The 71423-nt window shown below is 48.8% G+C and overlaps 2 protein-coding genes across 2 annotated transcripts in view; one reads left to right on the top strand and one right to left on the bottom strand.

The window, feature by feature from the left end:
- The window catches only part of PSMC4 (proteasome 26S subunit, ATPase 4), a 7007-nt gene extending 2690 nt beyond the window's left edge, over positions 1-4317 (bottom strand). The window contains exons 1-6 of the mRNA XM_084861329.1: positions 4203-4317; positions 3272-3370; positions 2961-3147; positions 1583-1729; positions 1396-1505; positions 1224-1317 (exon numbers count right to left, since the gene is read on the bottom strand). Coding sequence (XP_084717455.1) covers positions 1224-1317; positions 1396-1505; positions 1583-1729; positions 2961-3147; positions 3272-3370; positions 4203-4238 — 673 coding nt within the window. The 5' untranslated portion in view covers positions 4239-4317. The remainder of the gene's footprint in view (positions 1-1223; positions 1318-1395; positions 1506-1582; positions 1730-2960; positions 3148-3271; positions 3371-4202) is intronic.
- Positions 4318-21061: 16744 nt separating this feature from the next.
- FCGBP (Fc gamma binding protein) lies at positions 21062-57902 on the top strand (the record flags this gene model as incomplete). Its single annotated transcript, XM_084860905.1, has 20 exons — positions 21062-21116; positions 22414-23661; positions 25369-25718; positions 29312-29882; positions 31863-32467; positions 35743-36310; positions 37539-38131; positions 39130-39718; positions 39847-40046; positions 41213-41351; positions 42838-43175; positions 44169-44742; positions 45090-45706; positions 46091-46634; positions 47462-48033; positions 48290-48863; positions 49918-50117; positions 53370-53753; positions 57334-57611; positions 57733-57902. The coding sequence occupies 20 exons, from the start codon at positions 21062-21064 to the stop codon at positions 57740-57742; spliced, it is 9009 nt and encodes a 3002-aa protein (XP_084717031.1). The 3' UTR covers positions 57743-57902.
- Positions 57903-71423: the final 13521 nt, after the last annotated feature.

The following is a 71423-nucleotide window of genomic DNA, read 5'->3' as shown; positions in this document are numbered from 1 at the left end:
GATGAAGCCAAACTAAGCTTTGAACAAAGAAAATTTATCCTAAGGTGCCATTATACTGGTTTTTTTTTGTTTGTTTGTTGGGGGGGGGGGGATACATAAAAGATAAAATTTATGGTACAAAACCAGCAACAGTCAACGAACTGCGGGCACACAAATATTGAATGAAATGATTCTTGATGTTCACATTATCAGTAGTGCCTGGACTATCAGAATAGTCATCAGTTTAAAAACAGGACATTGACAAAAAAATAAATAAATAAATATATATGCATTTCTATAGATTCTTTTCAATTTTGTAAATGACTGTATGTTAATAAACACTGACTTTATAATCATTCAAACTGTGCATACATTTTTGGGGGACACCTTATATGTATGTGTGTGTGCACATGTGTGTGAAACAAGTTTCTCAAAACAGTATGACATCTTCCTATCTATACTAATAAAACAGTAATATGCTGATTAGACCAGGAGACCTTCCAGACATCCTTCTAAACAAAGCCATGGTGGTAGGGCTGAAGCAGAGGCTATTAGGGGAGATCAGGCTGGCAGTGGGGGGCAGTTGGGGGCGAGCAGGCTGGCAGGAGGGGCAGTTGGAGGTGATCAGGCCAGCAGGGGAGATAGTTGGAGGTGATCAGGTTGGTGGTGGTGGGGGAGGGGGGGAGTTACGGGTGATCAGGCCATCAGGCAGAGTGGTTAGGGGCAATCAGGCAGGCAGGCAGGCAGGTGAGTGGTTAGGAGCCAGAGGTCCTGGACTGTGATATAGATATCCCATTGCAAGATGGGATCGGGCCTTAACCAGCAGTCGGACATCCCTTGAGGGGTCCCAGATTGGAGAGGGTCCAGGCCCGGCTGAGTGATTATGAATTTGTGCACCAGGCCACTAGTATGGGATAAACTCTTACATCTTCTGTTCTGTTTCATTGTTTAAAATGCTGGTTGCAACCCATGAATTGGAATTCCTAATGGGTCACACCCACTATAATAAAACACTGACTTATTTTATTAATTTTCACATTAATGCTGTGGAGTTTTCTGTTAGATGAGGAAATTGAGGCATGTGGTAAAGTCACCTGTCCAAGACTGCACAGCAGTGACTAAGAAGCACAATAACATGTGCTCTAAATCAGTGTGCTGTGCCATTTCCTGGGGAGGATGAGAGAGCAGAGACAGATGGGAAAAGCCCAGAAGGTCAGAGTTTGAGGGAGGGACCAGCAGCTCACCAGTGGTGTGATGAGCCACGGCCTTTGCCAACATGGTCTTCCCACAGCCGGGTGGGCCGTACATAAGGACGCCTCGGGGAGGATCAATACCGATCTGAAATGCAGACGTGGAGAAGGATGAGCCAGGGAATCCTGTAGGGCCTCTTCCTTCCCTGACCCTCCAGTTCCTCACCTGCTTGTAGAGCTCAAAGTGTGTAAGCGGGAGCTCCACAGCCTCCCGCACCTCCTGCTTCTGGATATCCATGCCCCCGATGTCTGCATACATCACATCTGGCTTCTGGTCTGGTGGGAGAGCAGAGCTGGGACCCCCAGCCTGGTGCACAGGGTCCTCTCAGCCTCCCACCCAGGCTCCCCCTCACCTGAGGTGAGCATCATGATACTGCTGTCCGCTTCAGGGGGCAGCACATCCACCAGGGCGTTGCTGTGCTTGTGGAGAGCCACCGAGGCATTGGGCTTGAGCAGCTCCCGGTCAATGGTGCTCAGGATGCGCACATAGTAATTGGATCCTGTGGGACGAAGACGGAAAGGGAGAAGGGAAAAAGAGAAGTGCCATGGCTGCTCCCCCACCTCTAGCCTGCCTCCTTCAGTTTGTTCCCCATGTTCACACAGACCCCGTGACCAGCAACCTCCTAGGAACCCTCCCCTCCCCCGCCCCACCCCGGATTTCCTTTGTATATCTCTCACCTACTGTGTCCATATGTGTTCACATCTCCCCACAAAACTGTGCTTCTCCTCCTGGATCTGTCTCAGGCAAGCCCCAGTCCTAGTCACCAGCAAGAGCCCTAAGCTTCATCCTGAGCTTTTCTCCTCTTCCCTCCCTAGCCCATCAGTCACTATGACCCTCTACCCATCTCTCTTCTCTTTCCCTGGATCCTGCCCTGTTTCAGTCCTCCCAACTAGATCTCTGTACCAGACTCTTTCCTGTCACTCAGACTTCTCTCACCTCTCCAGTCCACTTTGTACATTGATGGTGGTGATGTATACATCTCTTTCCAGACTCAACCTTTCTCCTGATCTTCAGACTTGGCTGTCCAGTAGCCACCCAGGCCCTTCCTGTGACCGCACTCACTGTCTCCTTCTAAATCTACTCCTCTGACCATGTTGCCACTTCAGGGAGAGCCTCACTGTCCCCCTAGATCCAAAGGTCAAAGACACATTATGGGTCTCTCCCTCCCTCACTACCTCACTATCAGCCCATCAGTCCAATTCCAGGCCCAATCACACTTTTCCCTACAACCTTTGTAAGAACATGGCTTGGTCCAGAGGAGCAGTGGCCAGAAGTAAGAAAGCCGAATAAGATACAGAGACAATGACCATTATGAAGGCCTGGACCTGTGTTAATAACAGCAGCTACTGTATACTGAGTCCTTCCAGAACCCAATCTCTTACCATTTCACCCATGGTTTCAAAGTGCAGGTCCTAACCCAGAAGTGGTCGTGAAATCAATTCAGAGAGTCATGACCAGAACATGGTTTTAAATAAAAGACTAGAACAGGATGGAAAGGCAATTAGAGTATGTCACTCATTAAAAGGCTACATATCATTTGGTCAAACTTTTACTATATAAATTACACATATACAGAGGGAAAGAATGTAAAATCTAGTTCCATGTTTGCATCAGACTCAAACAAAATACCCTGAAAAACACCATTACACTCTCTTGCTTTGTTTTCTGTTGTACAACCCTAGCAGTTCCGGGCACATGCCAGTAAATGAGGTGTCCCCACCCCCCCATACCTGTGGTGGAGCCCACGATGGCTGTGTTCTGATCCACAGCCTCCAGAAACTGCCCGATAACCAGTGGGATGCTCTGGATTCGCTTCACCTCCTCCTGGGCATGGAGGAATTCCTTCTTCAGGTTCTTCTGCTCGTCCTTGATGTACTCTTCCTGCACTTCCAGGAACTCCAGCTCTTGCTGCAGCTTCTGTGAGCAGGAAGGGGAGAGGAGGGAGGGGATGGCTCTAGGCCTTGCTGAGCCAGGGAGAGTGGAAGGTGGTGGGGTATTGGACATGGGCCCTGTGCAGGGTCTGGGTTGGGGTTGAATGTACCTTGTAGCGGCTGTACAGGTCCTCCAGGTCCTCAGGCTCAGGCCCCAGGAAGGACAGGCCAGTCTGGGGCCGGGTCACTGACAGGGCTGGGATCTCATCCTGGACCACGGTGGGAAACACAGGTTGGAAGAAGAGTCTCCGCATGAAAAAATCTGATTTGACCATGAAGTCTCTCATTCCCTAGCTGGCTCCTGACATCATTCAGCCCCGCTAAACGGAGCTGGAAACTTCCATCACCTTTGTAGGACCTTTACGTCAACAAGCCTCCCAAACAGATATTCTGCTACCATATGCCACTTGTAACATGTCCCCAGTGTCACCCAACTGGGGCCTAAATGTCTCACCAACTCCTTATCAGACTCAAATGCCCTCCAGCCCCCCTCAACAGGTTCCTAACGTCACATGGCTCTCACACAGGCTAACTCACCATGCCTTCAAATAGTTCTGGAATTACCGTTACCCCCCAAAGACCCCTCGTGTCACAGACCCCCAACTCACATGAATTAGTCATGTCATTCAGCCCCCCGCTAGGCCCCAAATGTCCGTGGGCCAGACCACAGCTCTTGATTAGCCCTCCACCGCCAGTCAAGCCGGAACATCAGTCACACCCAGGCCGGCCTCGGGCACCATCCAGCCCCCAGCAGAGTCCCGCACGTCACTCAACACCTCCAGCCCCGAGCCACCTCCAGCCCCGCCGGCCCCGAATGCCCATAGGCACTGCCGGCTGGATCTCTAAGTCACTCAATCCCTGGCCCCGCTTTCCGAGCCTTTCTCTCCGCCTAACATCGCTGGGCCACCCAGGCCTCGGAACGGCTCCAAACTTGCCACTGAGGGCCCCGAAACCGCCCCGACTCGGGCGGGACCCCTGCGGTCACTCGGCACCTCGCTCAGATCAGTGTCGCCCTGTCCCCGCGAGCCAGTCCCCCCGGACCTGAGCTTTCTCCAACAGGATGCCTATCTCCTCCATGGTGACCGAGCCCGCCGGTGTGAGGCCCGGCCAGATCCAGTCACCGCTTCCGCTGCCGCCACCGGAAGGGGCGGGCAGAGGTGGATTGTGGGAAACGTAGTCTAAGGCGCCACCGGGCGGGTGGACGGAGGGGAAGGAGGGCCTGGCCCCGGGCTCCGCCCCCAGGCGCCGCGCGCTCTCTGGCCTCGGGCGTGGCGGCGGGCGGTGCGCGTGCGCAGCAGCCTGTGGGGCCCACGGGCGGTGGCCCAGTCGCTCTCGGGGTGGAAGAGCTTCACAGGAATCTGCCCGGGGGGTTAGTCTCTTCGCCCAGTTTTGGTGGCGGGGCCGGTGAGACGGCTTCCTTCCGGAGCTCCACGCGGGCTGCGCGGGAGGGATGTCTGCGGAGGGGCGAGGAGGCCCGGCTCGCCCTCCGTGTGCCCCGGGCGCAGACCCCGCTCAGGGAGCGGTGCGGAGTGTGCCCTGGCGGGAGGGCCGAAGGCGAGGCAGCGGCCCAGGAGTTGGGTCCCGCAGGTGTTAAAATAGGAAGTGTGGACGAAAGGATCAACATGCTGACCTGACAAGCTCTGGGGAGGCCTGCGTGGCCGTCTTCCAAACTCAGAGACCTATTTCAGACCACAAAAGGTGGTCTGAAAATTAAATATTTACTGCAAACAGGTTATAGTGGGTAATCATGTCCTAGACCACATGTGTCAAACACAAGGCCCGCGGGCCAAATCCAGCCCGCCAGGCCTTGCAATGTGGCCCGCACCGCGCTGTCATCACTGCACTCCGCTGTCAGTTTATGACATTGTCAGTTTATGACTGTTCAGTAAACCATTCGGCCCGCGATTTAGGCTGGATTTTAGATTTTGGCCCCTTCTCTGATTGAGTTCGACACCCCTATCCTAGACTGATATTTTTCCTGACAAAGATCAAGTTAGATCTTTCCTGAGCCCATTTGCCTTTTTGCCTCTAAGATAACATATCTGTGAAATGTCTGGGTAAATTGTAACTTCTCCTTTTCTGGAGCCACTGGGGCACAACCTGACGTGGTGGGAGCCAGGACAGATATCACAAATTCCTTCATTATCATGATAATTGTTCCTGTACCCACCTAAGCAGGTTTCCATCATTTTACTTTTTATTCAATCCCACCGCTTTGCTTTCTCCCGCCTCCTTAATCACCAACGAATTTCATGAAACCCACCTATGTCTCTCCTTAGATCGCAATGTATACAGATGTAACCCGCCATTTTTTGGAGCCTTATCTCAATTCATTGAAGTTCTGCTTCCCGGCACATGTTGACAGTTTGGCTCAAATAAACTCACTAAAATTCTTTACAGGTTTCAATGGGTTTATTTTTTCATTAACAGAAGGAAGGAGGAAAAGAGAAAGCAAGGGTCCAAAATGGAGTCGTTTTTGCTAGGCCAGTTACCAAGCAAAAACTTAGTAGCTAACCTAATTGCAGTTTTAGCTTCCCCCAGGAGTGGAATTTTAATCCTGATCCACACTTGGGAGGTATCTCCCTAAGACCCCTGCCCACCTCCAAACGGGAAGGTATCCTGGCCTGAAAGAGTCTGCTCTTTTAACTTCTTATTCCCACCCTCTGTCTGCCTATTCAAACCTTCCACCTCACCTGAGTGCCCTTCTAGCTGCTAGATAGGATGCTGCCCAATTCACAGATCGCTAATAAAGCCAATTAGATAAACAAACTTACTGGGTGAATTTTGTTCTTTACCTTGGGAACTGCAGCCCTATGCTAGGTCTTATTGTTAGGGCACAAAATAGAATATTGGGGACTAGCTATGGTTATGGGAAATATCATGCTCTGTTAACCACGATTGCCCAGTGTTGGTTAAAGAAAGGTCATTCTGACCTGGCTGGGAGTTGTACACTCCCGGGACCTGGGAGTCAACCTTGGAATCATTCTCACTCAAGAACGGCCTATTATGGAAAGATTAACAGCCTTGTTGCCCAAACAATGGAGTTCTGCCCCAGCCTGCATAGCCCACTTCCCCATGCCTGTAATTCGTACTTGCCCCGTGTAATCCTTGTCCTACTCCATATAAGCAATTGGTTTATGGAGGGCCTGGGGAGGGATGCAGAGCAGATTTTTGTGGATGACCTGCTGTTCTCCCATGCCTTCCATGCCGGCAGTATTGGAATAAACACTCATATGTGATTCAACCCTGTCTCCACTTAATTGACTCAAGTAGTGACAGGCAGAACCCATTAATTTTCCTGGTACATTCTGAGCATCAACTAATTGAATCTTGATATTGTTTCCTGTTTTTCAAAGAAGGAAACAGACTTAGAGCCCTGAAGCCACTTGCCAGTCACAAAGGCCAGATCATGGGGCCCCAAATCTGTCCCCAAAGCCTGTGCTTTTGGCTCCAGGGATACACTCACCATCACACCAGCTACAGTTATTAATCCAGGTACACCTGCGAGACACTGGGTTTGGTTCTAGACCACCACAATAAAGCAAATATCGAAATAAAGCAAGTAACATGATTTTTTTTTGGTTTCCAGGTGCCTATAAAAGTTTATATTTATATGTAGTTAAGTTTATTATGTCCAAGAAATGTACATACATAATTAAAACAATATTACTAAAAATGCTAATCATCATCTGAGCCTTCCTCGAGACTTAATCTCTTTGCTGGTGGAGGTCTTGCCTCCATGTTCAGGGCAGAAACTGATCAGGGTTTTGGCTGCTGAAGGTTGGGGTAGCTGTGGCAATTTCTTAAAATAAGACAACAATGCAATTTGCCACATCAATTGACTTCACAGATGATGTCTCTGTAACATGCCATATTTTGTAACAGCATTTGAAAGTGACCCACAGTAGAACTTTCAAAATTGGAGTCATTCCTCTCAAATCCTGTCACTTTTATTAACTAAATTTATATAATATTCTAAATCCTCTGTTGTCATTTCAACAATTTTCACTTCATCTTCACCAGCGGTAGACATGCGACTTTTCCTTACACTTAAACATTTAGAAGCTATTGTACAGTTATTAATTGACCTAATATTAGTGTTGTATCCGGGAATGGGGAGGTTCAAGGACAGAGAGAGAGGTTGGGGAACAGCTGGTCGGTGAAGCAATCAGAACATACACAACATTTATCAGAACACACACATTTATCACGTAAGTTCACCATCCATATGGGCGCAGTTTATGGTGCCTCAAAACAATTACAATACTAATGTCAAAAAGCACCGATTACAGATTACCATAAATATAATAATAATGAAAAAGTTTGAAATATTGAATTACCAAGGTGTGACAGAGACACAAGTGAGCAAATGCTGTTGGAGAAATGGTGCTGATTGACTTGCTCCAGGAAAGGTTGCCACAACTGAAAGTAATATCTGTCCCAACCTGCCTGTGTGTTCTGGCCAATGGACTCCCAGCGGGCTCCCCCTCCTGTTCTGGGGCCCTGGTGTCTCCCTCCTCAGCCTGCAATTGCCAAGCAGGCCAGAGCTGCCTCCAGGGAGGGCAAACACACAAGCCAGGGATGGGTAGCCTGCCTAAGGTGCAAGGCCACCATGGACACCCCTGCGTTCCCTGCTTGGGCAGCGTCTCCGGGTGAATCTGCTGAGACCCTGAGCTGGCAGCAGTGTTGGAGGCTCCCCGGTGTCTGCAAAGTTGACTCAGTGCCGTGTGTCATAGGAAACTAGTAGTAAGAAGAGCCACCACCCGCTGCTGCAGTCATCATTGGATGGCAAGGTGGCCCTAACTCTTGAGTGCTAGCCATGGTGACGAGTAATGTGTGGAGAATAAATAGTGTGACCTCAAAAAAAAAGCAATATCTGTGAGACACAGTAAAACAAAGCACAATAAAAATGAGGTGTACCTGTAAACTGTATTGAAGTATAAATAGAGACATGTACAATTTGTAGTTTATATTTCAATGATTCACACACAAAGTGAATACACCAAACAATCAGTACTCAGATCAAGACACCAAACATTAGCAGCCCCCAGAATTCTTGCACATGCTCTCTTTCTGCCACCCACCTCCTCTGAAAGCTATCACTTCCCTGATTTCTAACTGGATGGATTACTTGGGTCTGTTTTGAACTCTCTATAGGCCTGTATAGTGTGTATTGTATATCTGGCTTCCTTTACTTACTATTATGTTTCCAAAATTCATATTTTGTATAGGAATAGTTCTCTCATTTTCACTTATGTCTGGTTTCCATACAAAATATGCCTAAAATGGAATAGTTTTAATTAAATAAAATTTTTATTAAAAAAAAAAGGAATAGTTTCCAGTTTGGAGTTATCCTGGTGCTATAAATATTCTAATACATTTCTTTGATGAACATGTGGGAATATATTCAAGATTGCTGGTCATAAGGCAGGTATGTGTTTAACTTTAGTGAATACTGTCAAACTATACTAACTTACACTATCACCCAATTGTGCATACATTTAATATTGTCTGTCTTACAATTTTTTTCCATTCTGGTGGATGTATTGTGAGTTGTCACACCAGGCACCATTTAATTCTAGCCAGGCAATTTTCAAGCCATGACTTATGAATTCTTAAAACACTCTCAGAAGTAGGTATGCTTTTTCTTATTTCTCAGATAAGGAAATTAAGGCTCAGACAGAGGAAAGCAATTTCTACTAAGTCACAAAGAAAATTGGTGGCTCCTACTCAGTGCCAGCCTTATGCTGAGGGAACTGAAAGATTAATCAGATCTGATTCCTGCCTTTGTTGTTTAAGGTCCTAGTATTTTATTTCCACAAAAAAAGGAAAACAACAATGAAAACAAATGCTTCCTTTTTTTCTCTGCATTGAGAACTCTTCTTTTGTTTTTGCATTGAGAGCTCTTAGTTCTGTCTTCCAGGTCTCTACCCAAAAGGCATCTCAGATTTCTACTTCAGGTTTAGACCTATCACTTCACAGGGAATCCACCATTTTCCTCCTTGCCTCCCATTCCTCATCTTCCCAGTTTCCAGGCTTCAGACTCAAACCTATGCAAGAGGTTTGCCTTTTTGCAACCAAGCCCAGTCAAATCATCACAAAGTTCTCTCTTCCCCTTTGGCAATGACAAATCAATGTATCCCTCTGGACTTACTGTGAAAATAATAATAAATAACCACTTCTGAAACACTGACTACCGTGTTTCCCCGAAAATAAGACCTACTTACAGGTTTCCTTCTGAGTGGTATATAAGGCATCCCCCCTCCCCCGAAAATAAGGCCCCCCCCTAGGCTAAACATGAGAGATTTGGTCGACTGATTCTGAAAGAAATGGAGTCACAAGAAATTCACCAGGAAATTCAGGAATTGGGTTGTTATGATGATGTTCCAGAAGATGATGACATGATTGTCATTGAATAAATGAGTAAATTCTTGATACTGTAGGATTCACAGTTTGTCTGGTTTGTGTTGACAACTACCATACTACCGTACTGTATACAGGTAATAAATTTCCTTTATTTTCATTTAACAATAAATGTGTATCGTATTCTTCTTCATGGAAAAATAAGACATCCCCCCTGAAAATAAGACCTAGCGCACCTTTGGGAGCAAAAATTAATATAAGACACTGTCTTATTTTCGGGGAAACAGGGTTTATACCTAGTTCGTCATCTCATTTCATACAACCACCTTAGGAAGTGGATAGTAAAAGTAATCAACATTTATACAGGGTTCTTACCTTATGACAGGGCATCCTAACTTAATCTCAGATTAAAGTGGGATTTGAAGAGGAAAATCTTGTTTTCCTATTTTTCAGGTCCTGTATGAGAAATGAGGCTCAGAGAGGTAAAGTCACTTGCCCAAGATCATGACAAGCAAGTAAATGACAGAGCTGGGATTCAAATCCAGAGCCTGAGCTCTTAACTTCAAATAATAATTATTGCTTAGATCAGCGTTTTTCAACCGCTGTTCCGTGTGCCGCGAGATGTTGCCTGGTGTGCCATAGGTGCAGACAAGACAAGAATTTTATAATTTTTCACTATTTTGTTTACTTAATATTTCATAATAAAGTAATTATAAAATACTTTCTTTGTGTTTATTTGATTCTTATTCAAGAGAATTACTTTATATATAGTCAATGTAGGCACAGAGTTAAATTTTTTAACATTTTCCAATGGTGGTGTGCCTCGTGATTTTTTTCATGAAACAAGTGTGCCTTTGCCCAAAAAAGGTTGAAAAACACTGACTTAGATTAATGATCTTTGACAGATAAGCTAGTCATTCTCAAGGAAGTGGATAGCAAATCACTTAGGGAGTTTTATCGAGTTAGATCCATCTTTAACTGCACCCTATCATTTTGACCTTCCCTCCCACCCTTCAGTTAAGAACTAGCCATATAGATCACCTAATAGATGGGTATTTAATTACATGGTCATTTAGAGCCAGGTCCAGCCCAGTTGAATATATTTATCTCTCCTGATTTTAGCTCAGAGGTTTCTTGTCAACTACACTGACTTCCAAAAGAAGCCCCATGCAGCTCTTGTCCAATGCAGCTCTTGTTTTGAACAAGGGTGTTCTCAAATCTGGGTCTGAAGAACCCCCAGATGTTATGGGCAACCCGCGAATGACGACCACCAGTCAGCCAAATTGGAATTTAGGAAGCCTTTATTACAAACTCGAGTCCGGGCTCCCGTCTCAACTGACACAGCAGCGAGCAACGAGAGCCCCGACCCACTCTAAGCACGCTCCTTTTATCCCCATCGTAGGGATGCCTGGCAGATTATGATTGGCTAAAAGTTTTAACAAAGAAACATCAGTTATAAGTTATAGAAAAATTCCACTAGTACAGTAACATTTAAAGTTTATACAACACCTGGGGTGGGGGTTTATTTTCAGCTTAAGCAGTCTCTGTTTCACCTGGTTTGGTCTGTTTTTTCAAAACAGGCTGTTTGTCCTTGCGGCTACTGGTAACAGGACGTGCCTGCCTGGGGGTTGAGCCATGCAAAAAGAACTATTTTATGACTAAGTTATGCTACATTCTTTGTTGTGGGTCTGGTTGCTCGTTCCTTCCCTGGCCTGGAGTCCTGCCTTGACAGGGTGTTGCTAGCCATCTGGAGCTCTGCCTCCACCGGGTCTTGCCGGCCACAACATTCCCCACTGGTCTTACCGGAGAATTAAATCGTTGATTCTGGCTGCTCCCATTCCTCCTCCTGGATCGGCTGATACTGGGTATGTAAGACCATGAGCTTTACTGCCTGAATTCTATCCTGTTTGAAGGTTGTCAGGCTGCAGAGGAGGCAGGGTCCAATGAGTTACATGAGTAAGAGTAGGGTGAGGGGCCCTGCTATAGCTGTTATTAAGGTCGTTAACCAGGGGGACCAGGAAAGTAAGTTTTCATACCAATTTCCTTCTTGTCTTCTCCGTTCCTCTCTTTCTGCTCTCCCATTCCCTTGCACATGTAGCTTTACTTAGCCCCGGACTTTCTCACTGGCTAGCAAAAGTGTTCTTACAGTTACCAAAACCTCTAGTACCACAGTTCCCATTAGTACTGTCCTCACTGAAGTCCAATTCCCCTCCTGCAGGCATCAAGTCTCCTCCTGGCCTGTGTGGAGCCCAGGCTAGGGATCTCGCAGGTGAGGCTGCTGGTTGCCAGGATCCAGGTTGTTTTCTGTGCAGGAGCTGGGAGTGGTGTAGTCAGGTTTGGGTGCCGTCTACTTCAACAGCCATGGGCGTGCTCAGGATAATAGTGTAGTGTCCCTTTCAGGTTGGGGTGAGTCCTTGGACAGTGAACTTCTTTACCCACACTGAGTCTCCGGGCTGGAAGGGGTGTACAGGGTCCACGGTGGGCACTGGCAGTGCATCTGGAACACACTTATACATGGCTCTCTGGGTAAACTGCAGAGCCTGTAAGGACTTGAGCAAGGGAATGGTTATGAATTCTAGCTTTCATTTTATTCCTGGCCCTGGGAAGGATGGAAAGGAGGTCTACCATACATGATCTAAAAAAAAGGGAGGGGACCCATCCCAGTAGGGATACACCTGGCCCATAATAGGGTGAAGGGTTGGTCCAATTTTCACCGGTTTCCAGGACAAATTTAATTAAACTTTTTAGAGTTCCGCTCATGCCTGTCCTAAGGCTTGAGCTATACTTTGAGATACCTTACTATAAAGGCTGGGCTGTTATCTGATCCTATGACTACTGGCAGCTCGAATCTAGGTATAATCTCCTGGAATAATTTCTTGACTACTATAGAGGCAGTTTCTGTCCTATCCTTCAACCTAATCTGAGAAGGTGTCTATAAAAACTAGCATGTACTTGTACCTTAATGTTGGTGGCTTAATCTCTGTGAAACCCACCTTCTAATGCTCTCCTAGGGAATTTCCCTGGGGCCCGAATTCCCAGGGGGACCCTCTATTCTTGCTTAGCACTTACCTGTACACAGACAGTACTTCTAGTGACTATGCTTTTACTTTACTTAAGCTTCGTAGTATCTGCCTCACAGAAGTTCAGAAGTCTTGATGATGCCTAAGTGGGTAACCTGGTGTAACTGGGCAACTAACGTCCGACCTAGAGCCTCTGGGACCAACAGTCTGTCATCTGGTAGGGTCCACCAACCATCTGGTCCTTTGATGACTTGCTTCTGTTCAGCCAATTCCTCCTCTTGTTTGGTGTAGGTTGGGGTCCGGCAGGGTTACTAAGACTTGTAAAGGCCCCACTGGTCTTTGGGCATCTTCCTTAGCAGTTTGGTCTGTGGCTCTATTTCCTCTGGCTTCAATTGTCTCCCCTTTCTGATGTCCTTTGCAGTGCACTATTGCAACTGCTTTCAGGAGTCAGATGGACTCAAATAAGCTAAAATCTCTTCCTTATTTTTAATGTTCTTTCTGGCTGAAGTTGGTAATCCTCTTTCCTGGGGGACGGCACTGTGTCCCCATTGAAGGGCCTGGATTAAGGCCAAAAGTTCAGGAACTGTGCCCAAATGGTGTGGTCCAGGGTGACTACTGCTGCCCCTGTATATCAGATCCCATCCCAAACGTAACTGCTTCCATCCGTGAACAGTACCTCATCTGGTGATGATGGCAGGACATCTGTCAGTACTGCATCTGTTACCTCTATGCCATCATGAATGGGTTCCTCTGGATCATCTGGAAGCAGGCTGGCAGGGTTGATGGCCAGTGTCTTATGGAACTGGATGCAGGGCTGGTCCAGGAGAAGAGCTTGGCACTGGGTGATTCTGGTGTTTGACATCATCTCTCTGGAGCACCCGAAGGAGGGTCTCAACGGCATGGAGTGTTGTCAGGGCTAGCTCCTGGCCCAGAGTCTGCTTATCTGCCTCCTTCACCAGCAATGCAGTGGTGGCCGCTGCGCAGAGGCACACTGGCCACACTGCTGCAGATAGGCCATAGGTCTCTTCCAGGGACCTAGAGTCTGAGTGAGAATCCCTTTGCCAATGCCCCTTACCTCACTCACGTAGAGGTGGAAGGGCTTCGTGACATCTGGCAAGGCTAGGGCAGGTGCTGAGACAAGAGCCTTCTTTAGCTCCTCAAAGGCCCGTTGTTCCACTCTGGTCCAGTTCAGTGGCTGCGTTCTCCCAGTTCGTGTTCCTTCCTAGGTCTACAGTCCTTCTTGATGTCCAAGGAAAACAGGCAGTTTGTCTGGTGGCTCCCTGGACTGATATCTTCCTAGAGGCCCCATCGGCTCTGTCAAGACTGAATAAACTGCCCCAGTGCTCACCAGGAAATTAATAGGTTTGCCTCTCACTTGTAAGGTTACCTGTGGGGGCTTAATGAAAAGGAGCCCCGGTCCTGTCAGTTCTCTTCCTCTAAGTTAAAAAAATAACAAAAACCTTTGGAGTCTAAGTTTCCCTTCTTGCCTCTTCAGCTAACCTGCCAGGATGTCCTCCCTTCCAGTGTCCTATTGGCTGCTGGCTTTCTCTTCCTTTTAATCCTTTTTTGTTCCCCTTCTCATCACATGCACAACATAAAAACTTTAAATTAGCCTTCAAATTTTCTTTCTATGTTCTTCAAAAATGCATAACCATGCCTCAAACTTCCTATTACTTTAAAATATTTAGAAAAGGCAGAGGGAGGAGGGAGCAGGCTCAGTACCGTTCCCAGGCTTCCAGCTGCTTGAAATTTAAACTGCCGCATTTTCCCTACAGATAAGGATCTCAGATTCTGATAAGCCTGAAAAGGGGAACAGGAGAATTTCTAGCTTCGCCTTTAAGCCCCCTAACAGAACACAGTGAAAAGTGTCCAAGCAGTCACCAGGGTTTTGGGGGTCTCATTGGGGTATAGGGGCGTCACAGGGGAATTTTCCTTCTCGCCGCAGCGGCCTCCAGCTACTCAAAACAACCCCTAGAGGTGGGCGGAGGCAGGGAGCTCAGGGGTCCCAGGTGGCGAAGGCGGTGCTTCCACCAGGGCGTTTTCATCAGGCGGTCCACCACTTGCCTCTTGCTATTGAAGGTGCCTTGGGGGAACCTGTGACCCCTACACTGCAACCAGACTCCCTGGACTTTCTGAAAAGCTCCTCTGCGTGTGTTTCCATTAATATTACTGATTTAAAAACTATAACTTAAGAGTTGACACACACACACAAGGACCAAGTTTGCCCTCAAAATATTTTCCTTTCTTCTAAAGATTTTACAATGATCATCGTTAATCACATTAAACTTAGATGGCCAATTGAAACAAACAGTTCTGAGACCATTCCTCCACCACTGATGAAGACTGGGTGAAGGCAGATATCTGAAATAAGATTCATTTAGTTTTTGAGCTTGCTGGGCAGACTTGGTGACTTTGCCAGCTCAAGCTTCCTTCTTGTAAATAGTTAATTTTAGAATTCAGTCTCTGCTTTTAACCTTTTTGGACCATAATTGTTACAACTTCATACCTTCAAATTGATAAACATATAAATCCTGTTAGGTGGGCCGATTCCCCTCTGACAGAAAGCAAAGCACCCTTGGGAAAAAGGAATCCCAGTGGCCACTCAGGGCGGTTTGCTAGCTGTCAGAGGCCTCAGCTTTAAACAAATTAAAGGTTTCTTTCTTTCTCTCTCTTTTTTTTTTTTTTTTTTTTTACAGATTTTCACACTTACATGAACAAATATTATAATTATACCCAAGCAGACAAACAAAATATTAAACAAATGCCTGTACTTATACCCTTTCAGTAAACAAGTACTATTACAATGTTTCAGCAAAACAGAAATGGCACTCATATTGGACAAAGGAAACAAGACTAATACTCTAGGAACTGTGAGGGGAAAGTTTTCCTACAGACCGGCGTTGACCTGGGAAAAAGAGTGGTTAAATCAAAAGCATTAACATCAGAGCAGTATTCGTCCGCCCGTTTTCGGAAATCCTGAAAATTCTTAAGAAAACATTGCAACGGGGTGGAGGGTTCAGACGGACCCTGCCCCATCCTGACCATACGAAAAAAAGACACAAACAGCAGACTAACAAAGACAATACAACACACAGAGACCAGACTCACCTGTCCAATCCCACAGACCTGTATCCCGAGTGCAGTCGCGGCGGGATTCTGGACCTGGAGGTTACACTGCGTCCAGCCCTCCCAGGGTCCCCCAGATTGGAACGTTCCCCCGACCAGACCAGACCAGGCCTTACCTCAGTCTGAGGCCCAGATGGCTTCAACTACCGGATCGCCGTTTTGTGCGGAGGTCACTCTGTCTCCCTGGAACCCGGGACGAAGATCAGAGTGTCCTCCCTGGGGTGTCCATCCACTGACAACGAGGTCAGAGTGGGTCTCGCTGGGGGCCTCCAGATGTTATGGGCGACCCGCGATTGACGACCACCAGTCAGCCAAATTGGAATTTAGGAAGCCTTTATTACAAACTTGAGTCCGGGCTCCCGTCTCAACTGACACAGCAGCGAGCAACGAGAGCCCCGACCCACTCTGAGCACGCTACCTTTATTCCCGTCTTAGGGATGCCTGGCAGATTATGATTGGCTAAAAGTTTTAACAAAGAAACATCAGTTATAAGTTATAGAAAAATTCCACTAGTACAGTAACATTTAAAGTTTATACAACACCTGGGGTGGGGGTTTATTTTCAGCTTAAGCAGTCTCTGTTTCACCTGGTTTGGTCTGTTTTTCCAAAACAGGCTGTTTGTCCTTGCGGCTACTGGTAACAGGACGTGCCTGCCTGGGGGTTGAGCCATGCAAAAAGAACTATTTTATGACTAAGTTATGCTACATTCTTTGTTGTGGGTCTGGTTGCTCGTTCCTTCCCTGGCCTGGAGTCCTGCCTCGACAGGGTGTTGCTAGCCATCTGGAGCTCTGCCTCCACCGGGTCTTGCCCGCCACAACACAGTGAGGCTGAGTGCATACAGAAGCGAGCAGACAAGTAAGTAAAGTCAACTGGGCTGACAGAACCTATTCCTTAAGTCTAGAGAGCAGCTCAACTTCAGCCATGACAGCCATACCTGAATGTGGGCCCATTGTTGCCAGATCTGATGTTTAAGAAAAGTAAAAAATCCACTTTCAAGTGAAATCCTCTCATTAATATTGACAATAAATTCAAATACTTAAAAACACCATGCAGGCCAAACAAAATCCATCTGTGGACTTCATACAGCAGATAGAGGACCCCTGCCCTAGGCACACTCTCTCCCCAGTATTATTAATGGCCCAGGAATGAATAGCTTTACTCAGTCGCAGGGTGGAAGTGTTTGAGGAGTCTGAGTCATTCGGAAGGTAGCAAGAATATGAGGTAAAGGATTAAATGCAGGGAGAAGCAAATATAGATGTCTAGCAATAGATTATTGGTTCAATAAACTTTGAACCATCCATCCATTAAAGACATGACATGGTTTTAATAAAAAGTGGTGTAGAGTATTTGATCACATGCAATGTGTTCACAAAATGTGCAATATCTAAAAGAAGAAATAGATGACAAAACAATAAAGTACAAACCGTCTTAGAAACCTTTTTTATTTTGAAATCTCAATTACAGGAAACTTTTAAGAATGGTTCAAATGTTAACATTTGCATTATCATTCTCTTTTTCTCTATATCTGAATTTAGCTGCAGAGAGTAAATTCCCTCCAGCTGTGCCCTGGGGCTGTAAAGCCCAGATAAGCCAGAGGTTCCAGGAGTCTGAAGTGGTATGACCAGTGCAGATCTGCCCCCTGCAGATCCTGCCTGCAGGGAGAGGCCAGAAGGCTCAGATGCACAACCACCCCTTGTTTGGGCTGCCAGTGGTGGGATAGAGGTGCTTTCTCCATGTGCTGCACCAGCACGGCCAAGGGTGAACCTGGGGAGGAGCGGTGAAGGACTGAAGCAAAGACAGACAAGAGAATACAGCTGGGGCTTGGTGGATCTCCCGTGCCTGGATGAGGACACAGAAGACCCAGCCTGCAAGCCGATGCTTTATTTTATGGTCTGATTGAAGCAGGGTAGATTAACATGTATACAAATGTTCTTGTTTTGGCAACACTTGCTGCACCTCCCGCAGCCCATTAGCTACTTAGGAAGGGATACAAAGTCAGGCTTACTTATGCTAGGAGAGCTCTGCCCTCCAGGCTGGGACTTGTTTGTGCCCTGCCACAGGTCAGAACAAGGCTGGGCCCTACAGCCACTGCCTAGATCTCTGACCATAAGAAAGTGTCCCCACAGGTTATCTTTACTCCATCAGTGAGATATTGAGAGTAGATATGATATGGAGTAAGGCACAGGGTCCAGCACACTATACACCTCCCTTGCACACACACACTGAAAAGACCAAAAAAAGTCCCAGGGGTTTCAAATTCAAAATATAAAAGATTCCCCACCCCACCCCATCTGGGGACTCTGTCTGCAGAGAGCAATGGCAGATTTTGAAGAGGGAAGGTTTCTCTCTGGAGTCAAGCTGGGAGGAGTTTGGAGGGGGTTGTGTGTAAAATCACCCCTGATACTTACCTTAATTGTCTGTCTCCCTCCCCTCCTTATTTCTCTGAGTGTGTCTCAGACTATAAGAGAAGTATCACAAATGAAAGTTAATTTTCTAAAGTAAATTACAACTAGAAAATTTTTACTTTAGAGAATTAACTTTCATTTGTAATGCTAACAACAAGAGATCCATGAAAAACACACATGGTGTCAAAACAAGCCAGAGGAAAATCATTTGGGCAAAAAGGATCCCAAGTCAAATTTATAGAAAACATTCCTCGCCGAAACTGGTTTGGCTCAATGGACAGAGCATCGGACTGCGGACTGAAAGGTCCCAGGTTTGATTCCGGTCAAGGGCATGTACCTTGGTTGCAGGCACATCCCCAGTAGGGGGTGTGCAAGAGGCAGCTGATCGATGATTCTCTCTCATCGATGTTTCTAACTCTTTATCCCTCTCTCTTCCTCTCTGTAAAAAATCAATAAAATGTATTTTTTTTAAAAAAGAAAACATTCCTTTACTAACTTTTGGTAGAGAATATTTTTGTATATTTTAAGAAAACAACTCCAAGACCATGTGGATTCCTGCAACAGAGAAGAATTGACAGGACTGCTCCAGCCATGATATCAGAAGAGAAACAGTCCAGAGATGGAAGACGCTGACGACGCTTTACCATACCAGCAGACAGCAGCTGTGCGTTGCTGGAGGTTGCCCAAGACCAAACCAGAGAACGTTGGACCTGCATCACCACCATTTGTCCACCATCCAGAACTGAAATATCATTACTGACATGTACACATAAGGAACTTTGTTTGATATTGAAATTGGGACTCAAAAGAACTGTTGGCCCAGAAAGAAACTCACTACAGACTAATTCATTTGCTTCTCAGCCTAACCATTATGGCTTGGCTCATTTTCAGTTCTTATTTTGGTTCTATTTCTTGTAGCACATGATCTCATACATCTAGGGGAAATAATGAGCATCATAATTTGACGAACAAAAACAGACCAGGAGATAGGGAAGCATCGATCAGACTGTCAAACCTGTGGGGGAAAAGGGGAGAGATCAACCAAAGGACTTGCATACATGCATATAAGCCTGATCGGTGGTCATGGAAAACAGGGGGATGGGGGAATATGTGGGGAGGGGTTTGGGATGGGAATGGGGGGGGGGATAATGACAATCATGTGATACCATAATCAAATAAATTTTTTTTTTAAAAGAGAAGTATCAGACATAGATTTTGACATCTTGGTTTGCAATAGCTGCTTCCTCCTTAGGAATCTCAGAAGTCCCCTCCCTTTTTCCCCTGGCAACTCAGATGACCTCTCTACTCACCCCCAGACACTTCAGGGACCCAGGCACCCCTGTCCCCAAAGCTCTCACCCCTTGTAGGTCCCCCCCCACATCTACCCTTTCCTATTTCTCAACAGCTCTGGCTTTTATCCAGTCTCCTATTTACTCACTTCATTTTCCTGGTTGACTTTGGGTCCCTGGTTGACTCTGACCCTTTATCTCTCCCTCTGGGAACCTGCCCTGGGTGGGGGGTGTCAGAGCCCCACCCACCCTGGCTGCACAGAGGCCCAGGTCTTGGTGATAAAAGAGGAGGAGTCCTGGGAGCAGCAGCTGCTGGGTGTTGTGTGAGAGGACACCCAGGCTTTGCAGCTGTTGTTTCCATGGGACACTCCCCAGCAAACAATGAGTCCTAGGTCAGGAGGATGGGAGCAGGGCATGGGTCAGGCCAGGCCCCAGGAGGAACAGACTCCACCAGAGAAAGCCCACACCACCTTTCAGTGGTTTCTTCTCTCTGTGTGCAACCTAGACTCATCTCCCAGCCCAGGCAGGTTCTGAAGTGATGAAGAACACTCACAATCTGTTCAATCAGTCCCCTTTCAGAACCAGAAAACAATTCTCCAGGAAGTGGAACCTGGTGTCTGTGTGGAACCAGGAAACAGAGGCCTCTGTCTCTCTTTGCACACAGCTCCAGAGGTGCCTGCCTCCCACCGTCAGTCTTTGAGAGTTTGCAGAGCACCCCCTGGGAGAGAAATAATCCCAGTGAGGTTAGTTTTGAAGTTCCCATTTCATAGGAGGCCCTTGAACTGGGGGTGGAGGTATTGCGTCTCACTGCAAAGGCCTGGTAAGGTGTTCAGATACCTCCTCATCACACACACTCCGGTAGTGGTGCCTGGAAACAGCATGTGGGTGGCTGGGGACCAGGCATCAGCTAATAGAAACTGGGTAGCAGCCAGGACCCGGGTGGAGGTCCTTTGCTATTGTACCTGGCAGAGGCCAAAGAAAACATCTGCAGGCAGCTTCTGGTCAGCAAACAAGATCAAATACCCTCTCCATCCAGCTCCCAACCCCCTGGGGACCTGGGTCTGAGCATCCTGCTCCCCAGCTGTTTCCCTCAGGACCACCACCCTTCTAAGATTGAAGGTCCCAGCAGGCTCTCAGGGCACAGCCACCAGCTGTTCTCATATCCTCAGGCCCCAGGCATCCAGGCTTCCTCCACCCTTCACAGGCCTTCAGGATCCTCATTCCACCTCGCCCTGGGATCAGGAGCCTCCTCCCGGAAGTTGGAACCATCTGCCTGGCAGGTGGCGCAGGGTGTGGCCTAAGGAGCCCAGAAATTCCACTATATAGCCCAGCCCAGGAGCTAACCCTGAAGCTCCAGGGACCTGCAGGTGAGAGAGGCTGGGTCTCCTTTGGCAATAGGACATCAGGTCTCCTCCTCTTGCCCCTGACCTTAGGCTTCCCCACCCCATTCCCAGACCCAATGGACAACCAATTCCCTATTCTTGCCCCTGTCCTGCCCTCCCCACCCCATCCCCAGACCCACTGGACATCCAACTAACCCTATACACACTGGCCCTTGGATCCAGCCCACTCAAGCCTTCCTGCTGTCCAGGTGGCCATTGTCCTGAGCCTGGGCCCTTCTGTTCTTTCTGAGATAGCTTCCATTAGGAGCGACAGGCCAACTTCCTATGACTTCCCTCTTTTTCCTCACTGCAGACATGGGTTTCCTGCGGAGCTGGTGGACACTCTGGGCTGGAGCAACCCTCCTGTGGGGTAAGTAAAACCAAGATTCCATCCCTGTTCTTGTTCCAGTTTGATCCTTGTTCTTGTTCTTGACTCTGCCTGCCTAAGTAAGCACCCTCCATTTGTGTCCTCTCCACAAATCCATCTCCCAGTGTCACCCTAGGCTAGTTGCAATGGGAGAGAGGGCCCTTGGGCTTTGCAGAACTGTGATAGAATTGAGGTGAACACCGTAGTCCCCAATTCAAGATGCAAGAACAACCACTCCCTTGATTTTCTGCAACTAAAGTTTAGAGCCTAACAATTATTCTGCTGAGTTAATGGAGAATTTCACTAAAGTCATTCTTGGCAGATTTGGTGCCCAGTTCTCCAGGGTCCAGGACTGGAGTCTTAAGTAAACCAAAGGAATGGGGGGAGGATGGGACACCAAGATGGGACACCTGATTCCTTGGCCCCATGGACACCAGGATACCCTTCAAGGGCCCCCTCGTTCAGCAGGCACTTCTTCTATAACCTCACAGTCTTCCCAAGACCCCATAGATCCCTCCTCCCCCTCTTCTCTCCCTCTTCTCTCCTTCTCCTTCTCCTTCTCCTTCTCCTTCTCATCTTCTTCCTCTTCTTCCTTCTTCTCCTCCTCTTCTTCCTCCCCCTCCTCCCCTACTCCTCCTCCTCCTTCTCCTCCTCCCTCCCTCCCTCCTTCCCTCCCTCCTGGAGAATCTCTTTCTTTTTGGGGGTGTTGAGAAAAGTACCAAATGCTCTCTATTTCTTGGAGATATTTTACTCACACTCCATAACTCCTTTCTTCCCCTTTACCCACTTCACACTCCCCACCCCACCTCCAGTTCTATCACCACAAACTGGCAACTGAATCTAGCCACTTTGGGCCCCATAGTGCTTAAAAACAATTTTGGGTTGGAGATTTAACATGGAAATTCAGAAAGCCAGTTTCTTGCAAAAGAGAAAAAAGTAAAATCTGGCATGAAAAAGGGAAAAAGAGCCGATAAGCTGTCAAAATAACAACAGGCTAAAGCTAGTAGCAACACCCCACTTTTGATGTGTCTGAATGCTCCGCTGCACAATCACCACCCAAACTGTTTCTCATGTTTACATTACTTGCCTCACACTTGAATTTGAGATCTCTGTCCAAATTCAAGCTTTTGGGAGACAAAGTCAGAAAGGCTGGTAGGTAAATGCTGCAAGAAAAAGGAGAAAGGGAAGAGAAAAGAGGGGGGAAAGCCCAAGTTAATATTTAACAGGTTATCCAGGCACAGGGCTAGGGGTTACTTCTCTGACGGATAAGTAGACCCATGAGTGCATTTTCTTACCCCAGGGTTGACCCAGGAGGCCTCAGTGGACCCCAGCGAGGCTGGAGGACAGGAATTCCTCACAGCCTTCCTGCAGAACTACCAGCCCGGGTACGCCAAAGGCAAGCTCCACCTCCTCCTCACCAGTCTGTCGGACAGCCCTGCTTCAGTTGCCATCCTCAGCCAGGCAGATGGCACCTCGCAGGATGTCACAGTGAAGCCTGGGCAGTCGGTCATGGTCAACATCGGCACCAAGGCTGAGATGATCGGCAGCAATCTCTTCCAGCACGCGGTATTGATCCACTCTGACCGCAACATCTCTGTGCAGGCCATAAACACTAAGCCCAACACGGAGGAGCTGACACTGCTGCAGCCCATCGGCGCCCTGGGAACAGAGTACTTTGTGTTCACACCCCCTAGTGCCTCGGCTAAGAATGTCAAGGAGTTTGCCGTGGTGGCTGGTGCAAAGGGTGCCAAGATCAGTGTGCAGCTGAAAGGGGCAGTGACATTCATGGGCAACTTCTACCCAGGGGGCAGTGTCCTAACTGTGAATCTCAAGCCCTACGAAGTGGCCCAGGTACAGAGCACGGCTGATCTCTCAGGATCAAAGGTCACAGCCAGTAACCCTGTGGTTGTGCTCTCCGGCCACAGCTGTGCCCAGAAACACACAAACTGCAACCATGTGTTGGAGCAGCTGTTACCCACGTCTGCCTGGGGCACCCACTATGTGGTGCCCCCTCTGGCCTCCCAGACCCGCTTTGATCTGGTCTATGCTGTGGCCAGCCAGCCCACAAAGCTGACTTACAACCACGGGAATGTCATCGGCTCCAGGGGACTCCAGGAGGGTGATGTGATTGAGTTTGAGATCCGGCCAAACTGGCCACTCTTCCTATCTGCAGATGTGGGCATTCAAGTCCTGTTGTTTGGCGCGGGTGGCACAAGGGAGAGAGTGACCTATGACCCCTACTTAGTCCTGATCCCAGATGTGGAGGCCTACTGCCCTGCCTATGTGGTCAATAACTTCCCAGGCTTTAAAGGTGTGGCTCTCGTGATGGCACAGACGAAGGATGCTGACAAGCTGACCATCGATGGACACAGGCTGGGGCCCGGGCTCACCTGGGTAACGGTTCCAGGCAGCAAGTTCTCATATGCTGAAGTGGACTTAAGCGGTGCTAACATGATCCACATGGCCATGGCCAATGCCAGCTTCGGGCTGCTCACCTTTTGGCTGAGCCAGTCCGGGGGCTACGGGACAGCCGCTGCCTGCAGCCAGAGTGAGTGATGGGAAACGCCACCCTGTCCACCAAGTGTCCCCTTGTGGGCTCTCTTGCCTTTCCCCTTTTCTTACCCACCTGCTCTCCTGCTGTTCCCCCTACCACACACACACACACACACACACACACACACACACACACACCACCGTCCTCTCTGTCATCCTTCCTTTCCTTAAGGCTTCCCAGCCCCTCTCTATATCCCCGCCCCACAAGAAACACTCTACTCTAAATGTTTAGCAGCAGGTGAGGTCCAGGGTCTCACACATGGGAAGAGATACCAGCACATGAAGCAGGGTCCTAGAAGCCCCCACGGTATCTGGCATTAGCCCCTGGTCTGTTGCTTTTGAGGAGAAATTGGGGAAGGGGTTTTAGGGGAGAGCCAATGTGTGAGAGAGAGGACTATTCGAGGGCAGGAATGGGTTAACAGCTTTTTACCAATTTGTTTGTAAATATTTTTATATTTTAGCAACTGATACACCACTATACCAGTTGCTAAATGATACTCTCCCACACTTGCTTTGGAATGTTTATGCCCAAACTTAGGAGACCTAAAAGTATGATAATGATGATGCCTCCCATGCTGGGGTATTTCTCTCTCAACATACCAGGTGCCTCACACGCGTTAACGTAGTTCGTCTCCAGGACCTGCCCTAAATGGAACCTCAGGCTCAGCACATCGAGGGCTGCTTCCAGGCAGGGCAGCACTCGATGGCACAGATGGGAGAGCCAGGTTTCTGGGGTTCAAATACCACCTCTGCTTGTGTGACCTGGGGCATATGACTTCACCTCTGGGGGCCTCAGTTTCCACTTCTGTAAAATGGGGATAGTAACAGCACCCCCTTCACGGGTGCAATTTGTAAACATTTTTAAAGCACTTTGGGAGTACCTGGCAAGCGAGTAGGGCTGTGATTCTGAGTAGACAGAAGGCAAGAGCTTCTGAAGACAGGAAGCAGAGGAGCAGAAACTGTTTCTCCTTATTTGGAACCTCTAACCCCTTAAGCTAGTACCCTAGACACTGGGGTTCCCAATACTGGCAAAAATGCCCCTCCCTCCGCTCCTCCATGGCATAAACCACTCGATCTCAAAGGGCCACTTTGGGCTTCCATAGTAGAATGGAGAAGGGGTAGGCGATTAATTGTAACCTCTGGGGCAGTTCCCAGCCCTCCTTGTTTTCGCTTATTTAAACCTGGCAGCACCCCTTCCCCAGAAATCCCCGTGAAGAAGGAATCATTGTCATCAATGTCACCAGTGAGGAAAGCGAGGCACAGAGTTTACCATTCCTTGTCCAGCTGATTGGTTGAGTCGGGATTCTGACCTGGATAGCCTGACCCCACTGTCATTCCCATTCTGTTGAACAGTCTCTGTCTTCCATCTTCTGCCTTAGTGAGTGACCTGAGTGAGAGGGTAGGAGAGGAGGAAACAGGGAGAGGAAATTAATGAATTAGGTCTGCCCTGACTGCTCCTGCCGGTCCTTTCCCGCTACCTTCCAGTTCTCTGGGCTGAGCTGTGTTAAACCAGGGAATCAGGAAACCTGGGCTCGGCTTAGGCCTGAGCAGCTCTCCCCGTGCGACTCCAGACCTCAGTTTCCCCACTTCTAAAATGGGTAGTTGTGAGCACACTGCCCAAACCCCCTGCACGGGATTGCGCCAGGACTCCCAGCCACTGGACATTGCTAACTTCTCCCTGGCCGCCCCTCCTCCCTCCCAGCCCTGCTGCTCGCGGAGAAGACCTCCTGCGAAGACGTGCAGTGCGCTCCCTCGCAGCTCTGCAAGATGGTGGACGGGCATCCCAGGTGCGTGCCAGGCTCCGTGGCCGTCTGCCGAGCCCAGGGTGACCCCCATTACACCACCTTCGATGGCCGCCGCTATGACATGATGGGCACGTGCACGTACACGATGGTGGAGCTGAACAGCGAGGACCAAACCCTGCCGGCCTTCAGCGTGGAGGCCAAGAACGAGCACCGCGGCAGCCGCAGGGTCTCCTACGTGGGCTTCGTCACCGTGCAGGCCTACAGCCACTCCGTGTCGCTGGCCCGCGGAGAAGTTGGTTTCGCCCGGGTAAGGAATCCTGCGTTTTCAGGTTATAATGCCCATCAGTTAGAAGGAGGAGCAAAGCGTGTGTGTGTGGGGGGGGGGGGGGGGGTAATCCTAGTGGAGGGTATAAGAAGTGGGCCCAGGATGTGGGGGTTGGGAAGGAGGGATTTGAAAATCGGTGGCAGAATCTTTTTGTCCAGCCATGTACTTCTAAAATTTTTAAGGATGCTCAGAGATACGGTTAGGGGGGAAAGTTTATGCCCATGTGGTTTGTAATAGCAATCAACAACAATAATGGTAGGGAAAAAAGAAAACAAAATGTCCCCAAATGGGGAATTTCTTAAGTGGCCAAACACTAACTTTAGTGAGCACTATGTGCCAGATTAGTATGCGTTTTCCAGGTTTTAATGCACTTACTATTCACAGTTTGTAGGGTAGGCACTATTATTATTATCAATGCTTTTAGATGAGGAAACTGAGGTCCAGAGAGATGTGTGACTTCCGATGGTCTTAGAGCTATAGGCGATGGAGCTGGGAACACAGGTAGGCTGGCTCACAGGTCCCTATTTTTAACTTGTAGTCCTTTTGCCTCTGGTAAATACAATACAATAACACCCTACAGCAATTATTCATTTCCCTCTACCATGTTATTATGAAAATGTTCAAACATCTGAAAAGTTAAAATCACTGTGCAGTGAACACTCGTATGCCAATTATCTACAATAGATCAGGGATAGGGAATGTCTGGTCAGAGGGCCATATAAGGCCCCTGAAGTCATTCGGTCTGACCCTACCAAGGCATTGGCCAAATATAGCAGGCTAACTTTTAAGCTGATAATTTTGTATGGCTTAATAATGATGTTATAAATATCTAAATGGCGCTCTGCAGAAAAAAGGTTCCCCTGATCTCGACTAAACATTTCAGTCTTCCTGATTTATCACACATGTATCATCTGCTCATCTCTCTGTCCATTCAACAACCCATCTTATTTTTTATGCACTTCAAAGTAAGTTCCAGACACTAGTATATTTCACCCCCAAAGTCTTCAACATCCATATCATAACTGGAATATATTATTTTTACACTTCTTATTGCTTACTTTTGAAATTAAATTTATACATAATAAAAGCCACACATTTGAAGTGAACAGTTCACTGAGTTTTGGCAAATGTGCAACCCAAACCTGCATTAATTCATCACTCTGGAACATTTCCTTATGCCCCTTCTGAAACAAATCCCAGCCTACCCTAAATGCAATCACAGTTTGGGGCTTTTTCCTCCATAGATTAGTTTTGTCTGTTCAAGAACTTCATATTAATGGAATCATCCAGTCTCAACATAATAATGTGAGGTTCTCCCATGTTACTGCAATTAACTTTTTAAAAAATATATATTTTAAATATATTGCTAATGATTTTTTCACAGGAAGGAAGAGAGAGGTATAGAGAAACATCAATGAGAGAGAATCATCTATCAGCTGCCTCTTGCACACACCCTTCTGGGGATGTGCCTGCAACCAAGGCACATGCCCTTGACCGAAATCGAACCCGGGACCTTTCAGCCTGCAGGCTGACGCTCTATCCACTGAGCCAAAAACGGTTTTGGCTGCAATTAACTTTTTAAAAGATAAAGCCTTTGCATAGCTCAAAACAAAGAAAGAGCATGTTGTGAGAGGGCTTGCTTTTAGCCTATCTTCATCTGATCCTCTCCCACTCCCCACAGGTAACACTTTACTCATTCCTTGGGTGTCCATCTAGGCGGGTTTCTTTATGCCAATACAAACACCCATTCTTACCTCTCCCCTGTCTTAGAAGAGTGTGCTGTACTGTGTGCTCTGCTCTGCACTTTGCTTTTTGCACTGAACCATCCATTCTGTTTCCATGTCGGTGGATAGAGAGCCTTCCCTTCCTTTCTTACAGCTGCACCCTTCTCCATTGCATGAGTTCATTGAACTCAGTCCCCCGGGGATGGACACTTTGCTCTTGATGTCAAATGGTACTGCAGTGAATATTCTCAGACCTCCCTCATTTTATGAGTGTGCAGGTGGATCTGAGAGATTAACATCCAGGTGGATTGAGATCTAAGGGGATTGAGCACAAGCTAAGGGGAGCTTCAAATCCCTTGAAATTATATGCAGAATTTTGCACATGCGGTGTGCAAAATTCAGGAAGAGGGTCCATTGCTTTTGTCAGTGACCTGGCACATTGGTAGAATCATGGCAGGATGTCCACAAGATGTTAGGAGAACAAAGGAGTTCATGAAATGATGACATTAGCATGGTCTCATTTATGTTTTTAGAAAAAGATAAATGTATTTAAAGGTAGAAGACAAAAATATTTCAGGATTTATAAATGCTGTGTGTGTGTCTACAGCAATATGGGTGATTTGTCTTTTCTGTTTTGCTCAGACACATTTGGGAAGTTTTCTGTAATGGACAAATATTAGTTGTATTATTTTAAAAAGGAGATCACTGCTCTTGCAGAGCAATAGATTTGAACAGTGATCCCTGGACTGAGAGCCTATATGTGTGAAGCCCCAGGCTGTCTTGGTCACTGCTATGTCCATAGCACTTCCTATCACAGACCTGGACACACAGTAGGACTCTTAGAGGCTTTGCTGATTAACTGAATGAATGAATGAATGAATGAGTGTTTTATCATATCTTCAGAACACCAATCATGCTATTCCTTCTGCCTGTTACTCCATTTTTACACCTCCTACTCTTGTCTAAGATGAGAATATGTGGAGAAAGCATAAGAAAGAGATGCTCAGGAAGAGGAAATGTGTCCAAAGGACAGAGGGACATACTCCTATCTTCTGGCAGACCCTCTCCACTGGGACATTTCCAAAGGAATACTCTTCCTAATCCCTATGTCCATGGTTCTCTCCTACTAATCTTTTACAGCTCAGCTCAGCTGTCACTTCCTCCAGGAAGCCTCCCCTGACCTGCAAGGTTGGGTCTGGCCCTTTCTAGGTTCCCACAGCCTCTTGTGCCTCCACCCCAGGCCTGCCCATTCTTACCTTTCTAGTGAAAGGGCTGTCTTTACCATGAGAGTAGGGGCAGTTGTCTTGGTCATCGCTGGATCTCCATGATTTCCATGCACAGGCTAGGCAGAGTGAGTGCCCAGTGAGTGTTTATTTGACCCAGCAATGCCCTCATCCACTCACTGAGTGCCTGCTGTTCTACCAGGTATGCTCTAGGCACTGGGAATGAAGTAGGGATCAAAGTAGACAACGATCCCTGTCTTTGTGGACACCTGGCAGTCTATGGAGTTAGACAGATGATATGTGCAAATGATATATTAGAAGGTTAGAAACTATGAGAACAAAATAGAGCAGGAAAGAGTAGCCATATAAAATAGGATGGTTAAGGATGGCCTTGTTGAGATGGCGACATTTGAGGAAAGCTTTTGTAAGAGGTGGGGAAGTGAGCATCTAGGGGAAGAACATTTCATTCCACAGGGATAGGCAACAGCAAAGATCCTGAGGTTTGATTGGTAACAGGAGGGGGGAATCCCACTGCAAGCTGGGGCAGGGAAGCCAGTAGGAGGAGATGAGGGTCTGAAGGCCGGACCACATAATGTGACCACTCCCCTCCCTCCTCATCCTTCTGCAGATCGACAACCAGCGCTCACGCCTGCCTGCTTCCCTGGCCGAGGGTCGCTTTCGTGTGTACCAGAGTGGGACTCGGGCCATAGTGGAGCTGGACTTCGGGCTGATGGTCTCCTACAACTGGGACTGCCAGCTGGCACTGAGCCTGCCCACACGCTTCCAAGGCCAGGTGCACGGACTGTGTGGCAACTATAACGGCAATGCCACTGATGACTTCCTCACACCTTATGGGGATCAGGCGCCTAACGTTGAGGAGTTTGCCGATAGCTGGAGGCTGGATGACGGGGACTATTTGTGTGAGGACAGCTGCCAAGGCAACTGTCCCTCCTGTACCCCAGGCCAGGCCCAGCACTATGAGGGCGACCGTCTATGCGGCATGCTGACCAAGCCTAATGGCCCCTTTGCCGCCTGCCATGATACTCTGAGCCCCTTGCCCTTCCTGAAGGAGTGTGTGTACGACCTGTGTGTGCTCAATGGGGACCGCTCCAGCCTGTGCCGTAGCCTCAGCGTCTATGCCCAGGCCTGTCTGGAGCTTGGCGTCTCTATCAAGGACTGGAGGTCACCAGCCAACTGCCGTGAGTGATGTCCTGGTTGGGGCTGGGAACACATGGAGAGAGGCAGGGGACCCCTTACTTATGCTCAACACCAGAACACTTGATGTGGTTCAGCCTGGAGCTGGGTCATGTCAGGGACATGGAGATGGCCAAGATGGCCAGGCTGTGTCCACAGTGAGCCTAAGGTTGAGGCAGACGTATCACTTGACAGTGACAGTCCAGATGGTCATGGCTAAGTTGTGGAGGCATAGACAGAATGGTCAGGGCAAGGATGGGGGAAGTCCAAGGAGTCTATGGGAGACTAGAAAAGCTTTCAGACTCAGTCTGGGGGATTAAGGAGGATTTATTAGAGAAAAGGATGCCAAATCAACAACTCATAGGAGGACTAGGAACTAGCTAGGAAAAGGGGAGCAGGAAGGGAGTTCCAGGCTTAAGGAAGAGCACATACTAAACTTGGCATGAGAGGTCATCCTCAGACTCCCGAAGCAGAAATGTGAGCAATTCTTTATAGCCCTTCCATGACTCCTCAGTGTCCTCTGGATGAATTCCAAGCTCCTTAGTCAGGTGTCCACCCCCTTAATCATCCTTTCACTCATTTCTGCATCCATTCATCAAGCATTCCCAAGTCCTTATCTGTCCCCGTCTCCAAGCTGGTGATGTACACCCACCTGCCCCTGCCCCTGTGAGGTTCTCAGAGAAATGTTCAGGAGACAGAAAGGCTAGAAGGAAGAGAGGAAGAGGCATCCTATCCCAGGCCCATCCTATCCTACTCTGGAGGAGGAGTAAGTCTGGAGTAGATACTGGGGCTGTTTGGGGTTTGTCTTGGTCATTGTGTGTCCTTACTGCCCAGTTCTCACTCCGCTCTGCAGAGTTCCCTAATGCCTAGTGCAGAAGAGGAACCAGGGAGTTCACTCATCCACTGGGAAGGGCCCTGTCCTTGGTGCTGAGGATTCAGCTGTGATTGGGCAGACCTGGTCCCCCTCTCACAGAACTTATGTCTTATCAGGAAGACAGCCAGTAAGCAATAAACCGTGGAGTATCTCCAGAGAGCAAAAGGAATAAAGTTTATGTAATAAGAGCAAATGGGAGGGTCATGAAGAAGGTACTTAGGGAACAACTTTCTGAGGAGGTGACATTGGGGCAGAAACTAAGGCAGAGTCAGCTAAGTAATATAAATGATGCTTATGGGATGATCTACACAGATGGGCTCATCTACTCCTCACAACAGCCTGTGAGGTCGGTGCTATTATTATCCCATTTTACTGAGGGGGAAACTGAGACACAGGGCAGTGGGAATCATTTGCTCATGACCACACAGCTAAGAAGGGAGAGCCAGGATTTGAACCCAGCCCATCTGAACTTCAGTAGCCTTCTCTTAATAACATGCTGTATTGCCTTCTAAGGAAAGTCCAACACAGGCATAGGGGCCTGAGCCATGAGGATCTGTGAGGAGGCCACTGTGGCTAGGCAGAGTGAGCCAAAGAGAGGATGAGAGGAGAGGATAAGAGGTGATGAGGGCAGATGCTGTGAGGCCCCGTGGGCCACCAGGACTCTGGCCTTCACTCTGAACAAGACAGAGCCACACATGGGCTCTGAGCAGGAGACGGATGTCCTCTGACTCAGGTGTTCACAGGGTCCCTGTGGCTGCCTGTGAAGGACAGACTGTGGGGCATAGTGGGGGCAGAGGGGAGCCAGCAGGAGGCTGCTGGAGTGGGTAGGTGGGGGTGAGGACGGTGATGATAAGAGAAGGGGGCAGATTCTGGGTAGGCTTTGAATATGGAACTCACAGGATTTGCTGACCGGTTGGTTGTCCAGGGAATGAAGGGAGGAGGGGTCAACTCTGTCTCTGAGGTTTGAGGCCTGAGCACCTGAAGGATGGGGAGCGCTGGGGGAGGATCAGGGCTCTTTGGGAGGGAAGTCCTGGGACTTTCCAGACTGAGAGGAGAGTCACTCGAGGACCCCACTGTGTTGACCTGACCCCTTATCCCTGTGTCCCCACAGCCCTGAGCTGCCCTGCCAACAGTCGCTACGAGCCCTGTGGCCCCGCCTGCCCCGCCTCCTGCAACCCCACTGCTGCTCCCGCCAACTGCTCGGGGCGCCCATGCGTGGAGGGCTGCGCGTGCCTCCCGGGCTTCGTGGCCAGCGGCGGCGCGTGTGTGGCGGCCTCGTCCTGCGGCTGCATCTACCAGGGCCGTCCGCTGGCTCCCGGCCAGCAGGTGTGGGCGGACGATCGGTGCAGGCGGCGCTGCACCTGCAACGGCGCCACCCGGGAGGTGAGCTGCAGCGACACGCAGGGCTGTCCCGCCGGCGAGCGCTGCCGCATCCAGAACGGCCTCCTGGGTTGCTATCCCGACCGCTTCGGGAGCTGCCAGGCGTCGGGGGACCCACACTACGTGAGCTTCGATGGCCGGCGCTTTGACTTCATGGGCACCTGCACCTACCTGCTGGCCGGCTCGTGCGGCCAGAACCCAGCTCTGCCCGCCTTTCGGGTGCTGGTGGAAAATGAGCATCGGGGTAGCCAGACCGTTAGCTACACGCGTGCCGTGCGCCTGGAGGCCCACGGCGTGAAGGTGGAGGTGCGCCGGGAGCATCCCGGGCAAGTGCTGGTGAGCATCAAGCACCCAGGGCCCCGTGGAGGTGGAGGTGGAGGTGGAGGTGGAGGTGGAGGTGGAGGTGGAGGTGGAGGTGGAGGTGGAGGTGGAGGTGGAGGTGGAGGTGGAGGTGGAGGTGGAGGTGGAGGTGGAGGTGGAGGTGGAGGTGGAGGTGGAGGTGGAGGTGGAGGTGGAGGTGGAGGTGGAGGTGGAGGTGGAGGTGGAGGTGGAGGTGGAGGTGGAGGTGGAGGTGGAGGTGGAGGTGGAGGTGGAGGTGGAGGTGGAGGTGGAGGTGGAGGTGGAGGTGCGGGCATTTCTCCCAAAGAGGGTGAAGCTGTCAGGAGGCCTGTGGTCAGTGATGAAAGCCAGGGTCCCCACACAGGCGCTGCGGCCTCTCCCTGACTGTGATGGGCTCTCCCGGCCTTAGTTTTGTCCACTGTCAAATGAGAGAATAAGAAGGTGCCTCAAGTGGAAGCCGCTTCACAAGGTGGTTGTGAGAACTTGCCCAGTTAATATTAGGAGAGTGTTGAAAAGACCCTTGAGGTCCAGCAGATGTTCAGAACACGTTAACTTAATATTGTGTTGACATGAACCCTCCAGAGTTATAGATTTATGCATTTTACGGTTGGTTTTCAGAGGGTAAGGTGACCAGTAAGAGGTCGGGAACTAGAGGAGTGTGTGTTAGGGGGGTGTGGGGGGGGGGAGCCCAAAGAGCAGCATGGTTCTGGGCAGAGGGCTCTCAAACAGTCCACCTCCCCGCAGAAGTCAAGATAAAAGCCCAGAGGTGGGTTGTGGTCTGATTCACAACAATAGCTGATAATTATTATCCAGAAGGTTGGGACAATGGCCCAGGCTTTCAGGGGGAAGATGAGTGGGAAATGGAAAACCAAGGGGATTTTCCATGTGCCAGGCACTGTGCCAAACACTTGACATGCCTTAACTCTTAAAAAAAAAAAAAAAATATATATATATATATATATATATATATATATATATATATATTATTGATTTTTCATGGAGAGGAAGGGAGAGGGATAGAGAGCTAGAAACATCGATGAGAGATATACATCGACCAGCTGCCTCTTGCACAACCCCCACCAGGGATGTGCCCGTAACCAATGTACATGCCCTTGACCAGAATCGAACCTAGGACCTTTCAGTCCACAGACCGACACTCTATCTACTGAGCCAAACCGGTTTCAGCGACATACTCTTAATCCTGTAAATCCAACGATGTTGGAGTAAAGGAAATTCTGCCCATAAAGCCTAGTGTTTGACATAGAGAAGCCCCTGGATAAGCAGAAGACACAAATGCCAATATTTACGTTCTCACCTCTCTGAAATGACATTAAGTGGAGGTTTGGATAATAATAGCCATATATTCTTTTTTTAAAATATATTTTTATTGATTTTTTTTTTTTTATAGAGGAGAGAGGGATAGAGAGTTAGAAACATCAATGAGAGAGAATCATTGATCAGCTGCCTCCTGCACACCCCCTACTGGGATGTGCCCGCAACCAAGGTACATGCCCTTGACTGGAATCGAATCTGGGACCCCTCAGTCCACAGACCGACGCTCTATCCACTGAGCCAAACCGGATACCGGTTTTGGCTTGCCATATATTCTTGATTCTATTTGTTAAATGCTTGACCTACAGTAACTCAATGAATTTCTTCAACAACGTTGTGAAACAGCTAATCTTGTTAGATGAGGAAACTGAGGCATGGAGAGGTTAAGTGACTACTTACTCAAGGGTACACAGCCAATGAGTGGCAGAGCCAGGATTTGAAGCCAAGCTTCTCCAGAGTCCATACTCTCAAACACTACCTTCTGTTGCCTCTCCTGAAGAAAGAGATGGAACAGGCAGGGAGTGGATGGAAAGGGGTTCTGCTAGAAAGAACAGCAAGTGCAAAGACTTTGAGGGAAGAACAAACATGAGAGGTAGAGGAACATCATGGAGGCCGGTGGGGCTAGGAGAGAGAGAGAAAGGGGGGAATGAGGCAGGGGATAATGGAGGGGACTGCTATGATGGAGACATTTGATTTAAGCTAAAAGCTGAAAGACGAGGAAGAGACCCAGGTGAAAAGTAGTTATTGCTAGGCAAGGGGAAGATAGGTGCAAAGGCTGAGGCCGGACTGAGCTTGAAGCGTGTAGAACAGCCTGGGGCCAATGAGGTTGCCCTGAGAGAGTGAGATTAGGAAGATGGAGGCTGCTAGGAGATGTGATCAGACAGTGGGGACAAGCAGGGCCTTGTGGGTAGACGGGTTCTATTTTAAGCTGAGAGGTGGAAGCAGCCAGGCAAAGAATAGGGATGAGGAAGAGGGTAGAAACGTGGCAGCGAAGGGTACAGCAAGTGCAAAGGCCTTGTGGCTGGGCTGAGCTGGTTGAGTTCAGGGAAATGTCAAAATGCCTGCATGACTGAAGTTTCAGGGGTGGGAAATGGAATCATTAAATTGAAGAGTCTTGGGGCTCAGATCATCTACCGTGTTTCCCCGAAAATAAGACATCCTCCGAAAATAAGACCTAGCACATGGAAAGATAAGACATCCCCTGAAAATAAGACCTAGCGCAACTTTGGGAGAAAAAATTAATATAAGACACTGTCTTATTTTCGGGGAAACAGGGTAGGCCTTTTTAGGCCACGGTAAAGGGTTTGGAGCAAAGCTGGCACCTAAAAGGTGAGGTAGAGGTGGCCAGGTAAAGAGTGATGGGTGGTATTCTAGGAAGAGGGCAAAGCAAGTGCAAAGGCCCTGAGGAGGGAATGCACTTGATACTTTCAGGGAGACATCAAGGAGGCTAAGCGAGTGATGTATGCACAAAGGTGGAGAGAGCCAAGGTTAAGCAGCACCTTCTAGAGTAGGGACTTGGATTTAAGCCAAGTACCGAAGGATGAGGGGAAAGCAGCCAGGACAAAAGTACTAGCTGATGTTCCTGGCAAAGTGAAAAGGCCCTAAAGTTAGACTAAACTGGGAGAGTTAGAGGAATACCAAGAAAGCCAGTGTGGCTGGAGCAGAATGAGTGAGGGGGAGGGTGTGAAGTGAGGTCAGGGAGGTCATGGGGAGACAGAGTTAGGGACTTGGATTTAAGTTGGTGCTTGAAGTGTGAAGAGAGGTGAAAGGTGTGCTAGGCAGAGGGAACAGCAAGTGCAAAGACTCTGAGGTGGGACCAGGCATAATGTGTTCAAGGGAATAGCAAGAAGCTGAGACTCGCTGGAGCTGATGGAGTGAGGGCTGGGCTACAGGGCCATGAATACACAGTGACCCTGTGGCTCTCCTGCCTCTTTACCTAGGTGGATGGCATCCTTCAGTACCTGCCCTTCCAGGCAGCAGAGGGGCAGGTCCAGGTGTTCCGCCAGGGCCAAGATGCAGTCATACGCACAGACTTTGGCCTGACTATCACCTATGACTGGAATGCCCGTGTGATTGCCAAGGTGCCCGGAAGCTATGCCGGGGCCCTGTGTGGGCTCTGCGGGAACTTCAATGGGAACCCAGGTGATGATCTCGCTCTGCGGGGTGGGGGCCAAGCTGACAACGCGCTGGACTTTGGGAAGAGCTGGCAGGAGGAGACAAGGCCAGGTTGTGAAGCCACCAAGCCAGGTGACTGTCCCAAGCTGGATTCCCTGGTGGCCCAGCAGCTGCAGAGCAAGAAGGAGTGTGGGATCCTTGCTGACCCTAAAGGGCCCTTCCGGGAGTGCCACAGCAAGCTGGACCCGCAGGGTGCCATGCGCGACTGTGTCTACGACCTCTGCCTGCTACCAGGCCAGTCTGGGCCACTGTGTGACGCGTTAGCCACCTATGCTGATGCGTGCCAGGCCGCTGGGGCCACTGTGCACCCCTGGAGGAGTGAGAAACTTTGCCGTGAGTACCAGTCGTGAAAACCGGGGTCTCAGTCTTGTGTGTATTCATTAATGCATAAATGCCATTAATTCATTTAATTCTTATAATAGCCATATGAGGTAGGAACCGTGGTTTTACCCATTTAACAGATAAGAATCTGAGGCTCAGAAAGGATCAGTTACATGCCCAGGATCGTAACAGCTAGGAAATCACAGATGCAATGAATATTTGTAAGATGACTGGCTACGTCTGGTGGCCCTGGGTCTGGTTGCCATGTGGCAGTTGTCATTCAGAGACGAGCAGTGGTCCTGCCTTTAGAAGGAGCCCGGTTCTCTCTTCAGTTCTACTTGGTCTCCATCTGGTCTACTTCACTCATGTACAGCATCTGCCTGGCCCTTTGGGTAGTCAGTTTGAGACCCGTGCAGCCGATGTGGCTACAGGAATGGTATTCACACATTTTTGCTTACCTATAATTTTTACCTATAAGAGAAGTTCACAGAGCCATGCATTCCTTCACCTGGTTTTTACATTTTTAAAAATATATATATATTATTGATATTTTACAGAGAGGAAGGGAGAGAGATAGAGAGCTAGAAAGGTCGATGAGAGAGACACATCGACCAGCTGCCTCTTGCACAACCCCCACTGGGGATGTGCCCGCAACCAATGTACATGCCCCTGACTGGAATCAAACCTGGGACCCTTCAGTCCTCAGACCGATGCTCTACCATTGAGCCAAACCGGTTTCGGCTGGTTTTTACATTTTAAAATTTATTGTTGAAATATAAAACACATGTTTAAATATACATAAGTGTATTTTTTTTCTTTAAAATTATTACTCCTACTATAGAATAAAGAAGCTAAGAGAACTGCATTCACAAATACACTGCAGAGATCACACATACACTCTCACTATATACATGCATACGTATGTTTAAAATATGTACCACATATGCACTTGTTACCAATTTGAATAAGGTCACTGAAAACCTTACAGATGATCCAAACCACAGTTAAGTAAGAAAAGAATCCTAATTATCAGTATCAGATTAACTGTGATATAATCTGTTTCCCCAGGCCCCACTCAACAGAGGGAGTCTTTGCAGCTGAACCACTTATATGCAAATGTGTGTGTGTGTGTGTGTGTGTGTGTGTGTATGAACAGTGTGTGCACATGCATGTGTGTCAGGAGGTCAACTGTGTCACTGGAGTCAGGGACTCTCAGTTCTGACAGTCACTTTCCCTGCAGCACTGAGCTGCCCGCCCCACAGTCACTACGAGCAGTGTTCCCGTGGCTGCCCGCTGTCCTGCGGAGACCTCCCAGTGCCCGGGGGCTGCGGCTCCGACTGCCACGAGGGCTGTGTGTGCGATGAGGGCTTTGCGCTCAGTGGTGAGTCCTGCGTGCCCCTGTCCTCCTGCGGCTGCTTGCACCAGGGCGTCTATCACCCTCCGGGACAGACCTTCTATCCTGGACCGGGGTGCGACTCCCTCTGCCACTGCCAGGAGGGTGGCCTGGTGTCCTGTAAGCCCTCCGCCTGCGGCCCGCACGAGGCCTGCCAGCCGTCTGGCGGCTTCCTGGGCTGCGTGGCTGTGGGCTCTGCCACCTGCCAGGCATCAGGAGACCCTCACTACACCACCTTCGACGGCCGCCGGTACGATTTCATGGGCACCTGCGTGTATGTGCTGGCTCAGACGTGCGGGAACCGGCCCGGCCTGGACCAGTTTGCTGTCCTGCAGGAGAACGTGGAGTGGAACAATAGGAAAGTCAGTGTGACCCGGGTGGTCACTGTCCGGGTGGCTAACTTCACCCTGCAGCTGGAGCAGAATCAGTGGAAGGTCAAGGTGAGAGCAGGGGCGGGACCTGCAGGAGGTGGGGGTCCGGGATGGAAGGTGATCTGTGGGTGGGAGACCCAGGGCTCAGAGTGGATGTGGGAGGCATGGGGCTCCAAGCGAGGGCTTGCCCATCAGAGCCCAGAGTGGGAGCCAAGGGACGTGAGACCTGTTTTCACGTGGCTCATTCTTCCCTCTCTCTGCCCTTTGACTAAACCCCCCTCTGAATGTCTCTCCTACACCCTATTCCCAACCTCTCTCTCTCCCCCTCCATCCTGGTCCCTGCCCCAGTCACTTCTCTAGTCTCCCAGCGGGAATAGAGAGGGGACTCTCCTGCCCGCGGGCACAGGAAGACGGTAAGGGGCAGAGCTGGTCTGAGCCCAGGCAGGTGTCTCTGGAGTCAGTCACCGCAGGAAGTGGTGATGAAACAGTGACTGGTAAGGTTTTACTCCACTGAGACCGGTATTGGTTTCTCGTGATTTCAAACCACAGAAATTTATTTCCTCACAGTTGTGAAGGTCCGAAGTCACAATCATGGTGGTGGCACGGCCTGCACCCCCTCCCAAGGCTCTAGGGGAGAATCCCTCCTCATCCCTCCCAGCTCTCGGAGGTTCTGGGGGTTCCTTGGCTTCTGACTGCATCTCCCCACTCCAGTCCTTGTATCCATCTCCGCTGGCCTTCTCTGGTAGTTCTGTGTCTTTTCTCTGGCTCTTGCAAGGACATTTGCCATTGGACAGAGGACTCACCCTAATCCAGGATGATCCCATCTCAAGATCATCATCCTAATTACATTTGCAAAGACCCTTATTTAGAATAAGGTCATATTCTGAAGTCCTTGGTGGACCTCTCTTTTGGGGACCACCATTCAACCCACTCTAAGACTATTATTCTACCAAGTTTGCAAATATGGAAACTAAGGTCACACAGATCTTCAGTGCCAGGCAGGGGCGTGGCTAGGGTCTGCCTTCTCCAAGTGTTCCCTCTGAAGCATGGCATCTCCTCCCTCCCAGGTGGACGGTGTGGACAGGAAGCTGCCTGTGGTGCTGGCCCAGGGCCGGGTCCGTGCCTCCCAGCACGGCTCAGACGTCGTGATCCAGACTGACTTTGGCCTGCGTGTGGCCTACGACCTCGTGTACAATGTGCGGGTCACGGTTCCAGGCAACTACTACCAGCAGTTATGTGGTTTGTGCGGGAACTACAACGGCGACCCCAAGGATGACTTCCAGAAGCCTGATGGCTCGCAGGCAGGCAGCCCCAATGAGTTTGGCAACTCCTGGGAGGAGGCCGTGCCTGGCTCTCCCTGCCTGCTGCCACCTGCCTGCAAGCCCGGCGAAGACTGCAACCCTCCGGAGTGTGGACCTGAGCTGCAGAACAAGTACCAGCAGGAGCAGTTCTGTGGGCTCCTCGCCAGCCCCACCGGGCCACTCGCCGCCTGCCACAAGCTGCTCGATCCCCAAGGTCCCTTGCATGACTGTGTCTTTGACCTCTGCGTGGGTGAAGGACAGCAGAGCATTCTCTGCAGTAACATTCACGCCTATGTGAGTGCTTGCCAGGCGCTTGGAGGCTCCGTCAAACCCTGGAGGAATGAATCTTTCTGTCGTGAGTAAGGGGCAGGGAAGCCAGAGACCAAAGGACAGAGAGGGGGAGGCTGAGGCACAGACGGGGAAGACCTTGGGCTCTGCAGCCCCTCCTTCCCAGGGGCTCTGAACCACACCCACTCTTTGCAGCGATGGAGTGCCCCCCCAACAGCCACTATGAGCTCTGCGCAGACACCTGCTCCCTGAGCTGCTCTGCACTCAGTGCCGCCCCGCAGTGCCCGGATGACTGTGCGGAGGGCTGCCAGTGTGACCCCGGCTTTCTCTATGACGGCCAATCCTGCGTGCCCATCCAGAAATGTGGCTGCTACCACGATGGTCTCTACTATGAGGTAGGAACTGGTCATCCTGAGCAGATCTGGGGTCTCATCCTGGACCTTCCCACTGCCTGTCAACCTCTCGGCCTGTCCACTTGGCATCCTTCCTGTCCCGCCCACCCACCCTCTTCCACAGCCCATGGCCCCACTGTGATCCGGTTTGTCCCCTCTTGCCTGGCTCCTCCCAGGTCTCACTTTTGCCAGCTTTGGTCAATGTCCCCATGGGGGTGGGAAAGACCTTTGTAAATATGACCTGGCTCCCCAGGTCAAGTTTTGGCTTTGTATCTGGGTCTAGATTTTGTCTCTGTTACACTGGTGGCGAACTCCCTCTGCCGCCCTCTCCCACTCTCACAGCTACTCCTTTTCTTTTTATCTGAATGTGTTTGTCTAAAGTCTGTCTCCCTCAAAGAACTGTGAGCACCACCAGCGCAGGGCCCTCCCTGATGTTCTCCTCCCATGAATAATAGCAATGGCACATGGGCAAATGGTGCTTACTATGTACCGGTTATTGTGTTCAGTGCGGTATGTGTATTATACTACACTATGATATATACATTTTTCATTATGACATTTTTTCAAATATACAAAAAGAGAACTGTAATAAATCTTCACATACCCACCACTCAGCTTAAAAAAAAATCAACATTTTCCCAATCTTGTTTCATCTCTATCCATTTTCTCTCCAATCCGTATGATTTCAAGGAAATCCTTCTCATTTCACTGGTACTTTACATGTATTACTAACTCAGTTATACTTTCATAGGTAGGTGTAACTATTATCTGCAACTTACAGATGTGGAAACTGAGGCACAAAGAAGTTGAGTAGCTTGCACCGAATGATGTGATGGGAGCAGAGCAAACCAGGCTTCAGACTCGGGCAGTCTGCCCCGGAGCCTTTGCTGCTGTCACTCTGTTACCATCACTGTGGTACACGTCTATCCTAGACAGCAGGCATTTTAGTAGCTATTTTGTAACAAACAAAAGAGTAAATGAATGAAAGTGAGTGAATGAATGAATTGAACCCCAAATCCTGGCAGTGCCTTAGTTTCCCACACTAGGGACCACCCTGGTGAAAGATGTCCCTTTCCTGTCCTCCGGATCCCTCTGTGCCCAGATCACCAGAGATGCTGGAGTCAGAGGGCACAGATCCAGCCCTGACGGCTGTGCTCTCTTCCCCACAGCCAGGGCAGAGGGTCCTCATCGACAGCTGCCGGCAGCAGTGTGTGTGCCATGCTGGGAAAGGCCTGGTGTGCCAGAACTACAGCTGCGAAGTGGGGCACGTGTGCCAGTCTGTGGCAGGCAGCCTGAGCTGTGTGAAAGGTGATGGGCGAGGGCTGGGGCCATTGTGACTTGGGTCAGAGCACAGCGACTCGAGCTGAGGGTGGGTGACCTGGTCTTTATGGTGGCAGGCACAGAGGACTAGGGACTGAGGTCTCAGACCTGGGACCCCTGGGCTGGGATTCCCAGGGCCACAGGCAGAGGCCCCCCAGGCTGGGAGGCAAGGACCCTCATGGTGGAGACCAGGCTGTGGGGGCCCTCAGAGCTGGGCAGATGTCAGAGACCCTCAGCATAAGGGAGGGACAGGCAAACGTTTTCTCTAAAGGGTCATATGGTTCCTGGCCAGTTGGTTGAACATAGTCCCACACACCAAAAAGGTTATGGATTCGATCGCCAGTCAAGGCACTTACAGGAGGCAACTGATTGATGTTTCTCTCACACTTTGATGTTTCTCTCTCTCTCTTTCTCTTTCTCTCTCTCTCTTTCCCTCTCTCTCTCTCTCTCTCTCTCTCTCTCTCTCTCTCTCTCTCTCTCTCTCCTTCCCTCCCTCTCTCTGTCTTTCCATCCTCTATCTAAAATCAATTTTAAAAACATCCTTGGGTGAGAAATTTAAAAAAATAAGACTTTAAAGAAATAAAATAAAGGTCCAGCTGGTAAATATTTAAACTCGCAGGCCATACGGTTTCAGTCACAGCTCAACTCTGCCATCATGGCATGAAATTAGCCACAGACTCTGTAATAGGACGTGTGGCTCCAATAAAACATTATTTACAAAAAACAGGCAGCTGGTGGTGTCACAGTTTGCTGACTGCCGATATGTGGGAGTAGTCTCGAGGCTTCAGACACCATCCCCAAGGGGTTTGAGAGACTGGCCCATGGGGACAGGGACAGAGTCCTAAGGTCTCAAGCAGAGACCCCACCAAGGCTTGAGTCTTGGATACAGGGCTCCATTGAGTGGAGGATTAAATCTAAGACACAAAGTCACTCCCAGGACTGGTTTCTTAGGGTCAAGGCAGAGAATAATTGCCTTATTTCTGAGGGTAAGGAGATGGAACCTCCAGAACAGACTGAGACCTCAGTGCTGTTGGGCAGGATAACAGGGACTCCTAGGGATGAGGGGTATATTGTCAAAATCTAATCAGGGGACAGAAACCACACAGCAGCTTGAACAGGGAAAGTGGGATAGAAAGAATTCTTTATTTGTAATGAGGATGGACACTAAGGAACACAAAGCAGAGACAGCCCCTGCCCCTGAGGCTGAAGCAGAGCTCCCGAGGAAGGGAGGACATGGGGAGAGGACCCCCACCCCAGGGCGGAGAGGCAGGTCTCATTGGAAGGTGTGGCTGTAGCCCACTGGATGGCCGGAGCTGGTGAGCAGGAAAATGCTCACTGCTGAGCGGGTGTGCCGCATGCCCCAGGCCCCCGGCCCCTGGCCCCCAGAGTCAGTATCCTGCACAGATGGGAGTAGATGTTGGGGAGCACCCTCGTGCCAGGCAGCCCCTCAAGGCCCTCTCTCCCCTGCCCCCAGAACTGTGCCACGGAGTGACGTGCCGGCCACAGGAGACGTGCCAGGAGAAGGATGGCCATGGTGTGTGCGTGCCCAACTATGAGGCCACGTGCTGGCTGTGGGGCGACCCCCACTACCACTCCTTCGACGGCTGGAACTTTGACTTCCAGGGCACCTGTAACTATGTTCTGGCGACAACCAGCTGCCCAGGGGTCAACTCCCAGGGCCTGACACCCTTCACGATCACCACCAAGAATGAGAATCGGGGCAACCCTGCTGTGTCTTATGCGAGGACCGTCACTGTGACTACCCTCAACATCAACATCTCCATTCACAAAGGCGAAGTTGGCAAAGTCCGGGTAAGTCCCACGGGAGGGTCCCCCGAGCTCCCAGTTGGGCAGGAGGGGTCCTCCCCACCAGTTAGGAGCTCAGTGCTCTCTTCACCTAGGCCTGAAACAAAATGGAAGCAAAGCAAGAATTACAGCAGCAACATTAGTTCTCTGTTGGGAATCCAGTGAGCTCACCCCTTTGCAAAGGGCTCTGATGTAGGACTTCAGCATTTCCCCATCCTGGCTTTGCATCCAGGCTCTCCATAGGAGCTGTGTGATATTGGGCAAGTGATTACTTGGTGGGTCTCAGTTTCCTCATCTTAGGAATGGGGATCATAGCAGGCCCGGCCCCACAGTGAGGGGTACGCATCAAGTGCTCAGATGAGGGTCTGACCCCAGGAAGCCACCGTGAATGTTTGTGAGGGAACAAATGAGAGGCCTAGAGACGCCAATGTGGGAACTCGAGAGAAATGGGTCACCCTTTCTGCCCAGGGTAATGAAGATGGAGATTAACGGCAGCTCACGGGGTGGGGGGTGGGGGAGAGCAGGGAGAGGACACAGGGAAGAGGGTAGTGGTGGTTGGGAGTGAGGTGTGGAGCAGGGTAGGCACTCAACAAATGGTGGTGAATGGAAGAGATGCCCAGACACACAGAGGTGCCCAGGGAATCAGGAGGGAGGGAGCAAGTGGGTGAGAGACCCAGAAAATGATCCAGAGAGAGTACATACACACTCACTCAGAGAAATCCAGAAAGAGAGATTGATCTAGATGGAGAGAGACAATAGGGAGAGGAAGGGAGGGAGATGGCAATCAGGAGAGATCCAGAAAAAGATGCAGAGGCAGTTTCATTCCCCAGGACCTGAGCTACAGCAGATGTCCACGTCTGTCAAATGACTATGGAGCATCAGTTGTGAGAAGGCCTTGGCACGCTCCAGCCATGCAGGCCCAGCGAGGGAGGCAGAGGCCAGGCTGGGCCTCTACACCCCAAGTGACCTCTCTTTCCCTCCCGGTCCCCCTCCCCCCAGGTGAACGGTGTGCTGACAGCGCTGCCTGTCTCTGTGGCTGGTGGGCGGCTCTCGGTGACTCAGGGCCCATCGAAAGCCATGCTGGCAACCGACTTCGGGCTGCGGGTCAGCTATGACTGGAACTGGCGAGTGGAGGTGACGCTGCCCAGCAGCTATCATGGTGCCGTGTGCGGGCTCTGTGGGAACATGGACCGCAACCCCAACAATGACCAAGTCTTCCCCAACCGCACACTGGCTCCTTCCATCCCCGTCTGGGGCGGAAGCTGGAGAGCTCCAAGCTGGGACCCCCTGTGCTGGGATGAATGTCAGGGGTCCTGCCCAACGTGCCCTGAGGACCAGCAGGAGGAGTATAGGGGCCCTGGTTTCTGTGGACCTTTGGCCCCTGGCGCAGGAGGCCCCTTTGCTGCCTGCCATGCCCACGTGGCACCTGAGAGCTTCTTCAAGGGCTGTGTTCTGGATGTCTGCCTGGGCGGTGGAGCCCATGACATACTGTGTAAGGCTCTGGCTACCTATGCCGCTGCCTGCCAGGCTGCTGGCGTTGTCATCAAGGACTGGAGGGCACAGGCCGGCTGTGGTGAGTGCTGGGGTGAACAGGGCACTTGGGGGTGCGGGTCCTGTCTCTGCGGGGCTGGTTTGGTTTCACTCCAGACCCCCTGGGTCTTTTTGTTTCTTCCTCTTCGTTTTTGTCACTTGGTGCTTTTCCTGCACCTTCCTATGATTGTCTCTCCGTCTCTATTGCTCATTCTCTCTCCTGTCTCTGGATGTCTGCTTCTCTCTCTGAGTGTGTCTCTTTCTCTGTCTCTCTATCTCTCTGTCTGTCCCTCGGTGTCTCTATCTCAGTCTCCTCTCACCCTATCTTCAGATCCCACCTTCTAATACCATTCTCTTTCTTTCTCCCCTGTCTCCTTAATCCACCTGCAGAGATCTCCTGCCCTAACAACAGCCACTATGAGCTCTGTGGCCCACCATGCCCTGCCAGCTGCCCGGCCCCTGCGCCCCACACCATCCCAGCCCCATGTGAGGGCCCCTGCGCTGAGGGCTGCCAGTGTGATGCGGGCTTTGTGTTGAGCGCAGACCGCTGTGTTCCTCTGGATGGGGGCTGCGGCTGCTGGGCCAACAACACTTACCACGAGGCAGGCAGTGAGTTTTGGGCTGGTACCACCTGCTCCCAGAGGTGCCAGTGCGGACCTGGGGGTGGCTCGCTGATCTGCAAGCCTGCCAGGTGTGGGCTCGGTGAAGAGTGTGCCCTGCTGCCCTCAGGCCAGTATGGCTGCCGTCCCGTTAGTACGGCTCAATGTCAGGCCTGGGGTGACCCCCATTACATCACCCTGGACGGGCACCAATTCGACTTCCAAGGTACCTGTGAGTACCTATTGAGTGCACCCTGCCACGCACCACCCTCTGGGGTCGAGAACTTCTCCGTCACTGTTGCCAATGAGCACCGGGGCAGCCAGGCCGTCAGCTACACCCGCAGCGTCACCCTGCACATCTACAACCACAACCTGACCCTCAGCGCCCGCTGGCCCCGGCAGCTGCAGGTAAGGGGTGTGTGGATCAGACAGGACATGCCAACCCTGAGGTTGCCTGGGGGTTAATGGTCTGCCATTGCCCTTATTACCATGCACAGGTTCAGAGTACAGGCCTCCAGCCAGATGGCCTGGAGCAGTGGCTTCCCCACCTCTGAGCTTTCGTTTATTCCTCTAAGAAAAGAATCTGCTTCAGAGGGTAGTATGAAGAGCCAGTGACACCGTGACCAAAGAGTATTACCGTTGTTGCTATTATTAAAAGGAGGGAGGTCACGTGCTCAGGGTTCCCACGCCCCTTCCCGCCCCCTCCCACCCCACACACCCAGGTGGTAGGAGACAGGATTCCAATCTGAGTCCTGGCCGTTCACTGCCTCCACCCACTCCCCACGCCCGCAGGTGGACGGCGAGCTCGTGGCGCTGCCCTTCCAGCTGGACTCGCGCCTGCGCGCTTACCTGAGCGGCCCCGATGTGGTGGTGGCCGCAGCCACCGGGCTCTCCCTGGCCTTCGACGGGGACAGCAACGTGCGCCTGCGCGTGCCGGCGGCATACGCGGGCGCCCTCTGCGGCCTGTGCGGGAACTACAACCGCGACCCCTCCGACGACCTAACGGCGGTGGGCGGGGACCCCGGGCGCTGGCAGGTGGGCGGGGCCGCGGGCTGCGGGCAGTGCGCGCCTGGGCCGTGCCCCGCGCCCTGCACGCCGGAGCAGCAGAAGCCCTTCAGCGGCCCCGACGCCTGCGGCGTGATCCTGGCCGCGGACGGCCCGCTGGCGCCCTGCCACGGCCTCCTGCCGCCCGCGCAGTACTTCCAGGCCTGCTTGCTGGACGCCTGCCAGGCCCAGGGCCACCCCGGCGGCCTCTGCCCGGCCGTGGCCGCCTACGTGGCAGCTTGCCAGGCGGCTGGAGCCCAGCTCGGCGATTGGAGGCGGCCGGACTTCTGTCGTGAGTACTCACTCCTCCATGCGTGGCCCACAGAGTAGGGGTCTCCCCGCTTTCACCCTTCACAGGGCTCCCAGACAAGAGCCTTCCCCTCCAAGGTGGGACTTGGACATCACCCTGCCTCTCCCGAGCCAGCTAGCTCCTGTTAGAGAAACATTTCACTAAATATTCCGGATCACACACTGCCGTGGGAGAGACTCTGAAACACCTGGTCAGAAACCCTGGGTCCTGCAGACTCTCTGGGAACATGCACTCAGATATCGTAGGCAGATAAAGTGGGTTGGCTGACCCCCATCAGAGCTACACAGCAAGATACACCTGGTCAAGTAGATTCTCCCAGGTACCCTTGGTCACAGAGACCTTGAAAGTTACACCTGGTCAGATGCCCCTGCACTGTTTTAGACACTGAAATACACGGGAATTGGTCCAATAACATCAGACGGGGACTCTGGTTAGAGACACGGGTCAGATACACCCAGGTGGAATCATGACCCTGACGTAGCCCTAGGCAGATAGGTACAGATTCACATGGATTCGCACCCCAACATACATCTGGCCCCACACCCCAGTCAGATTCTCATCCTGAATACCCACGGCTGGTTTAGACCTGCTTAGATATGCATGGTAAAATTGGTCAGGTTGGCACTCAATGTGGTCAGAGAGACCTGGTCCCCGGAGCCCCACACTGAATTTCCCAGTTGGATGTGTTGGATCTGACACCTGCTCAGACCCCTGGACAGATGCACTCATGAAAAATGCAGGTAGACCCACGTGGGCAGGGGCTGCCACTCTGCACCTCCCCCTGGACCATTCTCCTCTTGTCCCCACAGCCTTCCAGTGCCCTGCCCATAGCCACTACGAGCTCTGTGGTGACTCGTGCCCTGTGAGCTGCCCTGGCCTCTCGGCGCCAGAGGGCTGTGAGCCAGCCTGCCGGGAGGGCTGCGTCTGCGATGCCGGCTTTGTGCTCAGCGGCGACACCTGCGTGCCTGTGAGCCAGTGTGGCTGCCTCCACGAGGGCCGCTACTACCCCCTGGGCGAGGCCTTCTACCCAGGCCCCGAGTGCGAGCGGCGCTGTGAGTGTGGGCCGGGCGGCCAAGTCAGCTGCCAGGAGGGCGCAGCCTGCCAGCCCTACGAAGAGTGCCGAGTGAAGGACGGCGTCCAGGCCTGTCACCCGAAAGGCTGTGGCCATTGTGTGGTCAATGGGGGCATCCACTACAACACTCTGGATGGACGCGTCTATGATCTGCACGGCTCCTGCTCCTACGTCTTGGCCCGAGTCTGCCACCCACAGCCTGGAGATGAGGACTTTGCCGTTGTGCTTGAAAAGAACGCGGCTGGAGATCCCCAACGCCTGGTGGTTACCGTGGCCGGCCAGGTGGTGGGCCTGGCTCTCGGCCTGCAGGTAGGTAGACATAGTCTAGCCCTGGGAATCTGAAAGTCTTGCCCTGCCTTGGGGACCTTGAGGGGACAGGATCTGGCCCTGGGAAGTTTGTGGGAGACATGGTTCCCCCTAGGGGTCTAAGGAGGACACTGCCCCACCCCAAAGGGACCAAGGGGGACACAGCACCCCCCTTCCCCCCGGGAGTCTAAGGGGACTGCCTTATTCTGCCTTATCTGTGGTTCTGTGAGTCCCTGACCCACCTGATCCTTCCACCCAGGTCACTGTGGACGGCGAGGCGGTAGCCCTGCCTGTGGCTGTGGGCCACGTACAGGTGACAGCTGAGGGCCGGAACATGGTTCTGCAGACAACCAAGGGGCTGCGGCTCCTCTTTGATGGTGATGCCAACGTCCTCATATCCGTCCCCAGCCCCTTCCGTGGCCGGATCTGTGGCCTCTGTGGAAACTTCAATGGCAACTGGAGTGATGACTTTGTTCTGCCCAGTGGCACTGTGGCCCCCAGCGTGGATGCCTTTGGAGCTGCATGGCGGGCACCCGGCTCCTCCCAAGGATGTGGCGAGGGTTTTGGGCCCCAGGGCTGGCCTGTGTGCTCAGCAGAGGAGACGGCACCATATGAGAGCACCAAGGCCTGCGGGCAGCTCCGCGACCCCCAGGGCCCCTTCGCAGCCTGCCACCGGGTGGTGAGCCCCTCTGAGTACTTCCGCCAGTGCGTGTTTGACCTGTGTGCCCAGAAGGGCAACAGCACCTTCCTCTGCCGGAGCCTGGCTGCCTACACAGCGGCCTGCCAGGCGGCCGGCCAGGCCGTGAAGCCCTGGAGGACAGACAGCTTCTGCCGTAAGTGCCCAAAGGGCTCCCCAAAGGACTGGAGAGCAGGCTTGAGGGTGCCCCCTGATCTGCTCCCAGTCCTGCCTGCATCTTAGGAGCAGTCCCTCCCTGTTGAAAGACCTCCATCCTAGTTTCTCCCTCAGCACACCCTACTGGCTTCCCTCTGGCCAGCTCGCTGACTGGCCCTTCTCAGACTCCTTCAGGGTCCCGTTCTCCAAAACCTCAGATGCAGTTCTCCTTAGGTCTCATCCGGGACCCTTTCTGTGGTGACCTGGAAGGGTGGGTTGGCAGGTCTTTAATACACACAATAAAGCCTGCGTCTGCGACTCACCCGCACTCCAGGATGGGACTATATCCCCTCACATCCCCCAGGACAAGGCTGCAGCCCCCTCAGTTCCCCAGGACTCTACCTCTCAGATCCTCTTCCTGCGCCCTTCCCCCCTCCCAGTGAGGGGTAGCTGCTTCCTTCAGATCCCCAGGGCAGGGCCGTGTCCCCTCCCTCTCTCTAGGACAAGGCAGTGGCCCCTCATGCCTCCATGGCAGGGCTATGTCTCCTTCGTTCTCCTCGGGGCAGGACCTACTTTCAGGTCCATTATCCATCTCCCTGGCCTTTTGTCTTCAGTGCTGAGCATGGACACTGCCTCTCTCCTGACTGCTAGCCTCAGAGGTCCAGTGGCCTCCTGGACACTTCCTCTTGGATGTCCTTAAGGTTCTTCCTACCTGCTGTGTTTCCATATGACATCAGCATTTCATCCCAAACTTGATCCTCTTATTTCCCGACCCTGGTACTCATCTCAGGGCAGCCATACCATCCACCAGTTGCTCAGCCAGAGCCTTGAGCCCCACCCCAAATACTTCCCCTGAGTCCACAGCTCCCTGTTTTTGCCTCATCCTCGCCCTGACCACTCTGCCATACTTGCCCAATGCAGCTCTGATCACGCTGGGCCAGCACTATTTATCCCACTGATGTGATCTCCAGGGCAGGGTCGGGAGCTGTCTTCATCACCTGTGTCCCCAGGCTCAGTGGGCAGGTGTGACCCCTCCCTGCCTTCTCTCTCTGCAGCACTCCAGTGCCCTGCCCACAGCCACTACTCCATCTGTACACATTCCTGCCAAGGCTCCTGCGCAGCCTTCTCCGGCCTCATGGGCTGCACTTCCCGCTGCTTTGAGGGCTGTGAGTGTGATGATCGCTTCCTGCTCTCCCAGGGCATCTGCGTCCCTGTCCAGCACTGCGGCTGCTCCCACGAGGGCCGGTACCTGCCAGTGAGTAGGGGCTTGAGGTGGGCAGGGAGGGTGGTGCGGCTTGAGGAAGACTCAGAACTTCTGTGCTGACCTACTCAAGGATGGGGACAGAGGAGCCATCCACGTTTCCCAGCTGTGACATCCCTGTATTAGTTTCTGTGGCTGTGGTGACAAAATGACCATATATTTGGTAGCTTAAAACAAGAGAAATTATCCTCCCACAGTCTGGAGGCCATGAATCGGAAATGAGATCACTGGGTCATAGTCAAGCTGTGCTCAGGGCAGCACCCTCTCCAGAGATTCTAGAGGAGAATCCACTGCTTGCCTCTCCCAGCTTTTGGTGCTGCGGGCATTCCTTGGTTTATGGTCACATCACTGCAGTTTTTGTTTCTGTGTCATACTTCTCTTCTGTGTGTGACATAAAAATTCTCTCTGCGTCTCCCTTAGAAGGATATACATGATTGCATTTAAGGCCTAGCAAGGTAGTCTCTCAATCTCAAGATCCTTAATGTAATCACATCTGCAAATACCCTTTTCCCATATAAGGTAACATTTACTGGTTCCAGGCATTAGGACTTGATATCTTTAGGGGGCTGTATGGCTGTTATTCACCTACTCCAGTCCCCTCTCTGAGCCTCATTTTTTCATCTGTAAAATGGGGTTTATCATCATCCTTGAGCCTTAGGTGTCAGAGGATTGGGTGCAATTTGCACATGAAAGACACCTACTGAGCATTGGACCTTGCCCTCCACTGCTCAGTAAAATTTACAACAGTGCAGTAGATAGTACAGCTAAAAACAGTTTAATCATGTAAGTTGAAAGTTAATTTATTTTTGTTATAGTTGATTTATTTTTATTATTTGTTTTTTGAGCTCTTACTCTTGTTACCAGACTGCTTCTGGCAAGGTTTGGGACCTCTTGCATGTCAGGTGACTTCCAGGTTCTTGTGCAGGAAAAAAAATTCAAGATAAAGTTCAGGTGAAAGTGAAAGTGAGTTATTAAAGACTAGGACAGTGAGGCAAAAGAAGATCCTTGGAGACAGGATCAGGAGGCAAATCTGAGATGACCTGCCACTGCCCACTGCTTTCCTGATTGCGAGTCTCATCAGAACTCTTAGAGTTTAAGACAAAGAAAGCAAAAGTACACACCTGAGAAAAGGAGCACAGGCATGCCCAAAGAAATGTGCTAGCTGGTGTTCTGTGTCCTGAGGGGTTTTATCCATTTTCTATAGAGCAAGAATTTTAGGGGAGATGCTAGGGGAGGATCACAACAGAGTATTCATTAGATTTCTGGGTATGTTATTTGGTATGCTGATATTTTTAAATGGGCATATAATGGAGTCTGGTCAGTTTTACCTCTATCTTGAATTAGTCTGGATTTAACTGGGTTTTGTCATCTAACTCCATGAGTATGGTGATTTAAACCATTTGTTCTTAGGCATGTCCAATTAGGGAGGGGTGGTAGGGTTTTGTGATTTATTAGCTTGCTGTTAATTGTTCAGCTGTTCCAGCCATTTGTTCAACCATTGGTCTTGGTTTGCTCATTTCACTTGCCAGGGAATTTTCCTTCTTACTTACCTGCCTCATTACTCTGTACCAAGTTTGTTACAAATGTTAATTCGTTTAATAATCATAATATGATATGAGACATTTGACTGATGCAGAAATTGCACAGAGAGAAGTCACCCGAGGCTACCCACTAGAACTGGGCTCACCCTCTAACTACTAGGAATCCTGCTTCTTCAAAAGCATGTTTTTTAAATAAAAGAAAGGTGGGTGACCACATTCATTCTCATCCATCCCAGTGTTACTAACGGCAGAAAGGTGGGTGAGAGGGTCTGGATGTGCAGGACTTCTGGAGAAAGATGCCAGACTTCTGCTTCTTCGGGCCTCACCGCCAATAGAAAGCCCTCCTTGGCCCCCCAGACTGGGTTCGGTACCTCTGGACTCCCACAGCCCCTGTCTTTTCCATCCCACACTGCCAGTGCTGAAGGGTTTTCTGGATCTGGGGTGGAGATACAAATGTGGGAGTCATCAGTTTAGAGATGGTATTTATTTGTTTTATTTCATTTATTCATTTCTTTTAAAGTTTTCAAACTTTTGTTTTTAAAGACTTCAAACTAAAGAATACTTGCAAGAATAGTACAAAGAACTCAACTGTTGCCCTTTCGCCATTATGCTTTACCATCCTCTCTACATAAATATATATACTTTTTTGAACCATTGAGAATATGTTATAGACACAGTGCCCCTCTGCCTTTAAGTGCTTTAGCATGGGTTTTCTATGAATAAGGAACTTTGTTTAATACCACCACAGTATAATTCAAAATCAGGCAGTTAACACTGATTCAATACTATTATTAATCTGATGACATAATTCTAATTTCACCAGTTGTCCCCATAATGTCCTTTATAACAATCACTCATCCCCAGGATCAGATCTAATTAAGAAGCAGACACTACTTTTAGTTTTCATGAGATTAAAAAAAATAATTATCTTTATTGTTGAAAGTATTACAGATGTCCCCCTTTTCTCCCCATGGACTCTCTCCACCACCACCTCTCACGCCTTCACCACACTATTGTCTGTATCCATGGATTATGCATATGCATATAAATTCTTTGGTTAATCTCTCCCCACCTGATATTCATCAGTCTATTCCATGTTTCTATGTCTCTGGATCTATTTTGTTCGTCAGTTTATTTGTTGAGATAACCAGATAGTAAATATAGATAGAAAGAAAAAGAAAAGAAAAAACCTAAGGGCTGAACCTTGGGCAAGGAAGCATTAAGGATTTGGAGGAACTTGAAAATGCACGAAGAAAGAGCAGTTGGTTAGGTAGGGGAAAACACAGGAGAAAGTAGTTGCCTAGAACTGGATTTCCAGGGCCCTATGTTCTGGGCTGTGGGTGCCAGGACTCTGAGATGTCTCCTGCCCTCCCCTGCCTGTGTCTGTTAGCTTTTGCTGGGTTACAAACTACCCCAGAACTTAGTGGCTTAAAACAGCTATTTATTTAGTTCTCAGTTCTGCAATTTGGGCTGGGCTCACCTGGATGGTTCTTCTGTTGTCCTCTAGGCTCACTCATATAACTCTAGTCCATATAACCAAAGCATAGTCTTAAAGCCAACCTGAATCCGTGGGGAAAGGGAAATAAACTACATTTCTTAATGGGAATTGTTGCAAAGTGATCTGCATGCGTCCAGAAGGTTGAAGGATTGTGGTCACTGTTGCAATTGACCCCACCACGGTAACCTGGCCCCTCTTTGTGCGCAGGTGAACTCCTCCCTGCTGAGCTCAGACTGCAGTGAGCGCTGTTCCTGTTCCTCAAGCTCTGGTCTGACGTGCCAGGCAACTGGCTGCCCTCTGGGTCGCGTATGCGAGGTTGAAGCTGGGACCCGGGATTGCTGGGTCCCCCCTGGCCTCTGTTCCCTCTTTATGGGCACCAATATCACCACCTTTGATGGAGCCCACAGTGCTGTCAGCATCCCCGGCATGTATGAGCTCTCTTCCCGCTGCCCAGGAATACAGAAGACCATCCCCTGGTTCCGTGTGCTCGCTGATGTCCACTCTTGCCATGACAAAGTTGAAGCTGTGGGTCATGTTCACATCTTCTTCCAGGATGGGCTGGTGACTGTGACCCTAAACAAGGGCATTTGGGTAAGCCTTGGCACGAGGGCATGTCTCCCTTGGGCTTTGTCTTCCTGTTGCAGTGTCCCTCCATTCCTGGCTGCCTGTCTACTATCTGTTTTCTTTATCTAGATCTCTACAGTTTGGTCTCTGGATTTGATCTAACCAACTGAGCTACCTGGCCAGGGCCACTTACTAGTTTTTTTTTGTTTGTTTGTTTGTTTTTGTTTTTAATATATATTTTATTGATATTTTACAGAGAGGAGGAAGGGAGAGAGATAGAGAGCTAGAAACGTCGATGAGAGAGAAACATCGACCAGCTGCCTCTTACACACCCCCTACCGGGGATGTGCCCGCAACCAACGTACATGCCCTTGACCGGAATCGAACCTGGGACCTTTCAGTCCACAGACCGACGCTCTACCACTGAGCCAAACTGGTTTCGGCCACTTACTAGTTTTGATGTTGGTTTTGACTGTTGGTTGCAAATGACGGAAAACCAAATTCAAATTTCCTTGAGCAAAATGAATTTATTGGCCCACATAATTAGAAAACCCAGGGAGAGAGCCTCAGGAGAGGCTGGATCCAGGTGCCCTGACAGTATTGTCTGGATTTGTACCTTGATGTTTTAGACTCGCTGTTTTCCACATCATCTTCATTTTCTGTGATTCCTTACAATATCTCATGACACAGGAACCATTATTATCCTCATTTATACACAGGGGAAGCTAGAGCCCAAAAAGGTAAAGTCATTTACTCAAGTCACTCAGAGAATGCCTGGGAGACCCAGGCTTGAACCCACCAGCACCCATGCTCTTCACCACTTTAATGGGAACATGGTGCTGGTGGTAAATGTGTGGATACAAAGAATCAAGATAGATTCGAACTACAGTGCTCAGTGGGAATTCCCATGGACACTGTCAATCACAAGCTACTTGTTCCTTCTGCTTTCTTTTAGGGACCCCTCAGGCCCATTGTTTGCATCAAGAGTCCGCTCCAGGCCCACGTGCCCCCTCCATTCTGCCCCTTGACTTCTTGTCACTTACAACTGCCTTTTATTTGCTAAACCCATGGTTCTCATCACCCCAATTCTAGATTTCTGAAAGAGAGAATTTGTATAGCTTAACAGGACTGATGCTGACTCTTAGTCTCCTCATTTATAGTTCATATGATAGAGCCCATGACACAAACATAGATGTCAGGATGCACTAAAGTTCTCAGATGAGCCCATCTCTATTTCCAAGACCTGTTTATTGATTGCAGAGATATCCACTGGTGTCTTCCAGGTCCGGTCGGGAGGTAAAGCCCATGCTCCACACATTCCTCCCCCAATGATGGTTTACATCCTTCCACCAAAGCACGGCGATGGTCCAAGACTCAGCCCTAGTAGAAGCAAGGGCACTGGAGTTCTCGCTTTAAAATTTATTTATTTATTTATTGTTAAAACCTCAACTGAGGATATTTTTCCATTGATTTAGAGAGAGTGTAAGAGAGAGGTAAAGAAAGAGAGAAATATCAATGTGAGAGAAACACATCGATTGGTTGCCTCCTGCAAGAGCCCTGAGCTGGGAGGAACCTATAACAAGGTATGTGCCCTTGACTGGAATCTAACCTGGGACCCTTTGTTCTGCAGGCTGATGCTCTATCCATTGAGCTAAACTGGCTAGGGCTAAATATATTTTTATTGATTTCAGAGAGCAAGGGAGAGGGAGAGAGATAGAAACATTAATGATAAAGGAGAATCATTGATTGGCTGCCTCCTGCAATCAAGGGATAGAGCCCACAACCTGGGCATGTGCCCAGACCAAGAATCAAACCGTGATCCCCCCCTAATTCATATGTTGACACTCAATCATGGAGCCACACTGGCCAGGCGAGAGTCCTCTTTTTAGTGTACTTGACCAATCAGTCCTTTCATCTGCTTGATTATAATTCAGATTAACGGACACCTCCTCTTTCAAGAAATGACACAGCCAATAGATCCGTTCTAAAATTATAAAACGGATCAGGTCATTCTGCCCTTTAGAACTCTGCAGTGGCTCTCCCAGAACGGTGTCCAAACTCGAGCCACCTCCCTTCCATGCCCTACAAGCCCTTGAGAGAACAACTCCTGCCCTCTCCAGCCTCATTCCCTGCCTCATTATGCTAGTAACAGGCCACACTGGCCTTTATGCTATTTGTGTAGAAAGCCAAGCTTGTTCCCACCTCGGGCCTTCTCATCTCCTGTTCCCACTGCAGCTCTTCTCCCAGAGACTCTAAGAGTTGGCTCCTTCTCATCCTTCAGGTCTGAGCCCCAGCATTGCTCCTACAGAGAGATCTTTCCTGAATACCTGCAGATGCTCTCATGCTTCATCCCACTCTCAATGCTATTACTCTCTTTTATTCCCTTCAAGGCTCTTATCACTATCTGAAGTTATCCATTATTTCTTTGTGTTTGCTGCCTTCTTTCATCACTAGATATGATCCTTAGATGGGCAGGGATCCTTTCCATCTTGGTCATTACTTTGTCACCAGTACCACATCAGGGCCTGGAACCTAGGGGGTACCCAGGAAAAGTTTGGTTTTGTGACTACATTCAGCCCGGTTCCCTCTGCATCAGGCCATGTGCTGGGTAACACAGATGACTCAGACCCAGTCCTCATACTTTAAAGCTTGCAGCCTGGTTAAACTTTCCTTTCACCACTCCAGTTCTCCTTCGCTGCACCCATCCCTTCTTCTTCTCACCCTCCTTCTAGCCATCTCTTCTCCCACCTCTATTTCCATTTTTCATCTTTCTCTCTCTTCTTCCCTTTCTCCAATCCTCTCTCCATTTCTTCCTTCCTTTCTTCCACCTGTCTGTTCTTCCATCCATCCATCCATCCATCCATCCATCCATTCATCTATCTTTTCAGGTCCATCTATCTTTTCTATCTGTCTACATCTCTCTTCAATCATCTGGCAGAAGAAGATTCAGATACTAAAACATTTAGAAAAAAGAACTTTCTTTCAAACAAAGTACTCTAGGAAGTCTAACTTTAGAAGGATTAACTCACCAATGAAAGGAGACAACAGTTATATAAAGGAAAAAACTCAAGATTACCAAGTTAACTAAGTCCACAGCCTATGATAGAGAAACAGTAATTTTCTTATATGATCATTATACTTTCTAGGTTATTGCTTGACTTCAGATATCAGCATTGAAAAAAATAAGGGGTAAAGTTACTTTTGTTAGGGAGCCACTAACTTACAGGACATGCTGAAGGGTCCTTTTATTTTGAAAACTAGAACTATGTACACAGGATGACACTGGGGTTTGATTGATTGTCTATCAAAGTAACCCCTTGCCCCTGCCTCCTTTGGAATGTTGTGTGTTTGCCTATTGATCTGTTGATCCATATCTACATTCATCCACTCTCTAATCTTCTCTCTGTCCATCCAAACCTCCAAGTAGCTTATGTATCCTTTTCTCCATCCTTTTAGGTCTTCATCTATTTCCACATCTGCTTCTTTGCTTTTGCTCTTTGAACTTGTTATCTTGCTTGGGGTCTCCATCCTGGTAACATCCCAGCTCTTCTGTGGCTCTAGCCTAACTTCTGTGTCTTCCTCCGGCCCCCCAAAACAAAACAAACAGGTGAATGGTCTCCGAGTCCGAGTAGATCTCCCAGCTGAAGTGTTAACATCTGTGTCTGTGCATCGGAATCCGGATGGCTCCATGCTAGTCCATCAGAAGGCAGGGGTTCGGGTACAGCTGGGCACCAATGGGCAGCTGACTGTGATGGTCGGCAGTGACCATGCTGGGGTGCTGTGTGGTGCCTGTGGAAACTTTGACGGGGACCAGACCAATGATGGGCATAACTCCCAGGGAAATACAACAATGGAGCACTGGAGAGCACAGGACTTCTCCCCATGGTGAGGATATAACATGGAAACCAGGTTACGTGGGGCCAGGGTACCTGAGTCCTCATGGGAAGGAAGCAGTTGGGCGGGTGCTTTGTCTGTAAGAGAAGTGCTGAGTGTCTATCTCTTGCAGTCATGACTGACCAATTACCCACTGGAAATGAGGACTTCAGGACCGGATCCCTCCGGAGACTGCAATGATTCAAGGATGCACTGTGTCACTGTGTATTCCTTCCCTGCTCTCCCCCTCTGCTGAGCTGCTGAGGCTGACTGTGAGAGCATTGAATAAATATCTTAAGCTAAGCTGCATGCCCACGTGTCTTTTTATATACTAGTACATATATATTTTATTGACTTCAGAGAAGAAGAGAGGGTAAGAGAGAGAGAAATATCAATGAAGAGAATCCATTGGTCAGCTGCCTCCTGCACACCCCCAACTGGGTGCCCTGACAGAATCAAACCAGACCTCCTGGATCATAGGTAGATGCTCAACCACTGAGCCATATCAAATGGGCACCCATGTGTTTTATTCCTGACTTCTTGCCTGCATAGTAGGGTCAGATGCTTGGGGAATCTGGCATATGATGAATATTTATTGGTGGGTGAAAGGATGGATGGATGGGAGGCAACGTAGATGGGAGATTGGGAGAGGGATGGATGAGGGAATGAGGAGATGGGGAAATGTAATAGAAGAATGGATGAATAAAAAGATGAATGATTGGGCAAGAGAAAATGGAGAGAGAGATTAATAGATCTAGCTTTATCGTTTCTTTTTAAAATATATTTTTTTTTATTGGTTTCAGAGAGGAAGGGAGATGGAAACATCAATGATGACAGAGAATCATTGATTGGCTGCCTCCTGCACACCCCACAATGAGGATCAAGCCTTGCAACCCAGGCATTTGCCCTGAGCAGGAATCGAATCATGACCTCTTGGTTCATAGGTCAATGCTAAACCATTGAGCCATGCCAGCCAGGCAGCATTATCATTTCTAACCCTAGCAAGTTAATTTTTCTGTCAATTAGTTTCCTCACGTGTCTTAGTCCATTCAGGCTGCTGTAACAAAATCCTATCTAATAAAGAGGGAATATGCTAATTGACGCTCATGTCACAAAGATGGCAGCACCCACAGCCAATAAGGAGGGAATATGCTAATTGACTGTCACACTCTCAAAGGTGGCAGCACCCACAATCAATAAGGAGGAAATTTGTTAATTGACTGCCACACCTTCAAAGATGGCAGCACCCACAGCCACAAGATGGCTGCACCCAGTCCCCTCAGCCCTGCCAGGGCAGCAGGCATGCAGCAAGGCCTGGCTGCTCTGCACACATGCTTCTGGAGTCCCCAGTCCCTTCAGCCCCCCAGTCATCCAGGGCTGGCTTGAGGAACAGGCAAGCCTTGGATGGTGGCTGCCCAACCACCCAGTGCCACCTGAGGCTCAGCTAACCAGGGCCGGCAGAGGCTTGCACTGCCAGCAGTGGCAGCAGCAGAGGTGTGATGGGGCATCTCCTTCCCCTGATCACCCCTGAGGACTCCCGGACTGTGAGAGTGGGTAGGCCAGACTGAGGGACCCCCCTGATCAGTGCATGAGTTTTTATGCACCGGGCGTCTAGTACCATATAATAGGGGAGGGAGTTTATAGACAACACATTTATTTCAGAGCTCTGGAGGATGGGAAGTCCAGACCAAGGCACAGCAGATTCAGTTCTGGTGAAAGCTTGCTTTCTGGTTCAAAGATGGCTGTCTTCTTGTGTGTGCTCACATGGCAGAAGGACAAGGGAATTATCTGGGGCCTCTTATAAATGCACTAATGTCATTCATGAAGGTGCCACCCTAATTGTAACCGGACAATCAATGGGTCCATGTTATTTGTCACTACTTGAGCCAATTCAGCAGAGACAGGGTTGAATCATATATTCACATTTAATCTAATCTTGCTGGCAGTATGGGAGAGCAGGTCATCCACAAAAATCTGCTCTGCAGCCCCCATAAGCCAGCTGCTTATATAGAGTAAGACAAAGATTACATGGGGAAGTAGGGATTACAGGCATGGGAAAGTAGGAGGCTGGGGTGGGACTCCATTGTTTGGGCAAGAAGGTTGTTAATCTTTCAATGATGATAGACAGTTCTTTTTAAAAATATTTTTATTGATTTCAGAAAGGAAGGAAAAGGGAAAGAGAGAAACATCAATGATGAGAAAGAATCATTGTTTGGCTGCCTCCTGCATGCCCCCTATTGGAGATCAAGCCCTCTATTCAGGCATGTGCCCTTACCAGGAATCAAACCATGACCTCCTGGTTCATAGGTCGAAGCTCAACTACTGAGCCATGCCAGCCAGGCAATAGGCAGTTCTTGAATTGGATGGTTTAAAGGTTGATTCCCAGGTCCAAGATTGACTCCCAGGTCCTGGGGGCATACAACTCCCAACCATGTCAGAATGTCCTTTCTTTAACCAACACAAGGCAATCACAATTAACAGAGCATGATAAATATTTCCCATAACCATAGCTAATACTATGAAAAATAGTATTCTATTTTTGCCCCTAACATTTCCCCACCACTATTTCTATCATCTCATATCTATGAGGTTAATTTTAGATGAAAAAATATCATCCTGCCCTAGCTGGTTTGGCTCAGTAGATAGAGCATCAGCCTGTGGACTGAAGGGTCCTGGGTTTAATTCTGGTCAAGGGTACATGCTTGGATTGTGGACTGAAACCCCATGCAGGAGGGGGAATGCAGAAGGCAGCCAATCAATTATTCTCTCTCATCATTGGTGTTTCTATCTCTTCCTCTCCCTTCCTCTCTGAAATCAATAAAGTATTTTTTAAAAGTTTCATCCTGTTGAACTGCATTTGCTTCTGCTTTGAAAATATAATAGTTCCCAGGAATGGGATACACTAAATGCAGGATCTTAGATATATTTTCTATCAACAGAGAATTGTTAAAAAGATTAAAACAGCACATTCCTTTAATTTCTTCACAACCATGGTTATGTTGCAACAGCAAATTTATTGCTGCCAAATTTTCCCTGACCTGGCTCAGCTCTTTTTTTAAAATATATATTTTATTGATTTTGTACGGAGAGGAAGGGAGAGAGATAGAGAGCCAGAAACATCGATGAGAGAGAGTCATCGATCAGCTGCCTCTTGCACACCCCCTACTGGGGATATGCCCGCAACCAAAGTACATGCCCTTGACCGGAATCGAACCCGGGACCCTTCAGTCCCCAAGCCGACGCTCTATCCATTGAGCCAAACCGGTCCCGGCGTGGCTCAGCTCTTGATTTATTCTCTGTATATTCTTGGAAATGGCATTCAGGTTATTTGCATGCTACAAGCCAGCTGGGTCACTTCTACATTACAGGAGCCTACCATTACCAGCATAACAAAAATAGACAAAGCAATATAGGCAGAACAACCAAGATGGCAGCATAGGTAAATGCCTGTACTTACTGCCTCTCACAACCACATCAAAACTACAACTAAGAAACAAAACAAATATCATCCAGAACCATGGGAAAGCTGGCTGAGTGGAAGTTCTACAACTAGAAGAAAAGAAAAAAGCACATTGAGACTAGTGGGAGGTGCAGAGGTGCAGAGATACGGAGGTGCATGTGAAATGGGCTGGCACCTGGGTGTGCTGTTGTTTTTTTCTATCAGGAGGGAAATACAAGCTCCTGATTGCTCTGAACTCCAGTTCCAGGCAAAACTCTGGGGACCCAGACTCATATTGGGGGAAACTGGACTGTCTGGCATTTGGGCTGTAACATGAGGGCAGCTTTCTTTCAGAGGTGCTCACAGTGATCATTGTTCTTGCAAGGGGCCACAGGACACAGAGACTCGGGAACTTCTCAAGTGCAGGGCTGACTGGTAGCCATTGCTGTTTGCTTCTCCCTGGTGATTCCCTGAGGCCCCACCCTACCCAATTTACAAGCTGTGAGCAGTGGATTTGCATATGAATGGCATGTCCTTTTGCAACCTAAAACCTAACAAACTGCAGCTGGGTCAGAGAAATCCAAAGATTCAAAAATAAGGCTTAAAGCCCTACAGCAGCAGCCTGCATTACTTCACAGCTGGGCCTCATCTGGGCACTTCTAAACCTCAAATAAAGATGAAGAATCTGCAGGTCTCTCTGTAGCTCCTGCTGGGTGGCCTCAGGAAGTGGCTGACTCTGCACCTCCTTGGAGATCCAAGAAACAGTGTACCCAGTGGTCAGTGTGATACCATACCAGATCACAACTGTTCACATCCATAAGCGACACACTCAAGGGGCAGACTCAGTGAGCATCAAAAAAACCCCACTGAAGCAAGTCCTGTCCCATAAGGGTTTCTCAGCACAGCAGTTCTCCCATTGTAGATACAGGTGGTCCTCACAGACAATTGGCCTGGAGGTCAATTCCTTCCAGTGATACTAACAGCAAACAAGTCTTAACTACAAGACTGTGCACACAGCCCACAAAGGGGTGCACCAACAGTGTCCACCTCAGGTGATTGGGGAGGCTAAGCCACTGGGCCTAATAGGACACCTCGCACACAAAGCCACTCTATCAGCTCAAGGAAGCAGCCAAAATGTGGAGACAAATAAACATATCATGAATTAAATAAATGGAGGAAAGCAAAATACTAATATAGAGTTCAAAATCATGGTGATAAGGTTACTCAAGATTCTTCTAGAAACCTCCAAGAAATTTAGTGAGACCCTCAAGGACATGAAAAGAGGACCAATTAGAAATTAAGCATACACTGACTGAAATAAAGAATAACATACAGAGATCCAACAGCAGACTAGAGGATTGCAAGAATCAAGTAAAAGATTTAAAATACAAAGAAGCAAAAAAACACCCAACAGGAAAAGCAAAAAGAAAAAAGAATAAAAAAATATGAAGATAGTATAAGGAACCTCTGGGACAACTTTAAGTATACCAATATCCGAATTATGGGGGTGCCAGAAGAAGATAGAGAGCAAGATATTGAAAACCTATTAGAAGAAATAATGACAGAAAACTTCCCCCACCTGGTGAAGGAAATAGACTTATAAGTCCAGGAAGCACAGAGAACCCCAAACAAGAGGAACCCAAAGAGGACCACACCAATACATATCATAATTAAAATGCCAAAAGCAAAAGACAAAGAGAGAATATTAAAAGCAGCAAGAGAAAAACAGTTAATTACCTACATGGGAGTGCCCATATGATTGTCAGCTGATTTCTCAACAGAAACTATGCAGGCCAGACGGGAGTGGCAAGAAATATTCAAAGGGATGAATAGCAAGAACTTACAACCAAGATTACTCTACCCAGCAAAGCTATCATTTAGAATTGAAGGTCAGATAAAGAGCTTCACAGACAAGAAAAAGCTAAAGGAGTTCATCACCACCAAATCATTATTATATAAAACTTGAGGTTTTGTGTACAGTGGATAGGGTTGTGTGTCTCTCACCCAAGCATGCACCCTCTTTAATTTGGGACATCCCTCTCACAATCCAGGACTGCTGGCTCCCAACCGCTCACCTGTCTGCCTGCCTGATTACCCCTAACCACTTTTGCCTGCCAGCCTGATTACCCCCTAACCATTCCCCTGTCAGCCTGATCAATGCCTAACTGATCCCCTGTTGGCCCAATTGCCCCTAACTCCCCTCCCTTGCCAGCCTGGTTGCTTCCAACTGCCCTCTCCTGCAGGCCTGGTTCCCCACAACAGCCCTCCCCTGCTGGCCATCTTATAGCGGCAATCTTGTGTCCACATGGGGGGCAGCCATCTTGTGTGTTGCATATTATCTCTTTATTAGATAGGATGCTGAAGGGTATTCCCTAAAAAGAGGAAGAACAAAAAAAAGTAAAGATAAAAAAATATGAACAACAAAGTGACAACAAATACATATCTATCAACAAGTGAACCTAAAAATGAAATGAATGAAAAACCTGATGAATAGAACAGACTGGTGAATGTAATAGAATCAGGAGTATGAAAAGGTAGTAGACTGACAATTCTCGGGGAGAAGGAGTTGTGGGGATGCGGGAAGAGATTGGACAAAGAGCTTACACCTATGGTCAAGGTCAGTGGGGGTGGGGACTGGGGGGGGGAAGGCCTGGAGTGGGGTAGGAACTGGGTGGAAGGGAGCTATTGGGGGGGGGGGAACATCTGTGATAATTTGAACAATAAAGATTGTTTTTTTTTTTTAAGAGAAGAAGCCTCAATCCAATAGAAAAGTGGGCAAAGATCTTAACAGTTCATAGAAAAAGAAATACAAATGCTCATTAAAGATAAAAAACGCTTGATCCTGTCCATATTAAGAGAAATGCAAATAAAATGACCCCAAGACACCACCTCTCACCTATCAGATAGGCAAAAATACAAAAACTCAACATTATATTTATTGAGAAACATATGAGGAAAACAATACTGTCATGTTACCAGTAGAAATACTGCAGAAAAAATGTGGCAGTATCTAGCAAAATGATGCATTTTTCTCCTTACCCAGAACTCTCACCACTAGGAATCTAACCCAAAAATACAGTGGCATGAAAGGATGTAAGCCCAAGGCTTTTCATTGCATTGCTCTTTATAAGGGAAAGAGACAGAAACAACTCAGGTGTCCACTCATTTCAGTGGACTGGTTGATTAAACTGCACTTCATCTACATGATGGACAACTATGCGGATAAATGAAACCATAAAAGATCTCTAGACACTGTTCTGGCATTATCTCCAAGATATATTGTAAGGCGAAGAAAGCAAGGTAGAACAGTGTACGTAATAAAAGAGACCTAAGCGAAGGAGCAAGGGGCTGGAGTACTGACACTGTCCTCTTTGTTAACCTGGGAGATGGTTATGTGAGTTGTTTCCTTTGCGATGACTCACAAAGCTGCACAGCATCTTTCTGTAAGCATGTTGTACCTCAAAAAAAGTTTTAAAGTCAGTAAATTTTAATCTCAATTATAATGTCTGAAGATTCTTGGCCAAAGAAATGGAGAGAGAGATAGAGAGAGAGAGAGAAAGAGAGAGAGAGAGAGAGAGAGAGAGAGAGAGAGAGAGAGAGAGAGAGAGAATATGCAAATGATGGGTAGTTAAGAACCTGATTTGAACAAGCAGCAATTTTTAAAAATCATATTTTTAGGCCATTGAGAAAATAGGAATGTAAATGTTACAGATTATTAAAAGGATTTCTTGTTAATTTTGTTAAATGTGATAATGTAAGAAAATGTGTTTTTGTTTTTTTTAAAGAGATGTGTAATTAAGTATATGGGGTAAACAGGCCTTATATCGAGATTTTCTTTAAAATACTCTAGCCAAAAATAAAAAAGACAGTGCAATAAATAAGGCTGACAAAGTATTTTTTTAAATAAATCTTTATTGTTCATATTATTACAAATGTTCCTCTTTTTTTCTCCCCCTCCATTGCTCTCCTCCACCAGGTTCCCACCCCACCCTCTGCCCTTTCCCCACCCCCCATTGTCCTCATCCATAAGTGCACAGTTTATGTTCAGTGTCTTCCCACACCCCCCTCTCCCCTTTTCCCCAAGAATCGTCAGTTCACTCCCCTTCCATACCTCTGATTCTATTTATTCAACAGTTAATATTGTTCATCCGATTTTTTTTTTTAATTTCCTTGGTTTTTAGATTCACTTGTTTTTTTTGTTTTGTTTTGTTTTTCTTTTGTTTTGTTTTTAAATAAATTTTTATTGTTCATATTATTACAAATGTTCCTTCCCCCACCCCATTGCTCTCCTCCACCAGGTTCCCACCCACCCTCTGCCCTTTTCCCCCCCTCATTTTCCTCATCCATAGGTGCACAGTTTATGTTCAGTCTCTTCCCACATCCCCGCTCCCCTTTTCCCCAAGAATCATCAGTTCACTCCCCTTCCATACCTCTGATTCTATTATATTCAACAGTTAATATTGTTCATCAGATTTTTTTAAATTTCCTTGGTTTTTAGATTCACTTGTTGATAGTTACGTATTTGTTGTTCATAATTTTTATCTTTATTTACTTTCTCTTCCTAAAGAACCCCCTTCAACAATTCATATAATTCTGGTTTGGCGGTGATGAACTCCTTTAGCTTTTTTTTATTAGTGAAGCTCTTTATCTGGCCTTCGATTCTGTATGATAGCTTTGCTGGGTAGATTATTTTTGGCTGTAGGTTCTTACTATTCATCACCTTGAATATTTCTTGCCATTCCCTTCTGGCCTGCATGGTTTCTGTGGAGAAATCAGCTGACAATCGTATAGGTGCTCCTTTATAGGTAACTACCTGCTTTTCTCTTGCTGTTTTTAATATTCTCTCTTGTCTTTTGCTCTTGGAATTTTAATTATGATGTGTCTTGGTGTGGTCTTTTTTGGATTCCTTTTGTTTGGAGTTCTGTGAGCTTCCTGGACTTGTAAGTCTAATTCTTTTACCAGGTGGGGGAAGTTTTCTGTCACTATTTCTTTCAGTATGTTTTCGATATCTTGCTCTCTCTCATCTTCTGGGACCCCCATAATTCTGATGTTGGTTTGCTTGAAGTTGTCCCAGAGGTTTCTTACATTATCTTCAATTTTCTGGATTCTCTTGCCTTCTTGCTTCTGCTGAGGAGTGTCTTCTGGCTCTTTATGTTCCAAATCTTTGACTTAATTCTTGCGATCTTCCATTCTGTTTTTAGGACTCTGTATAATATTTTTTATTTCAGACAATGTATTCTTTATTTCTTGTTGATCCCTTATTATTTCTTGTTGATCCCTTATTATTTCTTGTTGATCCCTTATTATTTCTAGTTGATCCCTTTTCTTATCCTCATAGGTCTTATCGACCTTTTCTAGGAAATTCTTGAAAAACCTTATAAGCGTGGTTTTGAACTCTATAGCCAATCTCTTTTTGTCCTCCATTTCTTTTGTTTGTGTTCTATTTCTTTGTCTCAACATTTTCGCAGCTTCCCTGAGTTGGTAGCTTTAAAAGTCTCTGTGTTCAGCTTGGATGGGGCAGAGTTTCAGAGTGCAGCCTACAGCCTTGCCTTCCGTCAGCCACGCCCTATGCGGCTCCTGAGTCTCAGTGTTCCTCAGGGTCCTTTGGTACTTGCTGCAAGCACCTCTGAGAGAAAGGTGCCCTCGATTTTCGCCTGCTACCAAACAGTCTAGTCTCTCCCCCAATGAGCCTGGAACTGGGGTTCAGTTCAGTTGGAAGTGGTATTCGAAGTGGGGTTCAGAGCAGTCTGGAGCTTTAGTCTCCTTCCCGCCAGGGCAATCCCGCGGCACAGCCAACCGTCCATTCTCTGTGCGCAATGTGCACGCCTCCGGGACCTCCTTTCGCTGCTCCCCCGGGTATCCACCTTACAGCCCAGCTCCCTCTGTATGAGCCTGAGTCCCCTGGGTCTGGCCTAGAACTGGGGTTCAGAGCAGTCAGAACTGGGGCTTAGCACAGTCCAGAGCTTTTGTCTCCTTCCCACTAGGGCAATCTAGCAGCAGAGTCAACAATCCTTCCTCTGCACACAATGTGCGTGCCTCCAGGAGCTCTGCCTTTTGCCGCTCCCCTGATATTCCACCTCACAGCCCCAGCTCCCTCTGAATAAGCCTGGGTCCCCAGGGTCTGGCCTAGAACTGGGGTTCAGCACTGTCGGGTCTGGGGTTCAGCACAGTCCGGAGCTTTTATCTCCTTGCCGCTAGGGAACGCCAGCCAGGCACTCAGCCTCCCCCTCCTCTCCGGCTCCATTCTCTCCGCGCCCGCAGCATATCTCTGTACCTTAGGCTTTTCAGCTCCTCAGATTTTCCTTCTGGTTTTCTCTTTCCTTCTCATTGTAGAATTTGCAGTCAGTCGACTTTCCTGTAGTTCTGGGTAATGTCCATTTTATATTTTAGTTGTATTTTATTAAAATTATTGTGTACGGCTGCGGTTAGGTGTTTACCTATGCCACCATCTTGGATTCTCTCCTGACAAAATATTCATAACTGTTGGGGTCATGTGATGCATAAGTGGAGGTTTCTTATATTCTCTACTTTTGTGAGGGATTTAAAATTTTGTTTAAAATATTAAAAAAATTTATTTCATAGAGGAAGGGAGAGGGAGAGGGAGAGGGAGAGAGAGATAAAAACATCAATGAGAGAGAATCATTGATCAGCTGTCTCCTGCATGCCCCCCATTGGGGATTGAGCCTGCAACCCAGGTATATGCCCTGACCAGGAATCAAACCATGACCTCCTGGTTCATAGGTCAAGCACTAAGCCATGCTGGTGGAGCTAAAATATCATTCATATATATAATAAAACCCTAATATGCAAATCGACTGAACAGTGGAACAACTGGTTGCTATGATGTGTACTGACCAACAGAGGGGAGATGCTCAATGCAGAAGCTTTCCCCTGGTGATCAGTGCACTCCCACAGGGGGAGCGTCATTCAGCCAGAAGCCAGGTTCATGGCTGGAGAGTGCAGCCATGGTGGTGGGAGCCTTTCCTACCTCTGCAGAAGCACTAAGGAGCAGCAAACAGTGGCAAGGAGCAACAAACAGGCAGGTGGTAAGGAGCACATGGTCCCGGTCTATGAGAGAAATCATGGACTGCGAGAGGGTGCAGGCTGGGCTGAGGGACACCCCTCCCCCATGCATGTATATGTATATGATGTATATGTATATGTATATGTATATGTATATGTATATGTATATTAGAGGCCCAGTGCACAAAATTCTAATATACATATGTATATGTATATTAGAGGCCCAATGCATAGGGGGGTTGTCCCTCAGCCCAGCCTGCACCCTCTCCAATATGGGACCCCTCAAGGGATGTCCAATTGTGAGAGGGACGTCTGATGGGCAGTCAGACATCTCTCTCACAATCCAGGACTGCTGGTTCCCAGCTGCTCGCCTGCCTGCCTTCCTGATTGCCCCCAATTGCTTCTGCCTGCCAGCCTGATCACCCCCTAACCACTCCCCTGTCAACCTGATTGATTTCTAACTGCTCCCCTGACAGCCATTTTGCCCCCAACTTCCCTCCTCTGCTGGCCTGGTCACCCATAACTGCCCTCCCCTGCAGACTTGGTTACCCTCAACTGCCCTCCCTTGCAGGCTTGGACCCTCCCAACTGCCCTTCCTTGCTGGCCGTCTTGTGGTGGCCATTTTGTATCCACAGGGGGGCAGGATCTTTGACCACATGAGGCAGCCATCTTGTGTGTTGGAGTGATGGTCAATTTGCATATTACCCTTTTATTAGATAGGATAGAGGCCTGGTGCACAGGTGGGGGGCAGATGGTTTGCCCTGAAGGGTGTCCTGGATCAGGGTGGGGGTTCCCTTGGGACATGGGGTGGCTTGGGTGAGGGGCCTATGGTGATTTTCAGGCCGGCCATGCCCCTTGATGACCGAGGGGAGGCCCTGGTATCTGGGATTTATTAATCTTCTACAATTGAAACTTTGTAGCCTGGAGTGGAGCCAAGCCTTCTGATCTCTCGGGGAAGCAGGGGGTTTATTTATCTTCTATCATTGAAACTTTGTAGCCTTAAGCAGAGGCCTGGACTGGCCAAGGTGTGGGAAAAGCTTGGCTTCCTTCATCATGGGGGAAACCCAAGCCTCCCTCCTGCTCTCTCTGTGGCCGCAGCCATCTTGGTTGGGTTAATTTGCATATTTGCTCCTGATTGGCTCATGGGCATAGCAGAGTGATGGTTAATTTGCACATCACTCTTTTATTAGATAGGATTGATTTCAGAAAAGAAGGGAGAGGGAGAGATAGAAACATCAATGAGGAGAGAGAATCATTGATTGGTTGCTTCCTACTGGGAATTGAGCCCACAACCTGGGCATATGCCCTTGACTGAAATCAAACCCAGATCCTTCAGTCTGCAGGCCGACGCTCTATCCACTGAGCAAAACTGCTAGGACACTAAAATATTTTTAATTAATCAGGTCGTGAAAGGTCCCAATCATAATACCCTCTGAAGAGTTATGAATACTTGGTCCTCATTTAGTTTTTCACTGAAATGTGTATGCAACACTAATCCTTAGGACTCTGCTACGGCCATTTCTTTCTTTTTTTTAAATTAAATTATTATCTGTGTACATATCTTACCATTGCCCCTTCCTCATACATACCCTCCCTCCCCAGAGTTTTGTGTCCATTGGTTGTACTTATATGCATGTATACAAGTCCTTCGGTTGATCTCTTATCTCCCCCAGATCTCCCTACCCTCCCTGCTGTAATTTGACAGTCTGCTTGTTGCTTTACTGTCTCTATATCTATCTTTTGGTTCATCAGTTTATAACGTTCTTTATTATCCATGAATTAGTGAGGTCATGTGATGTTTCTCTTTCATTGACTGGCTTATTTCACTCAGCATGGTGTTCTGCAATTCCATCCAGGTTGCTGCAAATGATGAGAATTCCTTCTTTTTAATGGCAGTATAGTATTCCATTGTGTAGATATACCATAGTTTTTGGATCCAATCATCTGCTGAAGGGCACGTAGGCTGTTTTCAAATTCTAGCTATTGTAGATTGTGCTGCTATGAACATAGGGGTGCATATATCCTTTCTGATTGGTATTTTTAGTTTCTTGGGATATAATCCTAGGAGTGGGATTACTGGGTCAAATGGGAGTTCCATTTTCAGGAAACTCCACACTGTTCTCCACAGTGGTTGCACCAATCTGCATTCCCACCAGCAGTGCACAAGGGTTCCTTTTTCTCCGCAACCTCGCCAACACTTGTCGTTTGTTGATTTGTTGATGTTGGCCATTCTGACAGGTGTGCTCTGACCAGGAGTCAAGCCAACAACTTCTCGGTGCATGGATCGATGCTCAATCCACACTGGCTGGGGTAAGGTGTTTTTTGTTTTGTTTTGTTCTGTTATAATCCTTACATGAGGATATGGTGGGGGTTTTTTAATTGATTTTTTTTTATTTTTTTATTTTTAGAGAGAGAGAGAGAAACATCTCTCAGTTGCCTCCCATATGCGCCTGACTGGGTATCAAACCTGCAACTTAAGTATGTGCCCTGACTGGGAATGGAACCCACAACCTTTTTTTGTGTACGGAACAATGTTTCAACTAACTAAGCCACACAGCCAGGGCAGGAGAAGGTTTTTAAAAGAAAAAGTGTAAAATAATCTTTCAAGAAAATAGGTCCAACCCCTTTGGAAAACAGTGTGTCAGTTTCTTAAAAAGGTGAACATACTTTTACCCTGGGACTCTGCCATTTGATTCCTACAACTCTTTTCAAGAAAAATCAAAGCTTATTTCCATAAGTATATTTGTACTAGAGGCCTTGTGTATGAAATTCCTGCACAGGGACAGTGAAGGGGTCCCTCAGCCCTACCTGCATCCTTTTCAATTCAGGAGTCCTCAGGGGATGTCCTACTGATGGCTTAGGCCTGCTCCATGTAGTTCTCTGCTGTCTGTGGGGTCTACTTGGCCACTCCCAGATTGCCGTGGGTGACAGCCAAGCAGGCCCTGCTCTCAGTGGCCTTGTGCCCGCCCCCCCTCCCCAGCAGGGCTCCAGCAGGGTTGAGAGTACTGGGTGCTGCCATCTTGTGGCCATGGGTGCTGCCATATTTGTGTCAGAGTGATGGTTAATTTGCATATTACTCTTTTATTAGATAGGAGGATACATGAATGTTCATAGTAGCATTATTCACAATAATCCCCAAACTGGAAACAACTCGAATGCCCAGCAACAGGTGAACAGATATGCAAAATGTGATAGTTCCATACAATGGAATCCTCAGCAATAAAAAGAAATGAACTACTGATACACTTAACAACATGGAACATAAAAACGACAAAAACTGGACACAGGATGCTACATATTGTATGATTCCATTTGTATGAAATTGGATGATGGAAGTATCCTGGATGGAATTGTGGTGATGG

Source organism: Pipistrellus hanaki (genome assembly GCF_964339955.1).
Source record: "Pipistrellus hanaki genome assembly, chromosome: 15".
NCBI lineage: Eukaryota > Metazoa > Chordata > Mammalia > Chiroptera > Vespertilionidae > Pipistrellus > Pipistrellus hanaki.
Note: the sequence above shows the minus strand (reverse complement) of the source record. Positions and strands in the feature narration are given on the sequence as shown.